This window comes from Haemaphysalis longicornis, unplaced genomic scaffold, assembly GCF_048455015.1.
Source record: "Haemaphysalis longicornis isolate Haplotype H1 unplaced genomic scaffold, Haemaphysalis longicornis Haplotype H1 scaffold_13, whole genome shotgun sequence".
NCBI lineage: Eukaryota > Metazoa > Arthropoda > Arachnida > Ixodida > Ixodidae > Haemaphysalis > Haemaphysalis longicornis.
Genome location: NW_027526233.1, coordinates 70,179,128 through 70,251,216, shown reverse-complemented (window position 1 = coordinate 70,251,216; position 72,089 = coordinate 70,179,128). Strand labels below are relative to the sequence as shown.

The 72,089-nt window shown below is 47.8% G+C and overlaps 1 protein-coding gene across 1 annotated transcript; it reads left to right on the top strand.

The window, feature by feature from the left end:
• Positions 1-13,904: 13,904 nt before the first annotated feature.
• LOC144163886 (arylsulfatase B-like) lies at positions 13,905-66,536 on the top strand. Its single transcript, XM_077694556.1, has 10 exons — positions 13,905-14,006; positions 20,090-20,249; positions 22,153-22,265; positions 23,927-24,037; positions 36,499-36,648; positions 42,966-43,092; positions 50,993-51,277; positions 54,361-54,547; positions 62,665-62,932; positions 66,281-66,536. Exons 1-10 carry the CDS (start codon positions 13,911-13,913, stop codon positions 66,530-66,532), a joined length of 1,749 nt encoding a protein of 582 aa, XP_077550682.1. The 5' UTR covers positions 13,905-13,910; the 3' UTR covers positions 66,533-66,536.
• The last annotated feature ends 5,553 nt before the right edge of the window (positions 66,537-72,089 follow it).

Genomic DNA, 72,089 nt, shown 5'->3' with positions numbered 1-72,089 from the left:
AAGCAACTGACGATAATCACTCGCTTTCGCTAAACTGGTGACAGAACGGTTTTCCCCAACATACGGTTATGTCTTATTGAACCGCACATTTTCTTCGCATGCGTTAACGTGGAATGCAAGCGACCTTCGCCACATTAAACACTGCTTTCCTGCTGCGTTGTGTGAAAATAGGCTTTTGATGATGAGGGTGGTAATGAGGGGTAGGTACCTGAGGGCTTAGGGAAAACACTTAAGAAGGGCACTATAACCTCCACACATAGATGACACATTGCGTGCGTTTCCCCCAAAACGTCTTTCAAGCAATGCATTTCAATCTAGTAATGAATACAACGTGAAAACGTTCGGTGTATGGCACTCGATAAACTAAGTACGTAGCGTCTTATAGAGTTCCATCGTATATTTTTTTTTGCCGCCACTTGCGTTCCTCCTCCGCGGGCTTCTACATCCTCAGAACCCTAGAACATTGTTCAAAGAAGTTCGTATGGCTGGGAAACATCTGATTACGTCCATAGTCACATACGAGCTTCATAGTTTCATTTGCACCGGAGCGCGTTTTCGTCGTCACAAAACCTTGCGCAGCCGTACTCTGCCCTTTGAACCGCTCTGCGTGATCATGATCATGGGGCGGGGAGAGTCGGGGTCACTCGCTGCATACCTGAGCGCTATTACTGCATCGTGTGACCTAGGTCCGTCCGTTGCCCGTGCCGTCGTTACTGCTGCAGTGCCGAGACGACTGCTACGGCTTACTGACGCCCACAAGAAATGGCTTTTTGATTGCTTCGACATGCCTTCGGGCATGTCGAAGCAAACAACATCTACAAACAAAATCTACATCACCGAATCGAGAAGAGGTTGCGTCACACGCACCAGCCTTGAAATCTCGCCGAGATAAGAGTTGAGACAGCCGCAAAACAGCTTGCTCTTTGGTCATCATTTGTTTCGACATGCAAAGAAAAAAACCATCGTCCTTGACAAAAAAACCGGGATGGCAAATAATTTCTATTTGCATCATGAACGCAGTGTTGTACACGTTCCTCTAAAACAGGAACGAAAGCTCCTTCCTCGTTCCTTCGCAATATTGAAACGAGTTCCCGTTACAAGCTCCTTTATTACGAAAGGAACGCGTTCCAGTTCAACTTCGGACATTGGAACGCGTCGTTATATTAACGTTACAATTCTTTATTTAAATTAAAATATGGTGTCGGATGATCCGGGAGTGAAATAAAGTGAGACATTTAAAACTCTCGTTGCACTACGTATATTATACGAATAAGAACACCGCCAGGAGTGGGTTATCTGGAGACAAACAGAATGCAAATAAAAGCTCCTAGACGATTTTTTTTTCAGGGAGCACCGGACAAACTACAGACATGTCCAACTGCGAATTTGGTGCTCGTTTATTATAGGTGTAACACATAGGGCACCTTCCACTTCGGTGGTGGTAGTGGTTGTTGTGGGATCAGGTGGGGTTAGCCTGGCTGGATATGCCGGCAATTGCTCCGCCAAAGCTCCTCTTAATTACTTAATGGTAGTGTCTTTTTACCACGAGTTTGCCAGCTCCGTCTCCTGAAGGAAGCTTAGGAGAAGGCGTGACACGTCTCTGCACAGCATCCAATGTCCCCTTGGAAAGACGACGTGGTCCTGTGTGCTGTGTGGGGCAGCCAGTTTTCGAATCACTGAGAGCATTGCAGTCCTCTCGACATCATGCTCTGGGCAACACATTACGTAGTGGTGTACATCCGCGATCTCTGCACATGACGAACACAAAGGCAATCGAACGAGGCCCACCTTGAATACCCATACTGTGGTCTTCGCTTAGCCCGTTCGGATGCGGTGCAGCAATGTTGCCTCCGATCTTGTAAGACCCTTTGTGACGCAAAGCTGGTGATAGGGATTTCCAAAAGACTTGAAATTTTCGGCCACTGTTCACCTGAAGTCGTTCCAGTGATTGGGGGAAACTTTAACTGTCGGTACAAAATGCAGCGCACTCCGTGCCATGTGATCAGCGGTCTCATTGCCCTTGACGCCAACAAGGGATGGAATCCATTGAAACCGCACATTAAAACCCTTGCTGCTGAGTTCTTGCACAAGCCGTAAGGAACGCTGACAGTCGTTTTTCGTTATAAAGATGTACAAATAGAAAGTTACTCACATGCAGGAACATATATAAATTTTTTGCATAAGAAACCATGTTGAAAGAAACTATACATAGGTCTCTAATGTCATTCAACGCGAACGAAATTGGCTATAAATAACATTCGTTTTTCCCATGCGGGTCTACATGGCGAAAAAATGCAATTCGATAATGATAGCAGTGGCGATTAAAAAAACACGCAGAATTGCAACATAACGCAAATGCGTCCAGAACATCGTTAACCTTTTACTGTTTTCAGACAAAACCAAATTACCTTTGAAACAAAAAGCGTATCTCTATTTTAGCTAACATTCTCATCAGAAGCCGAGGCAAGTAACTACTTTAGACGAACTTTTTGGGCGAGTCCGTTCGCATTATCGAAAGGTGTGCGCTGCGCTAAGGAAGACACCTCGCAGAGAGAAGTACACAAGGACTTGTGCAGACTCGCAGCTAACACAGAAACATGCAGCAACATACACAAATACCGACGGGTATATCATTGCGCATGCGCGACAACGAAAAATGAAACAAATCGACAAAAATTTGCGGCGAGGATTTTCACAACCGCTCTTCGATAAGCAACTCTTAACGCTGGGCGCCGACCTTCGGGTGGTCTATTTGAGGTATTGCCCATACAGCTCGCGACGAAAGTAGGCAGGCCCAACAGTAACGAAATTTATGTCCTTTGTGAACCCGTCGCGTGCAATACAAAAAGGACGTGGCCCTGCCGCCGACCGATTCCCGCCAGATCGGCGACATACCACGCCGTGACGAACTGCGCGCGTACTCTGTAACTTTGACCGGTACAACATCCCGAGACACTGCGGCGCGCCCAGCTATATTAATTGCCGGTGACCCTTGGAATGACCTCACTGCGAGCGCAACTCTCCCGACAGCAACGCACTTACACATCGCGCGCACTGATGCGGTAATTACCCCTGAGAACACACACATACAGTGGTTCCACAAGGAACCTGCAGCGCCGCTCAGTCTTAGGCAACCTTACCCCGGGAGGGAACAATTATATCGGCCAGATGCGCATCCTGGACTGCCCAGACAAACGATTAAAGCTGAAAAGCTTTCTCGCGGCTCCGCTATTCACCCGTCGGACGACGCGTAAGCTCAAGCAGCATGGAAACAACCAGAAGCTGTGGCCTGCTGCGTGGTTATTCTGCCTTTGACGTTCGAGGAAGTACGTTCCGCTGAAAGGTGGGGATATTGGCCAGCTTACAGGAAGGAAAACACAGTCGCGACTTACGGATTTACTCGGGCCTTGGAATCAAGACAGCCATATTCTAGCGATGTAACGTTTGCAGAAGGAACGCCGTTCCTGCCATTCCTTCATAAACCTAACGAGTTACCGTTACAGTTCCACCGACCCTTAATGGAACGGTGGCGTTACTCCGTTGCTCCAAAAAGGACCTAGTTCCAGGAACGCCGTTTCGCACAACACGGGTTGAACTTTAAAGTATATTCAGCTTGCGAGCTAGGGACGACACGGTGTTACCTCTAGAATGTATTGCAGCAACGGCCTAAGCTCATAAAAAGACGTTCCAGTGTCAAATGTGTAGATAGAGGCGTACAGAACCGAGCCATGCGCTGCTTCCAAATGAAAGTTTCTTTACAATATGACATATATTATCCAGCAGTGACAACAATAAACTAAACTGAAATTATAACAGAGTGTCCGGGCAGTGTGCAGGTGGCCAACCGTTCCTTATTCCCTATGTCATGCGCGCACCCACTAAGGCGATCTCTTTCGCTGTCAAAGATACGGAGATCATGCTGACGCTATATTCGCCCCCACCACGCATTTCAGCCGCCACCGCATTCTCGCGTGGGCGCTCATCGTTGTCAAAAAACACAACCCGCCAATCTTCGAACGGAGGCGAACACTTTAAATTGCGGCAATGATTGGCGAAGTTTCCATCTGCGCCTTTTTCTACTCGATGGGGAACTTAGCTGCCGTTCCCACGATTGCAAGTGTTCGGCGCCACGGTTGTGTTTTATGACCGCGAGGAGCGCCCACGCGACAATGCGGAGGTGGCTTAAATGCGTGGTGGGGGCGAATATAGCATCAGCACGACCTCCGTATCTTTGACAGCGGAAGAGATAGCTTTAGTGGGTGCGCGCATGACATAGCTTATGTGGAATGGGTGCGCTCCTGCACAGTGCGCAGATACTTGTCTACACTGCGCAGATAAGCACAACTTCCGTGTTTATTTTTACTCTTCATCATAACGTCATCGCTTTTTTATCAAACGTCGTACCGGTAAGGCCTTCTATCTGTGTGGGAAGACGCCCTTAATTTCCTGGCCAGTATCATCCATATCATCAGAATTAATGCTAGCTAGATCATATCAACATAAAACTAATATTCTGCTTCATCAAAATCGAGGATACTGACGTCTGTACCTTTAAATATTTTTTTTTTCATCACGCAACTATTCCTGGATAAAAGCTTTCACAAATGTTTGATCAAGTCCGTTGTTCGAGCTCTCAAGAACCGTATTTCAATTTCCTTTTGCGGGAATTCTTAAACCTATCATCATCACCACATAGTTACGTGCATGGATTAAGAAGAGGAAGACGTTGCTGCTTCACCGCCTGCTTGAAATCGGTGAGCCTCTGCCACGTATTATTCATAGTGAACACATCAATGGCATAGTAAGGAAAGAATCCGCCACGCTGACCAAGAAGCTGAGGATTACCCCTGAGGACCAAAGAGACACGGATTCGATTCCAGGAACGGCGGCTACCTCTTTAACGTATGCTTAAAGCAATAACGCCATTGTGTCGGCGTGTCGGTGCGCTTTAATTATTCTCAGATGCCCTTTAATATTCCGTCCCTCTTTTCTTCGCACTCCCCCCGTTCCCCACTCGCATAACCTAGGTATACAATCGGCGTAAAAAACTACACTGCGACGCGGTAACTAACCATCCTTTAAAGCGCAAACCTGAACCCCGCAATTTTGTCATGCTAGTTCAGAATATATACCAGAAATATGAAAACGCACTACAATCCCAGGTTTAGTTTAGCCGCCGTACAGAGGTTCAAAAATGTGTTGATTGATATGCATACGTTTTTTGTCCAGGTTTCAATTGTATCTCGGCTTACTCGCCTTACGTTTTAGACAACTAATGCAGCTCAACTATCCTTGCAAGATTTAAACAGAGTATTAAAACACAGCCTGCAAGTCAAAGCAGTTGAGCGAATGGTATACGTCTACCGGCAGTAGTTATTGTCGTCAACTCGCATCAGATACCATGACTACAGTACCGCTTTGTGATTGTGACCTTTTCAATGTGCGGTAAAAAAAACACCAAACACGACTTTGCTATTTGTGACGTTAGCCCTCTGAAGTTTCAAAATATTCTTTCAAAACCACTACGCAGACTGCAAAGGCTGCGTTAACACTGTGTAAGATACCGACAATGAAACTATTTTTATATTAAAAGTTATTCCTTCCTAGCTTCAAACTTCTCCCCAGCCGTGGAGCCTCCGATGTCACTGTTTGCTTGTAGATTTAAAATCTCAGAGCGCGATATCACATCTTAGGTTATTCGTGCATGCTATAAATTTTGTTGTAGTCTTCTTCATTGTTGATTTTAAGTGTAGAGAACACCGGTCTGGTATACGGTAGACGACGCCACCATCGACTTGAGCGCGCCTACAGCGCGCCAAATCGAAACTGCCTTCGAGATATTGCTTCGTGGCGTGCCTGTAAATATAGAGAATCGCACACTTCTTCTCCGTGCAGGCGCTGGTTTGTGTCCATCTTTTGTTACGAGCACAGTTCTGCGAGAAAGTGTATTGTGGTGGCGGTATCAAGGGAATGCTGCGCAACGAAGTAGACTTCTTCTCGGATAAAGAGGGGAGAATTAAAAATCTGCCACGTCGGAATGTTAAGCCACCCTACCACTTTGGAACACAGTTACTGTAAATATGAAGTCGGTCTTTTCGTAGAGCAAGTAGCGCTGAATCTGGAATGCGTGTGACGGGAAATGTCGAGATTGCTTTAATAACCCTACTGTGTGGAGAAAAATATCATTATTAATCACAAGCGGTCCGTCCATACCACGCCGTGGGCGAAGTACTTCGGAGTACTTCTAAATGCACATTCGTACAGCACTTCGAAATGTGCACTGGTATAATTTAGTGCAAGCCTTCTTCTTCAAAATCCTATGTCCCTTGTGTACGACTGGAAATAGAAGCGCATATTTCTTTGAAAGGGAAAAAAACGAAGGTTATGGGTGCGTTACTGTTCCCTACATCCTATTTATCATAACGGTTGATTACAATTATAGCAGTTTGCCTTGTTCCGGGGGCGTTTAGTATCGACTGACTGGAAACGACATTCAATGCATTTGTCGATTTCCCTCTTAAGTGCACAGCAATTGAAGGGATTGCCTTGTTGTCGCAGCTTGTTCGCTGTCACAATGAGTAGCGGCTACTGGAAGCAGGCTGCGCAACAAAATAACGAACCCAAGTAGAGCCCACAGCGTTAGGGCGTAATGGACTCAGAGGCTTTGAAAAACAAGTCGTTTACATAGTCAACCGTTCCAAACTCCTGAACCCATGGCGTTTCTCATGCGTTTGTCCCCGTGGTTTAGCGCAAAGAAAAATAGGTACATTTAAGGCGAAATTTGTGTAAATAACGGGAAGCCTCCGCGTCTATTTATTTAAGAACAAACGTTGGGTTAGTTTTTACGATACTCAGCGAAAATATTTGCCGCCAAAAACCACGCGTACTAAACTGCGCCGTAAGATGCCGGCACATGCGGAATGAAAGCAAGGACAAAAAGAACAGACCTCCCGCTCGCGCTGTTGATTGATTGATTTCAGGGTTTAACGCGCCGACGCAACGCAGGCGATGAGGTGCGCCGTAGTGGAGGGCTCCGGATTAATTTTGACCAACTGGGGATCTTTAACGTGCGTCGAAATCTCGTATACACGGGCGTTTTTGTTTTTCGCCTCCATCAGAAAAGCGGCCTCCGCGGCCGGGAATCGAACCCGCGACCTCGTGCCGTTCGCGCTGTTCTAGGCAGGGGATGCGGGAGTAGTGCGAAGGTAGGAAATTTGAATTTCCTTTCATCAAGAGAGTAGTGAGACCGGGCGACGTAGAGCGTGATGGGTGGTAGCAGTGAGCGCATAACAGCGCCACAGTCCATTATGGCCAATCATTGGTCAGCACTTCCGACAGCTTTCAGGTTGAGTGGAACGGATTTCATTTTTTTTCTTTTTGTAAGCCTTGTCCAGTGGAACAACCGCGCTCAGGCCGGCATGGGGAGTAATTTAAGGAAACACAATTTATTATTGGCCACAGGGAACGGAGGGCCACCATGTGTCGCCTGGATTTGCAGGCTGATTCAGCGATTCACGATGATCAAGGAGAGCAGTAACGAAAGGGGCGTGACTGTATTCAAACAATATCTTTAGTAGCGCAAAAAATAGCGACACACATAAAAGATGGTTACTGATCAAGGTCTTAGACCATAACAAACAAGCCCACCAACAAGCTCACATGACTGTATTCGTCCAGCGTGTAAGGTCCACGTAGAATTTGCATATGCACCCATACCGCGTGATAGTACAGATAGTAAGGAGTATAGATGGTGCTCAAAAAAGTAAGTGAAAGAAATAGGGGGACACAAGTGTGAATCGCATCCGATCCGCAAAAAAACAGCGTTTCTTCCTGCTCTCCCTCCAATGAGGAGGATGGGACTAGCGCTGGGAGCGCGCATTGAGTGGGCAGCGGAAGTGCGTTCGTAAAGGGAGTCCCAGAGATATGCATAACAAAAAAAGATCCCGAAGCCTGCACACGCACAATGGAAGAGCGTTGGGCTGTAAAGAAGGCCAATTGAGCCGTAATGTGCCAAAAACGGACGTTAAGCGTCCTTATAAAGTGTGACCCTGATGAAGCAACAAAACAGATCAAATGTACCCGCTTTGTCTCTGAGTTTTTTCGAGATGTCGCGGGTGAAACCTTGCACAAGTTTCTCGAAGAAGTTCTACTAAGTAAAAAAGAATTAAAGAAAATGCATTTCAGTTCCGTTCAGTTCCTGGTTTCTGAATTACGTTGTGCGAGGAATTTTTAAGGTTTGTCAAGCACGAAGTTTCGATGCAGCGACAGTCATTTCCGCCTTTGTCCCGTAGTATTCGCCAAGGATCCGGCAGCCGGGGATCCAAACTTTTCCGGCTTACAACGCGCTTTGATGATTCGTGGTCCACGTGATTTGTACTGATACGTAAGCAGAAGTGCAGCATGAATGCGCGTTCGAAGGGTGTCTGTGGATGTTGCTACGGCGTCTGCTTCCGAGAGGAACGCATGATTGGCCATGCTCACAAATATGCATGGCTCCGCGCAATGTGTGCTTCTACTGCACAGAAGCGGCTAAAGGAAACGGCGTGGGACATTCATTACACGGTGTGGTGTACCTCGCCGTTTCGTGTGGCAAGGAAAAAACGGCACGATGCGCGCCTAGTGCACCCAACAACGGCCTACAAAGCTTGCGCAGTGCGTCTTGTACGCAATTGCTCAACAGCGATTTACAGGCGCAACATATTTAACTGAGCCGCGGCAAGTTATCGGCACCGAGTTTGTAGAGTCGCCCTTTTTCACGCAATTTTTATATACCGTAGAAAATGATTTTAAAAAAAAACAGCACCAAGACCCCAACGTATCTCTTAACAAAGTCTATTCGAGCTACCATCATTTGGACAGAGCTGGTACATTAGAACACGCCTTAGCACAAAGCAACTTTTCGGGATACTTCGGGCCGAACATATGTGCATAAGCGAACATTACAACGTTCCCGCAAACACGAATGCATGCAAGGAATTGGTTTTTACTACAGGAAAAAGTTAGTTAGAAATAGTGTACTAGAGGGGCTGAACAGTCCTAACAGAAACAAAAGATATCGGCTCGAGTGGCCCGCAGAAAAAAAACAATTAGAGCCAGTTTCGTGCCTGTGAAACCGTGGAGCAAACTTCAGCATTCTGCCGGCCACCTTCCGGAGAGGCAGGGGTCAACCACAACGCCACTCGCCGCAGTATGTCATACTCCAAGCTCACCCACGGATATACCAAGGCGCTGGACTGGGCTAGTTCGTACATGTTCGAATGGATGAAATACCAGGTGCAAACACGGGACACAGGAGAAAACGACGGGACAAACACAGGACACAGTTAAAAGAAAAGGACGGGACAAGCTGGCTTGTCCCGTCGTTTCCTTCTGTGTCATGTGTTTACCGCTGGGTTTTCATCTATTGACCCACGCAGGTCTAATAGTTTATCTGTATATATAAACGGGGTTGCAATGCGTTGCACCCTGACGCCCCAGCCAAGATCGTGCCGCACCGGACGGCTAAAGGCCCAACGGCATGCAGCGTTTTCTCGCGTCAACGTCGTCCCGCGTCGACGCGCGTCAGCGCGCTTCGCCAAAAATGCATGTCGACGCGAGCTGACGCGCGAGCAACGCTGATGTCTGCGCTCGCCAGATATCGGCGTCGACACGGCGCGAGAAAGATGCGGAAAGCGGGCAGCAGCGGTCGGTTTTCCTGTGCTCCGCGTGCTTTGGGGTCATTCCTTTGAGCAGAAAAGAATCACTTTCTTTTTAACTTGCGGTTATCGATTGCCTTGAGACAAATTTCAAGCTATATGTGTTCGAAAGCGCTCATTCATTTGTGCCTTGTTTGCCTTTCATTGGGGAGGTCGGGTATTTGAGATATTTTTAAAGACGATAGTCTTTCTTGAGCTCCTTAAACCCAGAAATTTTGGTCTGTCTGTATGTCTGCCTGTCTGTCTGTCTGTCTGTCTGTCTGTCTGTCCGTCTGTCTGTCTGTGACTCGATTCAGCCACCCAGCCAAAGTAAAACAATGCCTGCGCAATAGTCGTATATAGTCACAGCTAAATCTACCTGTCTAAGCCCGGTGTAATGTTCATACTTGTCAACATTGTTGAAGACACTACGCAACATTGTTGAAGACACAAGACACTACGTAAATATAAGACAACAAATTAGTACAGAAGTGATATTTGAAGTGTTCCTTTATAAAAAATCATACATGCTTGACTTTTGCCAAATTAAATACTTTATCAACTGCAGAAAAAAAATTCACCCTACCGTCGCCTGCTGTCGCCCGTGCCACTATAGCTTCTGGCGCCATTTTAAGAAACCAACCGGCAACAGTTACGAAAGGTTCGACTAGATAGGTTTCACGTTTTGCTTGCAACGCACGTGAAGTAGGGAAACGCGGTTCTATAAACGTTGAAGTAGGGCGCCTCGATTCACGCACGTCTTCGTCGTATGGCAGCGTTGGCATCGAGACACCCCGTTTGGAGCAGTCTAACGGGGGAAATTTAAAATGATTTAAGCAAACCTTTGGTGTCTTTACCTTGGGAAGAGGGCGACGCAAGAGGAACAAAATCAGAGGTGAGCAGTAAAGCGAAGGGAGGCATTTAGTTTGCAAAAGTCGATAAAGACTATCGTCTTTTGACGACATTTGCAACGAAAGGAGCAGATACGCGGCCAATTTTTTTATAGTTCAATAAGGCAGGTCTGGCTATGTCGCTTGTAGTATTAGCATGATGGGGCTTGGGTGCAAGATTGGTGCATGACGACGAAGCCTTATGAACGCCACCATGCTAGCGGCGCATGCCATACCATTCGTTGCTACTGTGGCTTGCGTAGGGAGACCGAGGTTGTGCGGTAGCTTTTCTTGACTTAAATTGGGGGTTGTGGTTACATCGATTGTAGTACTAGCATAACTGTCCTCGGATCCAAGGTGTGTGCGTAGGAAAGAAGCGTTACCACGGCTCAAATCTCAAATACGTCCAAAACAAAACACTCGACAATATTCATTGGCAGTCTCTGATGTGGTACGAAATTCTTGGAACCTGCCTCGTCATTTGGCGTGGGCGAGCGGGGCGCTTTGGTGCTGGCCTTTTGTTTAGAAAGGTTATGGTTGGAGTCTATGCAAAAAAGTCTCTGTTTTTTTTTTTTTTGCAATGAGGGTATCATCGGCGTTTTTTTCAAGGCAAACAAAGGGGACCAGAGTACCTTGCCGTTCAACCTAGAAGCGACGTTCGATGGTAACCTCAGTATCAAGGCAGCCCCGAAATTTTAGATGCGAAGGCATCTCGTTCACCCGCCTTGTCCCTGCATCCGGCGTCGGCGTCGTCGTCGTTGGCGTCCGCCCCTCCCCCATTCTCCTCGCCGCGCGATCTGCGCTCTCCGCCGCTCACCCCCTCTCCTCTCCGATAGCGAACACTCTTTCACGAGGGGCATTGGATTGGATTCGTTTGGCTTGGCTTGGCTTGGCTTGGATTGGATTAAAGTGGATTGTGTTTGATTGTGTTGCGTCATAGCCGCGGCAGGCGCACTGGCGCCGGCGCGTCCCCTCACCGTTATGCGCGCTATAAAACGCGGTGCCTGCGCCGCTCCGCTCCATCGTTCCAGCGCCGTTCCTCCGCTGTCCAATGCTGCAACGTGAACCCCCTAGCGTCGCATCTACACAGGGGTTCGCGCGAGAGGAGGTGGGAGTTTTTTTCCTTTGCTTACACCTTGAATTCATGAAGATGCAGTTGGTACATAACATCAAGGTTAAATCAAGTAGCAAGTAAAGCTGTGCTAAGTGTGTATTCATTCATGATCCTATCTTATTTGGTTTAGATTTGACGGTAATGACTGAAATACATTTCGCGCCTTGTCAACATTCGCCCGCAAATATTTTTTTGTTAAGGCTAGGGTCTTGATGGCTGCAGTTCAACAATCAACAGTAGCTGCTCATAAATGACTTCAACATAATGCCTTGGGTAATACAAACGTGTCCAGCAGCGCACGCCGAGGCGGCGGCTGGCGTGTAACTTCGCTGGTCACAAGCGGTTACTCACCATCTCCTGCGTGTCTGCGCGTTGCCGTAAAATGACGCCGACGCTCGCGCGACGCATGATTTCGCATCCATGTGGTCAGAGCAGTTCTGGGCTCCGTGGTTCTGGGGGCGCGGTAAGGGAGATGGGCCCTGCCGCGTGCCAAGCCCGCGCATGGACGACCGTCCACACGGTGTCGCCACCTGTGCCCTTGCGGGGTACGTTTGCATGGCGTGGCGGGCATCATCGTTTGTCATTGCGAGCCCACAAACAGCTGCGCTTTTGAGATGGAAACTTCCGCGCAGTCACCCTGTCTGCATTAGCCGCGTGAGCTAATGGCGCAGTCTAAAACGCCGACGGCCGGTCGCTAGTGGTATTTCCTCTGCTTCTCGGTTCGGTACTTTGGGTGGCCACGGGTGTTGCCCCATTCCCCATTATTTCATACGCATTTGCGTCCTCGGATACCTCGATGTGACGGGAAGATCAGGGAAATAAACTTAGACTAATCATTACATCGAAACGTATTTTATCAAGTTTCAGCAACCATTATTACTGCTGTGTTTGCGAGAATATATAACAGTGTTCGTGTCCCCACGAAAGCAGCCGTAGGGGATCTTATGTAATTTTAAATGCAGAGCATTTCAGTAACTCACGATGTCACCCGCGTTGACGTCCGTAGTCCGCACCGCACCCCTCCCTACTATATAAAAAAATACTATCCGGCGCCCGGTTTCGACCCCTCAACCCTGCGGGCGGAACGCAATGTACATGGTGCTCTACCCCCTGCACCACAAAGCCAGCAAAGAATGGGACGCTACGAACGCGCCTTGTATCGTTGACTCATTCAAATTACTGCTGACGAGCGCTCTCTCGTCAGCAGTTGCCACAAGTGCAACAACATTAACGTAACGCAAACTACTTACGTCGTGCGCCCCCGGAAATGCTCTGCATTTGATCGTGCCCCTCGCGAGGGGGATGTTTCACTGCGTCTTCTCTCGGTCGCGGGACCCGTGGCGCCATCTGGCGGAGGCGCGGCACAACTCGTAGCACTTTCTTTGAAAAAGCGCCTCGAAAGCGCGGCAAATATGAAATAGGGATGACGCGCTTTCGAGGCAATCCGCCGACGCGGCTGCTTTGTGTACAGACTCGGCGGCGAGCGTCCCGGGATTCTATTTTCACCGTCCTACGTGTCATCTCGCATCGATCATGCGCACAAAGTTGGTATACCGGTATGTCAAACAAGAATTGTTTATTTTTTTCGAAACAGACATGCCTCTTCAGACCATTGGGAATTTTTCTTTTTACTTGCTAACGTAAACATCCTCCAAAAGTCGTTATTACGTTGTACGAGTCATTACTACGTGAAGGTGTTTTTTTACTTGGGCCCCGCGTTATACTATCGAAGTAGCGAACTTCAAGTTACTCAGGACACCATCGTTAAAGGCACCCTGCAACACTTTTCTCAACTTCACCCAACACACCTAGTACTTAGATTAGGCGGTCGCAAAGTACCTCTGCCAAAAATTACTGCTCTACGCCCATCAGACAACTTGGAAACTCGCTCAAGAAATTTTTCACTCTTACCCGCTCTTGACGTTCTTCGACGGCCGGAATTACGTCACTGAGGCCATTTAGCACCTGTTAGCCGGTTTTCATTCAGTTGCAGCAATGAACGCTTTTCAATAGCAACTTTAAAAATAACGCCACGAAAACAAAGTAGCAACGGAAGGCGTATCTGGAGCGACGAACAAATCACGCAATGCCGCTCTGTCCTGGCGATCAGTGTAGCTTTCGCAGGGCTTCCAGACGCGAAGGAAATAGTGAAAGCGTTTATCGAAAGTGTTGCAGGGTGCCTTTAATACATCGATGCTTCTTATTTTCTTATAGGAGCTTCACCCATCCCCAATGCGGCTGCTTAGCCTGCTCGTGGTAACTGTGCTTGAAATGAACGCGCAAGCATCGAAGAGACCCAACGTCATCATCATACTTGCCGACGACCTGGTGAGTATTTGCCGCCAAAATTTCTTTTAAGCACCCTCAGCTACACAAAGCACTGAGCGTGGCAGTAGAGCGTTTATCGCCGCCTTCACCGCCTGCGCCATTTACGAACTCGGCACGTGTGTTTACAGGAGAGTGCCCCCATCAATTCTTTTCAAAAAAGATCACTGTTCTATGGCCCTGGGGCATTATACAACTGCCTCAGACGGAGATATACTTCCTGCAACTAGCGGACATGCTGACTGTTTCAAATCAGAGCAGTTATTTTGCGGAGAACAGTTGCGTTATTGGGCAGAGCCAGTGGAATTTTGGATTGTGGCCTACGTTTGGACCGTGCCGAACTTCGCAGGTCCACCACCAGACGTCAGTTACTGGGCCTAAATCCGCAAGGTTTCATACGCCGTGACTTCTGTCTAAGTGGGGCGATTGCTCCGTCTTATTTTAGTGCGCTGCATTTTGGCGGCCGCTACTGCGGCTTGACGGCGGGGATGGCGTTGTAAACGAGCGAGTGAAAACAAAGAAAACGGCGGAGGAAAGTGTGGCGAAAGGGTGAGGGGAAGGCATTGTTGTTGTGACCGGGCTGCGGATACGGCGCACCCAAGCATGGACCTCGGCGCTAATTAGCGCTTTCATCAGTATCGCCTTGCGCCATGTGTAAATCCGCATTGACTACAGCAATTCATCAACCCTGCGTGAACCGTGCCTCTTCATCTCTGAGCGAATTCAGCGGAAACCAGCAGGCGTGTCCGGGCACACGACTTCCTGAGCCATTCCCGCCGGGACGGTTCTGATGAAACAGCAGAGACCACTTTGGAGGGGCGGGCCGTGAAATTGGAAAAAAAAGGGTCTCCTCACGCCGGCGGCGCCGTCGCCTGCTCTCCTTCGCTGGTCGCGTGGGCAAGAAACCAGAACGGCTTCGCGCGATGTCGGCGCTCATGTGCGTGAGATTTGAGTCGGTGATTGGACCAGCCATTTGAAAGTTTAGGTAATTCCCTAGGGGGACTCTATGGACTTTTGCTTGAACAAAAAGGCGGTGTTGCGAGCAGTCGACTGTTGCCCTTGGTGTTGCTTTGGCTGCTGTTGCTGGTACAGCACCCAAACTTGTACTCATCATGTAAATACGTGTATAAAGTTTTATTTCCTTCATCAGCAAGCTTCGCTCTCTTGATCAACGTCTCCGGTCACCAGTCACGCCATCAAGATGGATTCCCGAATCCCGGAATCGCAACAACTGGTGAACGCGGTGGGATCCGACCACACAAGTCCCAACAATTGGCGTCAGCGGTGGGATTAGACCAGCCAAGTCACAACAGTATGCTGAGCCCGCACAAGACGCTCGTCGGAGCGTCGGTGAATGTGTGACGGGGAAGGCGGCAGGCGTTGCTATGGCGTCTTCTCTCTCACTGCCTCCGCCTCGGGACGCTCCTCCCCTGTTTGTGGCTCATACGAACCACGGGACTTTTGCGTGGGAGGTTCAAACACTATTTGCAAGAACGTGCTTGGCGAAGCCAACGGGCTGCGAGATTACGGCAGAGCAGCGCCCGCTGCCGTGCGTTCGCTGTTCATGCGATGAGTTCCCGAGACGCAGCTGATACGCGCTGTGGACGACAACCCTGCAGTTTTTGCTACACACGAATTTCGCCTTAGGGAGCACAGTAATCGTTAGTGACTTGTTAACCTCGCATTCCCTCTGCTCGTACCTACGTCGAGGCACGGAAGTATAGCTTTACGCAGTAGCTGGCAAAGAAATGTGATATTCACTATGAGTTCGGCAGGAAAGTAGTTCGACTTCAGTGGTCTGGTCATGTGCTTTAAAAGCACCGAATTACCCTCTTCGTCATTGGAAACGTTTGATCATTTCAACGGCTGCTACCGCGAATCCACCGCTTTGGGGATGCCATGGATTAGGGGTCCATGATTGAGGTCAGATTGTATTACAAAGTCTAGAAACGGCGAGTACGTCCTTCGAAAATGGCGACCCGTTGTCACGGACTAATTTGGTGATTGCGTGTCTTGAAAAAAAAAAAAAAGTGGTCATATAATGTCAGCTGCGATCGGAAACCGAAATCGTTGCCGCCACGAAGGCTTGGCTGCTCCGTACAGATCATATTTCGCCCCACGGGCGCGCATTTCCGGATTAGGCGGCGCCGTGCGGAGCAACTCGTTTAGCGTACCGCTCACAACGCACGTACATTTGAAGCTCCAAAAACTCATAATGGGCTGAGAGTGTGTTGGCACACGTCTCGTGACAACTAAAAAAAAATGCAACAACGGGATCCCAAAGACATGACTGCCGGAGCCCGTACAACACGACGCGCCTCGACATCGTGCCACGCTTTGTTATTGCTTGCGGATGTGGGACTTTTTTAAATGCAGAGCATTTGTATAACTCACGATTTCACCCGTGCGTCGGCGTCCACAGCAGCCAGCCAGCCTCCTCCTACACTATAAAAAGAAATAACAGTTACCGGCACCTGGTTTCGATCCCACGACCCTGCGGGCGGAACGCAAGGTACATGGTGCTCTACCCACTGCGCCACAAAACCGACACAGAATGAAAGGCTACGAACGCGCCTTATATCCTTGACTCATTCAAACTACGTCAAGAAGCTGCTGATACAACGCATTCACTACCTGTGGGCGGAACGCGAGGTACATGGTGCTCTTCCCACTGCGCCAAAAAACCGACACAGAATCAAAGGCTACGAACGCGCCTTATATCCTTGACTCATTTAAACTACGTCGTCAGCGGCGTGCGTTGGCGGCTCAGTGGCGTGCTAGCGGCGTGATAGCTGCGTGGTGTACACGTGAGAGCACCAACCCCCCAAACACTACACGTTAACGCAATACACCCACCCCCTATGCGACGCATTTACTCGAGTCCCCCTCGCGGGGAGATGGGCCCATTTTTTTTTGCCCTCCTCGCTTTCGTGCCCGCCGAACTGGAGAAGAACGCGCGAGTGGAAATGAACGGAAAACTCGGAAACCATTTGCTGCCTAATGCGTCCAAGGCCAATTTAAAGGCAGGGACGGCCGCTCAGCCGTTAAAGTTTTTTTTTTTTTTTGCACGTTACCTACATCTCGCGTGTCTCCCTCACTTATCACCCACAATCTTCTTCCGGGATCAACCGGAAAGCCGCGAAAACGACGTCTCTACTCGTTTGAATTCCTTTTCGTCCTTGTCGGCGTTTTCTGCCTACTATCGGTACCTTGGGAAGGTGAAGTGAAAAGTGCTTCGTGCGACCGGATGCTTCGTGCGACCGGATGCTTCGTGCGACCGGAAAGTTATTCCAAGTGGTGACTGCGAACGCCTCCCATGGTAGAGCGTTCGCTGCACTCGAGCTGTACTCTCGCGTACGTTCGCTCTATCTGAAACAATATTTAGTGGGTCATGAAGGTCAAGTGCGGCCGCCCGTCATAAACGAGCGCTCAGTGAGACCAGAGTCCTTTAATGCCTCTCTGGTCATGAAACGCCCGGCCAAGTTTCGTACGGGGACAAAGGCTACCGTGAGTGGCGCCACCGCAGATCGGAGGGCATCGGGCGGCCGCCGCTGCTCTGTAGCCAGACCGGCAGGCAGGAACGCAGTAGCAGCATGCCCTTTCGCTCCAAATTTTTTCGCCACTCAAAAAATGACAAGTCCATTTGAGCGGCCCACGACACGTAAAGCGAAAGCGCACTGCTGATAAGGTGGCGAGCGGCTGTTTTACCTTACTCCGTGGTCCGTTCCCTGCCAAACGCGCTCTGACCACGCCCCCGGCTGCCCTCAGGTCAACACCGGCGCCGCGGTGCGGCAGCGAACAAAGCTCTCCCATAGCGTGATGGCGAGGTTTCATGACCAGAAAGGCATTGAAGGACTCTGGTGAGACCTACTCAACCTAAAACTGGTGGCACTTCTCAAACATGGCCAGATCGTTCAGCGTAAATGAAATGCTGAGCATATGGGATGTTGACTCAAGTACGTAACAGAAAATATCAGTGGAGGGACCAGAGACACAAGGAGATTTGTTATGGCAGTACAATCTGCGCAATGAACAGAACAAAAAAATTGTGAAGGCAAATTTTGCGCATCCCAAAAACAAAAGAAAGCACGCTCGAAATAAAAGACAAGTAGTACAAAGACTACAAATTCAGTTAGGTAGGCTCGCTGTGGAGACAAGATTTGCAAATTACATAGCGAGGAGGAAGGCAAAAAAAAAAACGTTCTGCAAATTTGGTTGCAAGAAAGGCCGGAAAAAACAGTTTCCATAAAACGGCGTCGATAAAACGTCTGTCGATAAAACGGTGTTCGATAAACTGTCCGGACCTCCGTGAATTCCGATCTTTCGTTTAAGTAAAAATGAGAGTTGGATCCGTATTTATAAAAACAAATAGAAAGTTGCAAGGCGTTCAAAAATGGCGATATGATCTGCGTTAAGCGCAACAAAAACAAAGGGTAAACGAAAACGCTTTGGCTCGCACTGTCGCCTCGAGTGGTTCCAGGGCGTTTCGGCTTGCTTGAATCTCGCACGTTCGGCAAAATCAGGAAGGGCAGCGTTATGGAAAAGACAAAAAAAGTGCATTTGCTGAATTCGCTCCAACTGTCGCCGAATGACGGCAGTCTCCTGCTCCCTCTGCCACGGAACTGCCTCTCTTCTCTTGCCCGCCCGCCTCTCACACTCATATCACCCCGTCTTGTCTCCTCTCCCGATAAACACGGTGGAGATTTGCTGAAGCCAATTCAAATTTTCCACGTCTTAGCGCTCGCACGCCATCTACTGGAACCTTTCGTTGTTTTTGGTTGGACTGCTTGGAATGCCGCCACGCTGAACTCGGCGCGAGCGTTTTTTGGATTTTCGCCAGATAATTGTTCCGTGTAGAGTGCCCATCTATTTTAATTTAAATAACACTGCCTAGTTTATGTTATGTATTGATGTTTTGCTTCAAACATGGCTAGTTGTCTGTGTACTGTCAATGTTCGCAGCTATGAAGTGTGGTACCAGATTTATTGGTTTGGAGAAGTTTTGCTTATATGTGTTAAGTCTTTGCCGGGTGGCACAATCGAGGGACAGACACTGCGTAAACGAGGCAAGTGCCTCCCGGCGTTACCGAAGTGCTACCGGTTAATATGCAATTGTGAAATAAATGAATCGGCCAAACGGCAAGTAAAATTTTGATCCGCTTTTCGGCTTTTTCGTGCTTTTCCGTGGTTTTCCGTGCCAAGTAGCCTCCCCCCCACCCATAATACCAAGTTGCCGCTTCCCGCCAGAGCCTCGTTGCCCCTAGTAACGTGGCCGATGCGTTCAAACAGCTGCTGCTAGTGCTTGTGTCTTAACGTTCGAGAATTTCACATTTTACTTGCCTGTGCGTCCTCATTCGCCGGGAGCAAGATTCACTAGCCGTCAGCTAAATCTAGTGAAAGTAAACTTTTACTACGAAAATCACGCAGACTGTTTTTGATGTCATCACGAAGACTTCACTGGTGTAAAGCCGATTGATTAATTACAACCCTCACGTCACCAGAGGAAGGATCACATGGACATCTTCCATTCTAATGATCGCATTTCTGTGTTATATAGATCACGTGTTTTCTTTACTACAAATTTGGGGCAATATTATTATTCGCTCCTTTTGGCTCTCTTTCGCTCCTGATCCGGCTTTTTTTTAATAACTTCCCAACGGTAACCTTTCTTTCAACCGCCACTGGCACCTGCGCCTTCAGGAAGACCGCTATTGAGGCGATGCCACCTTTGCTGTTATGTGGGTTACGTAAAACTATAAGACAAAACACGACAAATTGGCGCGGCTACACGTCTTTTTAGTCGCAAGGGTGGGTTTATTTTGCTGCGTAGTCGCAGGGCTCGAAAATCTTTGGATAGTAGCGTCTTATCCATAAGGTGAGGGGCGGAGCCCACCAAGGTGTTTTCCCTGAGTCGATTATGCATGTGTTTATTGTTAATTTAATCGCGGTTTACACACAGCAGGACTTTTAAATTGACCGATACTAAGGAACATCCTAAAAACGGTTCATTCATGTTCAAGATTGATTCTGTGTTAAATGCAGACAAATCAAATGTATACACGAGTTTTCTCCAATGCGCATGCGCAGGGCTGGGCGGACGTGGGCTACCACGGATCGCAGCAGATGCTGACGCCCAACCTCGACTCGTTGGCGGCCGACGGCCTGGCGCTGTCTCACCACTACTCCCAGTCTTCGAGCACGGCCTCGAGGAGCGCGTTTCTCACCGGACTGTATCCCGTGCACACGGGTATGCCCTCTGTCCTTCGTTTCAGGGCAGTTTTAGAGACGGCAGTATTTATTACCTGAACGCAAAACATTTGTTCTGCCTCTGTAAGTCTGTCTGTCTGTCTGTCCCACAGTTGACACGCCTGCTGGGCGAGAAGTTCGCAGAATTCATGAACGAGATACTTTGCAGGCAAAACATTCCGAAACTACAGTTGACTCGCGATAATTGAAACTTTCGGATAATAGAAATAAATTTCAAGAAATTTGGTTGGCCCGCTGTACTTGCAATGTATTTTAAAGCTGCTGATTTCAAACTGCTCCATCGCGTAAATTGTGTACAACCGTACTGTTTGCGTTTCCTTGTCGGAAAACATCTGCTGGATTTGTCGCTTCTAGCTGCAGATTTGCAACATTGCAAATTTGCAACATTACAGATTTGCTAATACACCACGCGCAGCGACAACCGCGTGTGGATTGAAGAAGAAAAAAAAATTTTTGAACTCTGATGCAAAACGAAAACAGTCATTCACTCTTGATCTTTTTCGCTGGGAATAGCACTTCATTATTTTCTGTAAATATTGTATCAGTAAGTTTTCGTGAATGTTTCATTACTGCACGAATTGGTATGTAGACCCCAGTCATATTTTTGAGAACTTAGTGATAATTCAACAAAACCTTCGGGTCTCGTCAAGTTTCTCTTCTGGCGAGTCTACTGTAGACTGGGTAGCATACTTCATAATTGTCAGCGTTGCTCAGCAAAGAAAAAAAACGTTAGGCATATTTGAGGAGAAACATCAGAAACATCAATACATAAATGGTATAAGGAGTGGTTTTGTGATTAAAAATAGATGTGAGCTTGGTATTCGCGATATCCAAAAAATACGCGTTAAGAACAATGCCTCACCCAAAACTACACACCTTGCTCTGCCCGAAAGCTCCATCATTGCTACCTGAATGTAAATAAAGCGCTACATTCTTAAACGTACAATTTCCAGATCTGTTTCTGCCACATTTTGTTGAAATAGGAGAGGTGCACTCGACAATGAACGCCTGGCTATGCAAACAAAATCTGCATGTTCCCTTTTCATCAGCTTAAATAACGTTTATCACTGTTGTTTATATACCGTTTATAACGAGTATGTATAATGTTTATAAATAACGTTTATGACACTGCTGTGTTGTCTACCGAATTATTCTTACCGTTATTGTCCGTTTCTGTTCATGTAGGCACAACTGCCCTTGTCTGAAAAGGGAGTGGCAGTATTACAAAAGATAGATAGATAGATAGATAAATAAATAAATAAATAAATAAATAAATAAATAAATAAATAAATAAATAAATAAATAAATAAATAAATAAATAAATAAATAAACAAATAAATAAATAAATAAATAAATAAATAAATAAATAAATAAATAAATAAATAAATAAATAAAAAGCTCGCACGCGAGTCTATACCTCATGACAGCATTACAAATCGACCAGGAACAAAAGTTTTCAATATATGGCAAACGAGCTATAGAACGCGGGAAAATTGAGTTCATTAGGCAAATTTCCAGCCTGTTTAACGTGACAGCAGTCGGACTGGAGGGGAAGACCGTTCGAGGTGGACGGGTAAAGGAGAGGGCATTTACGTGTTAGGGGCAGCAGAAGACTGCCGTCGTTCGGCGAAATTTGCGGCTATGTGAGTAGATAAGTGAGATGTGTCGTTCGTTCGGGGGAAGAAAATGGGAATTGAAGGATCATCCCGGCGCGGTTTCAAGAAGACGTTTGCAAAAGTGCAATAAGCACTCGAAAAACCATAGCTACAGCTTGTCTGGCTGCCATCTTCACAGAGTGGACGCCCTCTGAATGGTTTTACGAATAATCGAGCTATACAGGATTCCACCCGAGCAAGAAGTTAATATTCTGTTGTTATACTTAGGTACCCAAAATGACGACATCAAGAACTCCGAGCCCTGGGGATTGCCGCTAAAGTACAAGATCCTGCCCGAATACTTCAAGGATCTGGGCTACACAACTTACGCCATCGGCAAGGTAGACCAAACCTAATGAACACCCTATTTTTCCTGAACCGCCAAGAAAGTGCAACACTTGTAAAAAACCAAGTGTGAACGCACCGCTCCTTTTGCTAATAAAACCAATGGTGCAAGAGTTAGATTATCGCCACAAGAATCTTCTGCTTTGTACTACCATTCCACATCAGGGCTCGCGTGCTGAAACTGTTTACAACACTATACATAGTGCTTTTCCGCCGGCCCAACCGTTTTGCGTGAATATAGTTCTTATTTACAGAACTAACTATTGGCAGCGTTGCAGCAGCCGCGCCTCCATATACAGTCATCAGGGAATACAAAAAGAAAAACTCGACACTTCCCTCTCCGTACGCTTTTTTTTCGCCGGAAGACTTCTCGGCAACCCCAGATGAATTAGTGTCTAAAAAAGCACGTTCCCAACTAACCCAATAACAGCACGCACGAGACACCCGTTACGTGCTTGGCAGGACAGGCGAAAATGGACAGCTAGTAAAGCGACTCCAATTAAACAGACGCCCGTGTGTACGAGATTTCGGCGCACGTAAAAGATCCTCAGGTGGTAAAAATTAATCCGGAGCCCTCGACTACGGCGCGCCTCATCGCCGGCGTTGCGTCGGCGCGGCAAACCCTACAATCAATCACTCAAACAGCGCTGTCAAGGAATTAGGTAGTGTCGATCACACACAGAAACACCAGTAGGGCGCGGCAGCGTGCGATGCATAGTCATGGATATCGTTCTACCTTTGACCAATCAGAATTGTCCTCGCTCGAGGGATTTTCTCGTAGGATTGGTCCCGTGAGAAAATTTCGCAAGCATTGTGATTCATTATTTTGGTTTGATGTGCTACGGCACAGGAGTGAGAACTCTAGATGGTGCTATATGACCGAAGTGCCGTGGCTTACGCCCCAGAATCATATTGACTGTCCCTACGTTTGTGCACTCTAGCCGTTTGTTTATTGTGTCATTGGTACAAAAAGGCGCTGTGGGCAATTTTATCCAAAATTAGCTTCGACGTCAAGGCAAACAGTCTTATTGTAGTGAGCGGCCTCATCCAATAGCTAAATTATTACCCCTGTTTCATCATGTGAATATACGAGAGTCGAAAGACTACCGAGGTGATCGCTGAACTTTCGTCCCCACGGTTTGAAGCGCAAAGAAAAATACGGACGGTGAACACAAAGTCGACAGAACAGTCGCTTCTCTGTCTATTTGGTGTTTACCGTCCGTGTATTTTGTTCAGCTTCAAACAACGGAAACTAATCACCACATAGCCAAGCAGCAAGTCCTACTCAGCGAGCTTTTTTCCATTTGACCATTCAACCTAACTTATAGGTTTTCGTTTAAATTACCAAGAATGTGCTTGCATGACAATCGGCCCAATGAAACCAAGTTCAAATGTTTTCTTTGAAGCTCTTTTAAAGCCATTGTTATAAGGTTAAACACCAAGTTGGGCGAGTCACTGATGCCCCACTTTGCTGCAGGGCAAGGGAGAGCTAGGTACAAATTTATTGTTTATAAGGTTTAACTTATAACTTATGTATATAAGTTTATAACTTATTTACCTTTTAGTAAAAAAAGAGCAAGAATTCATTCTTATGTATGCAATGCCCAAAATCCCAAGCCATGCTTGTACCACAAATTGCGCACCCAATACTTTTCAGTGGCACCTCGGCTTCTTCAAAAAGGAATACACCCCCCTTATGCGAGGATTCGACCACCACTTCGGCTTTTGGACGTCCCACACCGGATACTACGACCACTGCTCGCACGAGGCAAGTCTGTCTTACTTGCAACCCGTGTTCTTTCAAAATAAATTACTTTCTACGTTAATGTACCATACGCCGATATTAAGCAATTGAAACCACCTTCCTCCGCGCACTGGCAACTATCTTCCTCGATTTCGCATGGTCTAGAGGAACGTAAGAGTTTTAAATTCTTACGGACTAAGTTACACTTGAATAAATAATAACGCTACTATTTTTCGTGTCAAACAGTCTCCTAATCACCCACACAATAGCTGTGAGTCTCAGAAAGAACGTGTCGAAAGAAGATTATTGTGCATCCAACAGAACCGTAACTTATCCGATGAGCAAACATATTCCCTAAAGACCGAGCTACTTCATTCGCGGAGTTCTTACATCGCGGTTATCATCAATACGTGGGTTTCGAGGACTACGATTTAATGAACGAGCCTCCTTCGTGCCTCCTCGGTTCAACGTCAGCTTTAGAAACGCTTTGGTGCTGGAAGAGCATTTCCCTTAAGCTCTCCCGGCAACGTCCTTGGTCGAGTGGTAGGTCCGAAGTCGTAGGATCTCCGCCAAAAAGATTATCCATAGTGGCTAGGTACCCCTGCTAGTGTTCTGGGTTATTCTGCTTTCCTTCATCAGCACTCCTTTTTACATCTTGTTGCTATTCACACCTGACGTAAGAGGAGAAGCTAATTACCTGTTTCACCTTTCAGCAATCGCTTTTGCACAAATTAAAGGTGCCATTATGTTACGCAGCCATGTGGGGGACGTAAAAACCAAACACCGAAAAAACAAGTTACCGTCGGCTCTGCTTTTGTGTCAGTCCTGTTTCTCATTTCCAGGCCAATCCCTCTGCCGTTTTCTAGCTTTCGTTTCATCTCGTTATGACTCACTGCCGCCTCTGCTCATGCTTGCGAAATCTTGGGAGATACTCGTGAGATAATCCGATAACGCTTTGGCAATATACACATACGTACAATGAAGAACATACACTCACCGTTCTTCGAAAATTCTGTTTTACAGAACATTTTGTCCCTCAAACTCGTAACTTACATTATTCAAGTTAAAAATACCTTTTAATTCCAAAGAGACATGCTCCTCTGAGATAGTCAAATAATTAACAGTCCCAGTAATATATCTCGATTCTTTACTAATACGCTCCTCATCTGCGAATCTCTAGTCTCTTGCAGCTCAGTTCGTACAGCCGCGATCATAGTTAACGGGCAGTGTTTCGAATGATATTAGAGAATAAATTGCGGACGAGAAAGGCGCTTCGCAAAACGTCCTCAAATTTGTTTGAGTTCATGCCCAGCTCCGCGTTATTGGTGGCGTGGTATTTGCTGGCGGCGTGCCAACTAAGACAGAGACCGCAAAGGCGCCTGGGAATCTCCTGAAAGCTGTTCAGCAGATAGAAGGAAAAGTTGAAAGAGCACACCTCGTAAGCGGGACTTAGCTGTTAACATTCTTATGGCACAGACTACTTTATGACCTTGGGGCTGAAAAAGCATCAAGCACGAATGAGAAACCACCTAAAAGCCAGTATACGTGTGTACAACGGCCTAGTTTGCTTATTGAGACATGCGTCACTTCTGTACCTAACTAAAAAACAAACTTTCGCCAAGAAGACCGCTAGCGCAATCTAATAAAAACTTAATACAATAAAAGACATTTCTTGTTGATTTTTTATTGCAGTTAAGATTGGCTGAAACAAAGAAACGAACTAAGCCATTGGGAACATTTAAATTAATTAAAAAAAACTTGTCGTAATTACGCACAATTCTTTTGAAGACCGTGGGTCATGAATTAGTAAGTCAAATATGAACGTAATCAGGTGAGTTCTGCATAAAGTACGATGATCCCACTGCTCGTCATACCGTGCAATTATAGCTGGGGCCACCATTTCATTAGATTATACGCATACACATTACATTGCCTCAAAGGGCGGAGTCCTCGAAAGTTATTAGGAGGCCGCGGTTACCCAAAATTCCTTTTTGCCTCACCCTCGTGACACAAATATCTACCATCGTCTTGGAGATGGCAGTCACATACGCTTCGCATCACCTTTCACCTCACTCGACGCGGTATCTCTGAACTTCTTCGGCATAATCCTTATTACATAACTGGGCTGAAGAATCGAGAGGTTTCTAGCCCTGCTGTGCGGAAGCGTGAATACTTTTAGGGAGAATATTCGCGCTGCGCATGCGTGACGCCTGCGCATGCGTGACGCCTGTCAAGTGCACGTGTCATCGCAAAATGATTACGCCGTTTCCCCCCGCTATCGCTGTAAGTCGATAGCAGCCAACAAATAGCGTTGCTATGGGCAACGTTGTTCTTTCATGCATTGAAGCTTCTAAGCCGAGGTCATAGAGGAGAATGAATGAATGTTTTATTTTATGATGTCGTGCCAGTTGGGGTCCCCTGAGTCTGGGGGATCTCTAAGTAGGCGAGTCGTGTTTTCCTAGGCGGCGACGCTCTCCTCTGTGGCCGAGGCTTGGTCATTGTAGGGGGCTTCCTGGTATTCCTTGCCATGGGGTTCTAGTCTGCGCTAGACGAAGATTACGAGGGCGGTTCGGTCCTCACGTGATGAAAGTCCTACGAAGGTGTATTCTCCCAATCGTTTGTTTGGCTTGCCGAATATGTTACGATGGTGCAGCGTATTCCGAGCCTCGTGGGAGGGGTCTTCTTTGGTAAAGGGCCTTTCGTGCTGGGGTTAGGAGGATACCCGTTTGCGTCTGCTTCACTGAGACCTGTTCTCTAGTGCGATGTTCCTTCTAGTGCGAAGGTCTTCTAGTGGAATTGGTTTGCTCGGGCGGAGAAAATGCTGGCGAGTCAAAAAGAAAGGAAAGACACACGTCGCTAGGAAAGACCTTCCGGATAGTCCGTGTGCGGCGCTGCAGCACGTAGCTTTTGAAGCGAATCGTCTGCTACGGGGCCCGACTAGGCGAACTACTTTCACGTTTGCTCGTGAAGCTGCTGTGTGCCCACATCTTCACCGTTCGCGTCACAGCTGTATGGAGGTCATGATGAAAGTTGCCATAGCGCCAAGAAAAGAGGCAGCGGCGGAGCGTCATGATGGAATACTGTATTCAATTGTGCGGCGTTGGAGTTTTTGAAAAATTAAAAAAAATTCAAACAGTGACATACACCGTTAAATAAACAGCAGGAGATTATTCGAATGAATAGTTACGCTGGAATCGAGGAATAAAAAAACGCGAGAAAAAGCAATAACCGTCAATCGAACACCTAAGTCACTTTGATCCAGCCCCACAATCTCAAAGCGCTTCGGGCCCTTGCTGTTTGAGACGAATGCTTCGCGGTCCGCTTGCGTTCCATGCCTTCTAATTTCTTCGATGAGTCTCCTACGCGTTCCTTTGCTCGTTCTGGCCGGCATGTATTGGAAGAATAGATAACGTACGAGGACATGACTGCTTGCTCTCTCGCTTGGCGGCACTTTTCCGCTGCCTGGCTCAATCGGTGGTGTACTATCGTGGACGGCCGCCTTTCCCGGCCGCCAATCTTAAGCGCTTGCTATGGAACGCCTCATGGTATGAAACGCTTCAAAGACGTGTGACAACCGTAAAGACATTTGAAACGGCAGATGTCGACGTCGACTCTTCCTGAGGTTGACATGAAACAATCACCCCCTGATGGGGAATCGGTGTGAAGTAGGTTTTCCGTGAAGAGATCGCCTTGCCGAAGTGGGTGACATAAGCCTCCTCAGTTCAAGTGTGATGAGGTAGTGAGCGAGGTTGATGTAAGTGAGGTCTTGGAGAGGCGGTTGGCTGTTGCAAACGCCGACTACCACACAAACGCCCGCTTTTTCGCTTAAAAGGACACTCACTGCTTTTGCTCTGAAACGTGCGCTCGCATGGAAGTGGACTTCACTCCACTGAACGACGTTTTTTTTTTATAGCGAAGTGGTCTTGCGCTAGGGTGTGGGCGAATTACCGGGAGTCTACCGGATCTTGTCGACAAAGACTTACACGAACTCACTTCAGGGCTAGTATGGAATGTTCTGTAGGTCTGAATTTATTACCGATATTTTGGAAAAAGAATCATTCTTAGATTGGCCGCTAAGACAACATCATCGTTACACCAAGTTTTATTATGTTTTTATATTTAGTTAGGTTACACTGAAGTGGCCAATACTGCTGAATTTTCACCTGCTGTCCACAAAAGGCCGCTTATACAGGCGTGTGGTTAGAAAAAATGACCGTACCTCTTCTTTTGTTGGCGGAGTGCTACAAAACAAATCATATGAGCATTGATTTACAACTACATCAATGGAAGGTATGTGTATGTGTCCTTCTTCGAACAATATAGTAGGTCATCCTTCAATGCTGAATATAGTGATCCTCCAACACATCTTCGGTGGTCTTCGAACTCCACAGTGGTGGAGGGAGCCTAAATATTTTGGGTGCTGTTGTGCCAGAGCGCCTGGCCCACAGGCGTTGCACGAGGCGACGTGCCGACAGCGAGGCTGAGTCACACCTCTCCCTTTCGTCGCTGTGGCGCGGCCGAATCCTGCATCTCGAAACGCTGCGCCGCGGCCGACTCCTGCATCTCGAAACGCTGCGGCGCGGCCGAATCCCTCAGCGGAGAACGACCCAAACAAGGGCATGTCGCTACGCCCGGAGGCGAGGTCACGGAGACGGCGGCGGCATCGCTCTCCCTTTCCCCATTGGCGGGGCAGCTGACTCACCGCTTCGCTACCATTCGTCGGAATTCAAACTTCAGGCAGCGAGAGACCTGATTGGAGCATTTCGAACTTCTTGGGGCCACAACGAACTCCCGGGCTATAAAAGAAGCCCGGAGGCTCTCATCGTCGGCATTCCTCGGCGGCTTCTCTCCGGCACCAGTCTCTTCGGAAGCACCGAGTGAAAGGGGTGCTGTCGACTTTGTGCGAGTTATGTAACGTTTGCTTACCCTGTACATACTGTATATAAATGTTACTTCAAGTTTTCGTCGGCTCGAGAATTTCTTCGCTCGGCTCTGCGCCGCGTCGATAGCGGACGGAGCAAGGCAACATCGCTACACCGGTGACTGCGCTCGGGTGGCCAGTCGCAACAGCGGAGACAGCGTCGGGATGGCTGATTCCCAACCTCGGTGACGAGCAGGAAGGCGAGTCACAACCTTGGCGACCGCCCCGGGATAGTCATTCCCAACAGTGGTGCCAGCGGTGGGATGGTCTTTCCCAACAGTGGATGGCAGCTGCGGGATCGACCGGCAACGGCTACTACCTGGTGTGGTAAGCGCTCGACGTTTTCTCTCAGTTCACCAGACTTCTCTAGCACAGGTTATTGTAGTTTAGAGAAGGGCTGTGTGAAGCACTGTGTATAGCTTTGAGTGTTTCAAGCCTAGAGAAAGTGCATTGAAACCAAAGCTAGTGCCGAGAGGTAAACAAAGGAGCGTAGAGAATTACTTGCGCGTGCCGTACTAGTAGCTCGATAGTATAGGAACGGCAAGGGAATTCTAAAGCGGGTAAGCAGCAAGAGGCCAGTGCAAACGATGGAGGACCTTAACGTGAAGGAACTCATCGAAATTTGCGAGGAGCTGGGCCTTGACTTAGGCCGTGCGAAACGGAAGCATGCGATCCTTGAGATCATGCGGAAGGAGAACGTAACGGCTGAGGAAGTCAATGAGGCCAGGGATGATATCAAAGAGCGCCGGGAGCGCGAGGAGGCCGAAGAGAAAGAGCGCCGCGAGCGCGAGGAGGCCGAAGAAAAAGAGCGCCGCGAGCGCGAGGAAGCGGAAAGGCAGGAACGGAGGGAGGAAGCTGAAAGGCAGGAACGGGAAGCCAAAAGGCAGCTCGAGTTGATGAGGCTAGAGTCGGAGTTCCGGCAGGGTTCGCCGGCGCCTAGCGTGACTTGTCCAACGGTACAGGCGAGCGGTCCGAGAAGTCAGGACCAACGGCCGCCGTTCGTTGTTGAGAGGTCAGGGCCGGAAGACGGAGCGTCGCAGGGCAAACGCGAAGCGACCGCACTCGTATTCTTGGCCAGAGAAGCGAGCCAAGAGAGCGAGAACGGCGCGGAGGCAGAGAAGCCGCTTCGAAATAAAGATTTCGAAACGCGCGCACAGTCCGCGAGCAATGGCCAGTGCATGGCACTTACGAGTTCGCAAGCGGGGAAGCTCTCGCAGAAACCTGACTCTTCCCCAGCGAGCGAGACGCGAAAGGACGCCGAGCAACGTAGCTCGAACTGCGAGCCGACCGAAAACTCTCGCGGTAAGTTAGTCGAACCGCCAGCAACAGAACAGGGTTGCGCGAAATCCTTCAGTGGAGAAACGCAGCCGGGCGAGACGAACGATACGTTCTCACCGGTTTCTGACGAGCGGTTACGCGAAGACGAGCTCAAGGCCGAAGCGCTGCCGACAGGGCCGACAGAGAAATCGGGTGAGCTCGTAGTGAATGAAGTTGACAGAGACTGTACCGCCGTCTCGGAGAGCAATGGCGTGCCTGAAGTAGATAACGCACTTGCTGAGACGCCCGATAGAGGGCCGTGCGGGTCCGCTGATCGCGTTCATGTGTCGGTCTCGGGTTCAACGATCTCGGCAGAACGCTCAGAATCAGAGGAGGCCTCAGAGACGGCTTCCAACAGGATCGCGCACAGTGCGCGAGCTAGCGAGGTTTCTCGTGAAAGTTTGGACGGCGAGGCTGGCCAGACGAAGCCGCTAGAGCCCCCGGAAACAGAAGGTGTTCCTTCTGGTGTGAGCTCTAACGCGGGCGATGTTGTGGCTAAGCCTGCGAGCAGGACACGAGAGACGAGCGAGCAACGAAGGCCGAGCGGCGAGCGGACCGAAAGCTCTGGCAGTAGCTTAATCGAGCCGCCGTCGGCCGAAGCGTGTTGCGCCATCCCCATCGGCGGGGAAACCCAGGTGGCCGCGCGTTGCGAGGCGAACTCGCCGTTGTCCCCAGTTCTCGATGGCTTGCTTGAAAGCAAGGTGGGGCACTTTTACCCGCGTTCCAACCTAGTGGAGCAAAGGTCCCCGGGGCGAAAGCGAACGATCAGAGCTTTCTGCTTTGAGCGGAAACGCGATTGGGAAGCATGCGTGCCTGCCGCTATGTTGGCCTTGAAGTCAGCTCCGCACGCGATTACGGGCGTCTGCTTTGCGAGGCTTGTATATGACCGCGGAAAGAGAACGCGTTTCGAATAACGAAACTAGCCTGTGGGGAAGAGCTAGTTGTAACGCTGCGTTCTTCGTTTCCCCGATCGGACAGTCCGTCCCGTCATGTTCACCTTCGGACTGAAACACGAGCAGTATTGCTTCTCGAAACATAACGCATCGGGTGTTTCGTGGCCTGTCAGAGTACGCGCTGGGTAGGATGAAGTAGAGCACTTACGAGTCGTGCTGAGCAGGCTCAAACAAGCAGGCCTACTAATCAAACAGTCGAAGTGTCACATAGGATACGCCGAAGTGACGTATCTAGCGCATGTGGCGGTGGTAGCGCGGCCGACGCAGACCGTCAGTCGTCGAAGTAGCCGCAGTCGTAAACTATCACCGACCAACGGCTAAGTCAGAGATAAGGACTTTTCGGGTTTGACTAGATATGGCTAGCCCTATTTGAAAGATTACTCCACACTGGCTAGTCCGGTAGTGATACTCTTAGAACGACGGAGCCAGTTAAGGTGGAATGGGACACAAAGTAGGAGGACGCGTTTTGAGCGCTGAAACGAGCCTTGAGCGAGGAGCCAGTTCTAACGGTCCCCGACTTTTCGAAAGGTTCGTTATTCAGTGCGATCGAGCGATCGTGGCATGGAAGCTTTACTATGCCAAGAGGAGGCTAACGGCCGGGAACGACTAGTTTGTACTTAAGTCACAAGTTAACTTGCCGGGAAGAGGCTTACAGTAATTCCGGAAAGGAATGTGGCTGCGTCGTATGGGCAGTGCAGAAGTTTGCGTGCTCTGTAGCCGGTAACGCAGACGCACTAAGCCGGGCGTTCTAAGTAAGGCTACGTTCGTCCTCCCCGTGTCTTTCGTTTCGTCTCTTCGTGAGCAGCTTTTATCTTAGCAGGTAGATGGGAGCAAAATTATTGCCCTCATTTGCTGCCTCAGTTGATTATTTCCGCACCGCGTGATTTCAAGTAATCAACCTTAGTTATCATTTAATGTTGTGTGTTACGTTTGACACTTAGTGTGAGTTCTTCTTTTAAGAGTTTTACGTCCCGCATGGGTCTCTTGGTGTAGAGGGTTAGAGAGGTCCAAATTGGGGATAGACACTTAGCTAGGAGAGTTTGTCACGTTTTAGAGTCTGGTGTTCTGACAGAGAGGACAGAGGGTGCTTGCTTGCGCTGGGTGTGGCCTGTTGTCGGTCGGTTCTTTGCAAGCTCCAGAACGATGAGCAACCGGTGCTGAGGACAGACCGGAAGAGCCAGACGAAGCTGGTCGAGACACCTGGGCAGCACGGCGAGGTACCTGTGATCCGGACCTGGCAGGCGGTACCCGTTCATGGAGAGGGACCTGGTGGAGTCGCCCTTTTCCTGGGGCACTGGAGGTGTACCTGGATGAGCCTGGCGAACGAGCGCGCCCAGCATCCGAGCCACGTGGAGGCAGCTCGTCTTCACGGCGCATTGTCTGGCGGCGGGGGTGCTGTTGTGCCAGAGCGCCTGGCCCACAGGCGTTGCACGAGGCGACGCGCCGACAGCGAGGCTGAGTCACGCCTCTCCCTTTCGTCGCTGCGGCGCGGCCGAATCCTGCATCTCGAAACGCTGCGGCGCGGCCGAATCCCTCAGCGGAGAACGACCCAAACAAGGGCATGTCGCTACGCCCGGAGGCGAGGTCACGGAGACGGCGGCGGCATCGCTCTCCCTTTCCCCATTGGCGGCGCAGCTGACTCACCGCTTCGCTACCATTCGTCGGAATTCAAACTTCAGGCAGAAAGAGACCTGATTGGAGCATTTCGAACTTCTTGAGGCCACAACGAACTCCCGGGCTATACGGAGGCTCTCATCGTCGGCATTCCTCGGCGGCTTCTCTCCGGCACCAGTCTCTTCGGAAGCACCGAGTGAAAGGGGTGCTGTCGCCTTTGTGCGAGTTATGTAACGTTTGCTTACCCTGTACATACTGTATATAAATGTTACTTCAAGTTTTCGTCGGCTCGAGAACTTCTTCGCTCGGCTCTGCGCCGCGTCGATAGCGGACGGAGCAAGGCAACATCGCTACACCGGTGACTGCGCTCGGGTGGCCAGTCGCAACAGCGGAGACAGCGTCGGGATGGCTGATTCCCAACCTCGGTGACGAGCAGGAAGGCGAGTCACAACCTTGGCGACCGCCCCGGGATAGTCATTCCCAACAGTGGTGCCAGCGGTGGGATGGTCATTCCCAACAGTGCCTATGTTGATCGGTTATTCTTAATGAGCGTCACATGCTAACGCAGTGCATAGCGCGTTCTTCCAGGTCGAAGCGATCACCCGGCGTGGTTATAGGCTCAGGCATCGGGCTGCTGCTCAAAAGGATACGAATTAGATGCTGCCGTGGCTTTTGTTTTTCTATAGAAGAGGGAAAACGAAAACAAAAGTGTCGGAATATTTTGCTTTACGTTGAAGATCTTGAGAGGTTCTGTAAGTAACGCCCCTGGGGGAACAGGTTTCATGTGCAGCAACTGAAGGGAGCAAATACAAGGTTTTTAGGGATCCTCTGCAAGCCTAAACACTTTCCAAGCGCCATCTCTACGCTATGCCTTTTACGCCATGTGTCGCTTCGGTATGTTAAACTTCGAATCATTTCAAACAAAACACAACAGTCAATAGCCAAGCAATTCTGCATTGGGTTGAGCGTTGAAGCAACGTCGCGCTGAAACGTGCGATAAAACTTGGACGCATGAAGTAAAGTTGCCCTGGAGCACCACCTGCCGGCTAACAAGACCCTCAGGTTGTGCGGCACGAATTCTAGCCATCTGTTTGGGCAGTTCGAAATTAAAATATTTCCACGAAGGTAAAATTGAACACGCACACCAACTTCCAAGATTTAAGAAATAAACGTAACCACATAGTCCCAGTTAATAAAACTGGTCCACGAAGCATTGTTTCAAACTACATGCCAATATATTTTACGAGCGTATGTCACAAAACCTTAGAGAGCACCATTTACAGCTTTATTACGAAGCACATGGAAAAATAATAACTACTTCACTCAACTTGAACATCGCTCTAGGTCTGGTCTTTCGTGCACGAGGCAATTATTGGAATTCGACCATGATTTCTTTCGGAATATTGACCTTCGTTTACGGGTTGTTTGCATATTTTTGGATTTTGAGAAGGCGTTTCATTGTCTACCTAATAATTTTATTTTAGACAAACTGCGTCGTCTTGGAATACGCACGAGCGTAATTAATTAGATTGCTTTTTACCTATTGTCAAGGTCTCAAAGTATCTCGTGACTAATGGGTCTAAATCAACCCGTGGGGAGGTTACGCCAAGAGTACCGCAGGGCTCGGTACTAGAACCCCTATTATGTTTAGTTTATGTAAAAGAGCTGCCGCGCAAAGTGCGTTTTTACGCTGATGACTGCGTAGTTTATATTAAGACTATTGCTTTTCGGCAGCGTGATTTGTATACGGTTCAAATTTGGTGTGAGAAGTGGCACATGCCATTCAATATGTGCAAGGGTAAAATATGTCTGCTTTTGTCACCAATGTACCTTGATACATTGTCGGCATTTCTTGAATACAGTTCCCACCCATAATTTTCAGATTTTTGCTTTCTTGGTGTGTATTTTAGGAGATATTCAAAGTGGAGGAAACACGTTGAATTTGTAATATGCAAGGCTTGGCAAAAAATATTTTCGGGAGAACATTTTTCCCACGTGAGCGAAAATGTTTCCGATTTGCGACGTATTTTAAAGTACGCCTGGGTGGTTTGGTACTCGCATATGGTTACCCTATCAGACGTCCTTGAACGCATGCAGAACCGAGCACCCTGTTTTGTTGCCAATGCTCATGACTTTCACCACAGTGTTTCGGCCAGACTCTTTCGGATGGGAAACGTCAGAAAGAAGGCGCTTGCTCAACACAATCGAGCTATTTTATTGTATAAATTTTACAAAAAACGGATTCGATAATATCTTGCAGCTTCACCCACCATACTCTATGTCGCGCGCTGGGACCACAATTTCAAAGTTCGTGAGTTCACCTGTCATACAAATGCCTTCCAGAGCTATTTTTTTTATTCACATATTACGTCTGTGTGGAATAAGTTGCGGAACCGCATTGTTGAACCTACAAGTGATGCGGCATTTGGTGCGTTTATTCGTGATGTGACCAGATTTCTGTTTATGCCTGCCAAACTTATTGTTCAGGCACTTGAGGCGCTGTTTTTTTTAATGAGCCAGTTCCACCTAACGCGAATTTGAGAAACAAGGGGAAATTTTCATCGGACCTAAATGCAGCACCGTCAAAATAATTATACGATATATTTTAGATGTAAGCTAGGGGAAGATTATGACCACATGTAATTAAAAGTTACGCCGTGATTTCCAGCAATACTGGCGTGATAAAATTTGGGTTTGGCTCATACTGAACTGAAACACTCAAGCTGATGCTGTATTCTTATGAACACTTTATTTAAATTGACCTTCCAGCATTGTGTGATCGAGTTTCGGTAGAAAAGTCATTAAAAATATTCAACAGGGCACTAAGAACATTAGAACTAAACATGGAGAGCAGTTGAGTCCTCTCGGCATCATTAGCTGCTTTTTTCAAGTTCTTCCCTGGGACAATTATCTTGGGCACACGTCAAGGCGTTATCGAAGCACGCCAGCTCTCAATTGCTTTGCCATGAATTTCCAAAACGCTTCCTGATAAGGCGGCTCATGTCTTATTGTTCACGTTGTTGAAGTGGTTCGTACTCTAAGAGAGGAAGGGGGGATTTTCCAGGACTTTTAAGCGGCCTTTTTATAGTTATTTACTGAAATGGTACATATGGGAGTAAAAAACAAATAAATCTAAGCATAGTTATTTGATTTCATTTCGTTCACTTCTTCCGTTCAATTCGTCGTTGATGTCTGGGGACAGACCTTTCGCCGATCTCCTCATTACCGTCGGGATTCATAATCAGCCAACTCCGAAAGGCAAAAAAAGCTTCCGAAAACACACATGAAACTGTCTGAACACTCAAGCCAAAAGCAAACTCCACTTGGGCAAATGCATTTGGCTCCTTTTGATCCGTGAAACAGCAGGTTCTGGCGCATTCTGGATACGAACTACAATCTGCCTACACGTTTCCAGAGCGTTATCCCAACTATTTTCTAGCCACCCCTTTTTTATGGGAAAGTTGCCGAGATTTTCTTGTCACTGCAGCTTTATCCGACTCAGTTTCGGTTTCGGGATCTGGCTCATACCGAAAAAAAAAAAAAAACGCCTGAATTGTCGTTCTTTATGTTTCCCCCCCTCCGCCCCCCCCCCCTCACCTCCCCGCTGAAATAATGCCTTACGCCTCATCAGATGTTCCGAAATGCAAGTAATTACGACGGTACAACTTGTTTGCTTGCAGAAGTATACTCTCGACGGGGAAATGCATTCTTCTTGGGGCCTCGATCTCAGGCGCGACTTCGCGGTGGTCCACGACAAGGCCGGCCAATATTCGACGACGCTGTTTACCGACGAGGCCGTGGGTGTGATTCAGCACCACAACTTTTCAAAGGTATTTTATACTCGTACAAAAACTAGCACAAGAAAGGGTTAATGCCAGCATGAATGCTGCCAGAACGATAAGTCATTTCGATGACCTACCCCGCGACTGCCCCAGGCTTTATTAGGACTGTGGCTGTCGAGGTTCTCCAGCGAAGCTTCGTTGAGTTCCACAAGCCACATTTTACTGTTTATGTCACCATCTCAACGACCAGAGTGACTATTGAATGAAGCTTTGCTTGTAGAACATCAGCCACAGCGGCATAGTTTGCAAGTACCGTCCTACAATAACAAATAGGCCTCCTACGCTGTAGTTTTGCAGCAATAAGATATGCAATAAGATATGCAGCTCCCCTAGTGGTCGACACCTCTGGGTGGTACAAAAGCAGACGACCCTCCATGTGTTTTCAATTACAAGCCAGAGTGAACGTTGGTCGTATTTAGTTAAATCGCTTTGTGGCGCGTTTACATGACTGCATGCTGTATGAAATAGCCCTTAAAGGAACCCAGAAAAGCTTTGTGAAGGTGGCAATCAAATGCATTCAGGTGGTAGAACACATAACGGGGGATTTTTGCGCCAAGTGTGAGCCCCATACGTTGTACGGATAATTCGTAAACAATTTTTGAAGATCGCCTTTCTCAGCCAATGAACACGCCGCCGCAGCGAGCCGACCGCGTCTGACGCAACGGCGAGGCGCCCCCCTGATTCGGCCGATCGTCGGTCGCCGCCAACGTCACTGCAACTGGCTTCCGGCTGCTCTTTCTCCTTCCTGCGCGATCCCGAGGCAAAGGCGGGTCTGCAGCGATTGACGCGTGCCTATAGGCGCAGGAATGTAGCTAGCGGAGAACGGAAGTCGAGCGTCGCGATGTCACACGGCTATTCCCAGAGTTTCCAGCTGCTTTGAAAGAAGCAGAGAGGGAGGAGGAATCGATCGGCAAGGGGAGAGAGGTGCACTTAATTGCTTCTGGCGCAGCTAATACTGAATTTAGATCAATAATTCCAACGGCAATGCATAGCTATATTGGTACTACGCGACAATAAAGACCTCTTGTAACTTTTACAAAATGCTTTTCTGGGTCCCTTTAATGTAGTTGCAGAAGCTAAAAAAAATTATATCCGCTAAAACAAGCCGATTTATCGGCTTTCTTTTGAGCGAGCTGTCGCCGGTCATTGCGGCGAAGGACAGTATCACCGTATCATCAGGTCGGTGATAACTTCCTGACGACAACCATTCTTTCTTCTTGCGTACGGTCGACAAAGGAAGGTTCACGAGTAGCATAAACACGGAATGCTGCTTATCCTATAGCCTGACGTAACTGCAAAAGGTTGCTTCAGCGGGAGCATGCAGGCGAACGCAAGAATTTCGCAGCCGACTCAGCTGACACTGCTGGCCTTGAAAACGAGTGAACATTTTGTTTTGTGTTTTCGCAAACTGAATTATTCTTGCGAAAACGTTGTTACGCCGCACGATTTAGGAACAACAGGGTACAGGTATAGTAGCGAGTGGGTGAGGCAATAGCATCAAATAAACAAATTAAGCGCTATTAAAGGACGCAAAACAACCACCAAACCGCACGCGCCCTGCCTGCAGAAATGTGTACTTACCACAGCCGCATACACGGCGCAAGGCCCGCAATATTTACATACGATCATGACGGACTGTTGGTTATCTTCTAGGGCAGGGGTCGTCGCTAACAATCTGAACGCCGACGCGGCAGTTTTGTCCTCAAATTTATTTTTATTTATTTATTTATACATACTGCAGCCCAATTGGGCTATCGCAGGAGTGGGTTGGTACATAGAATACAGAACACTTTTCTGCACAGAATAACACATATAAAAACACAACAGATTTAAATTCACTTATTCATAAAGATTAGACATAATAGATAATAAGTACAGCAAGACATTGAAATTATGCAAAACTGACACAACACAATCAATTTAAATTCTGCAAAACTTTTTCCAAAGGCAATGACCTAATTTCACCTGGTAGTAGGTTCCATTTTTCAATTGTTCGCGGGAAGAAGCTGTACGTAAATAGATTAGTTCGTGGAGAAAAAGTTGCAAGGTTGAGTTTGTGGCTATTTCTGGTAGATTTAGGTTCATCGGGCGACAAATAGCTATTCTGTTGTGAGTAGCGCGGAGTATTTGTAAGAATATGTAAAAGTTTAAGACATTCGTGCTTACGGCGCTCGGACAGGGGTTGTAATTCTAGTGTAGCAAGGTGGAATGACGGCGAAAAGCTCCAATCGAAACGGCGGAAAATAAAACCAATGCATTTTTTCTGAACAGATTCAAGTGTGTTAATTTAAGAGTGATGCAGCGAGACAAGAACAGAGAATTGATCGCTTCCAGTTCAATTGCCCTCGATCTTCACACTACGCCAGATTATTGTCAAATATATATTGGCAATTCGCTGAAATTTTTTTTCTTTGCATTCAAAGCCCCCCTCCCTCTCCCACCCGATTGGCCGTCCAGCCCTCCTCCGTGTCAGCTGCATGCTATTGCAGGGCTCTACACTTCAAAACGCTGCTGACCCTTATTCTAGCCTATTAAGGGCGAACTGGGAGTATATGATGCAAGAGCGTAATTAAGTAAAGTGAGAGCAAACAAGGTAAGCGGCGGCCTCGCAGTTCGCCTGACCGCCTCGTTTTACGGCCACTAACTTGGGTATCGGAAAACAGATTTCACGCTTCTTACGCTCGCTGCATTTTGTCACTGAGACACGCAACAAAACAGAAGCTAACGCTACACCATGTATTCGTAACGGCGACGTAAACAAGCACTGTTTAATGAAAGTGCAGGCGTAGTGCACAGGTACGCAAAAGAGCGGCGTGCCGCAGCTAGCCTGCGGTCCGCCGGACTCGCTGGCTTTTTAAAGCGCGATCATCGCCGACTGCGTCAGTCTTCTTTTTTTTATTGGAAGTTGTTGAAAAGTCCTTGTCACCTAGATTATTCCTTTAAACTAGAAGATTCACTTCAAATTTCTCTTCATACGACCATCGGTCGGTGAAACTAAGAGTGGCAGAGCGCCATCACCATTCCGGCACTTCCTTCGGCGCTGTAAACGTATTTAGCGCTGCAAAGCGTTTTCTCCTAATGCCAAGTTGATCGCTGGAAGAGATCGGACGTGTCGGGAATGGGCTGGTGACAATGTCGCAAAACAATCGGGAGCATTGAGCTCATTTTGCTTCTGTCACCACGGTATCCTATGGGACCCGCGCAGCTTTGTACTACCCGGAAGTACAGCCCGGAAGCCCCTTGCGGAGCGCCCCCTGGGCAGCGCAGGAGGCCTATATTCCTCATAGGCGTGGGCGCTCCTGTACGTGGCGTATAGAGGCCACGCAGCTACACATTCCCCGTAGGCGAGTTTTGAGGGTTGTCTTCGCGCTGTGCCTTCGCCACTGACGCTGCCGTTGCTAGGCCGCAAATGAGCACAAAATAACATAGAGTAAGCAAAATCATTAATAACGCATTAATTACCCTAAATTGCAGAAAAACGCAAGCTAGCCTCTTTTTATAGTCGTTTTCAGAAGCTGCGGCGCTCTCCCGAGACTACTTGCGGCCCCAATGCCAGGCTGGTAGGGAAACCAGTCAGGAGAGGGCACCACAGTTTACGTGGCGAATCACTGCGACGCACCTGACAGCTGTCAGGTTCAGTGTAACTGCTTTAACTTGTTAGTGACACGAAAGGTAAATCAGTCTTTGAGAGGCGTGACAAGCTCCGGAAGTGAACACAAAGTGAACAAAAGCCCTGTGCTAGACATGCGTTACAAGATTACCCCCCGCAACAGAGTGAAGTGCCCGCACTCTGAAACAGAACTGGCGCTTTGATGCAATGATCTAGAAGTCACAGATCCTTTGCGCTTCTGAACGTCCTTTCTTTTTTCCCAGTTAGTTTTTGTAATCAATGCAGAAGACATAGCGTTGCACTTTGATGTACCCACAAAAAAGTTTTTGATCGGTTAAATATTTTCATTAAACACTCAGGAAACCGTGTGTGAGAAGCCCATTTAGTAGCTAGTCAAACGTTGTGAAAGGTCCGGTAGAATTGCTTCGGTGTGGGCGAGTTGGTTCGTATCCATTTGAAACTTGAGAGATACGGATAGCCTACAGTTTCCGCTTCAGAACTTCGGCACCTTCCTTAAATATTTCATAAACAAATTTCAAGAGACAGACAGACAGACAGACAGACAGACAGACAGACAGACAGACAGACAGACAGACAGACAGACAGACAGACAGACAGACAGACAGACAGACAGACAGACAGACAGACAGACAGACAGACGGACAGAACAAACGTTCATTGCGTAACACTATATATTTCATGAAATAATAGTTTCGTGAAAACATTGCCGCGCATGTTCTCGCCTCCCGGCAAATGTCGTCAAAACCGATAGTAACCTTCTGTCGCTGCACCCACTTAACTGCCTCTTTTCTCTCTTCGCCCACCTTTCACTCTCTTCCCGTCCTGTCTCGCTTCTCCCACGCAATGAAAGTTTCGTGAATTAAATTTTTCCGCGTTCGCACGGCTGACCCGCAATCGGTTGGAAGCTTTTGTTGCTGTTCGTCTTCGCGCTGGGACACAAACTCAATGCTCGAGCGCTAGCCCTTTCTGCATTTTGTGGTAAAACCTTTTTTGAACATGTTTTTTTGTTTTATTAACGCAGAAATTACGTCCCCGTCTATTTTTAATTAAGAGAACACCCGCCGCGATGGCTCAGTGGCTAAGGATTTGTGCTGCTGAGCACGAGGTTGCGGGTTCGATTCTCCGCCGCGGCGGCCGCTTTTCTGATGGAGGCGAAAAGCGAAAACGCCCGTGTTTACGACATTTCGCCGCCCGTTAAACATCCCCAGGTGGTCAAAATTCATCCGGAGCCCTCCACTACTGCGCGCCTCATCGCCTGCATTGCGTCGGTGCGTTAAACACTACAATCTATCAATCAATCTTAATTAAGAGAACACTGCACGTGCCATCTCTGTATTTCTTTTCAGACACTCCTCCAAGGCATACTTAAAATAAAACCTTAAGTGGCGTCACTCCTGGGGTCCGCTTCGAGATGGGCCGAGTTCACTCCACTACCCATATTGTTGCTGCTTGAGTTAGAGAATAGTGAGAAAGAGCACCCAATACACCACACGCAACTAAACGATCTCATGGCCTAGGATCAACATAAACTAGTGGAGAGGCGTAAACATTTAAAAACTCTTTGTTTCACCACTGCGTTTGCCAAACTCATAGTGTAACTTTACTAGGTGTATTTTCGCAAACGTAGGCTCAACAGAATGCAACGCTGGTAGGCACTCAGGAGTCACCCTCTCCCCTCCGCGGTCTTTTACGTTCCCAACGGTAAACGGCGGGCACAAGTGAAGGCATGTTAGGTAGAAGACAAACCTATATATGACATAGGTCATGTCAGACTGCGTTTTTCAAGGATGTGTCCATCTATGAACCCTTACAAAGACATAATGGTTGCGAACTCATCGTTCTCCCTGCGTTAGGCCTCGTCCAAATAGCTTCCACAACCGTTGCTCCCGCAGGATGGATTTCTCTCAGTTCGCACTTTCTGAAAACTGGCTTCAGCAAGATTTGATGTCCGCCTAGGTGGTCGGATACTTGAGAAGACACGAGAAAGCGCCGAAAAAGACAGCACACAGAAAGGAGACAACAAGGCGAGCGCATCTTTCCTTGCGCTCGTCCTGTCGTCTTCTTCCTGTGTGTCTTCTCTTTGTGCGCTATTCTCATGTCTAAAAACTGGGTGCACACACAATTAAAAAAAAAAAAGTTTCACTGTGGGTGACCTTCGCAGCTGAATATAAACGAGAAGGACTAAAGTCCAACGCCTCGCTCAACCCGCGTGAATCGCTTAACATGAACACGAGTTGTCATTGACAACGTAAAATAGTAAAGCCCCATCCCAGAGCTGCCCATGCGAAATATGCAAAAACAACAATAATGAGAACACGAATTCACTCTGTCCCGTTTCTATATTTCCCAAAGACGTAAACGTATCTACCACTCTTTTCTTATCCTCAATAGAGCACCTTGTGTTACTGCTTTTTACGGTTATGGATATATCCGTACAGACAAATCTATGCGCTCCTTTCGTCAAAGCTATGAGTATTTTTATTGTGCGATTTTCTTTCATTGGGGTGTGTACATGGCACTTGTTGAAAACTTTATTTTTCTGGTTTTCAATCCCAAATTGGGCAGCGTCATGGAACGTAATAACAGGTTCCGACATCTAGATGGAAAGTGCAGCATTAGAATCATCATTCTTTTTATCTGTTGTTCATTTATGCACCTGCATACTTTGTCGCAGCCGCTGCTCCTGTATTTGTCTCACCAAGCCGTTCGTGTCGGCAATTCGTACCATCCATTGGAGGCCCCGCCCGAGTTCGTCAAAAAGTTCGACCACATCAAGGATCCCAGCCGGCGGATATACGCCGGTAAGCGTGTCGGGAAAAAAATATTTCTTTATTGTGATGGAATGGGAAAGTTGATCGGGAAGAGAGGCGTTATCAATGCCCTAGAAACAAACTCCATTAATGTAGTGTGACGGAATAGCTTAAAGATCACTGCAGCGACCTCCCTGGCAGTGAGCATTCCCGCCTGCGGTAGACATTACTGACATAATTTATGCGGTTGACAGATGTCGATTGACACACCTCAATTCGAAGACAGGTAACCTCAAAGAGCCGCCAGAGAGGGCCGGCTTCAGATTTTGTGGGACCTTTAATAGTCCCTGCAAGAGTTGCGAAGAGTAGGCAGCCCGAATGCGCTACCATGTTTCACGTGACCTTCAATTGCGGAAGGTAGGAGCTAACACTTCTCGAGAGGGGAAACTGCGTTAGTCGAAAAGCCAAGAACTCCTCCAACAAGACCGTCGAATACATTACATGTGAACGTTGAAGGTTGTGATGTGGATTCCCTGGTTGACATCGTCATTATCCGTCATTAGCGAAAATTTGTGTTCACGGCTCCGAAAAGTACCAACCCCGTACCCTGGCCTCTCATTGTGTGGTGCCAAGTTGTGCTAGAGCCGTCTGGATTCTGTACAGTGCGCGTTTTCATTCAGGGAATTCGACACCACATCCAGTGCGCGGTCTTGTCTTGCTGCTCCCACGAATTCATTCTAGGGTGGGATTTCCTCTCTTCGGCGTCTGCTGTCATCTCCTGCCGAAACCCGGACATTGCGATCGCCCCTACCGGGCATACGGACAGCAACCCCGATGTTCCGCAGTGTCGCGTGGTGGCGAGTGCAGATTTTGTTCTTAGGCCTGGCTGTGAGACAAGAATTTCTATTTGTGGTGGCCATTTCCGCGAGGGAGACGTGCTCCTAATTCCCAGCGCTCGCTTTCTACCAAGGGGAATCGTTGTCGCAACTTGTCTTGTAGGTTTCTAGCATGGGCCTGCGTTGCAAGTAGCCACGAACACTACACCGGAAACGATCCTCCTACGTCAAGGCACCACGATCGCTACCGCTGCGGACTCCGAAGCCGTCTCTGTTCTTCCGCTTTGTTCTGTTTCCTCCACTTCCCAATCTCGCACTATGCCTCCCCACCCTGACCTTGCCGCGAGAATCAGCTCCGACCTCTCCCCACCGCAAACCGACTGCCTGCTGAATCTCCTGCACCGGCACAAAGCTTTATTTGAGTCTAAATGCCCTACACTTGGTCAGACATCCGTGGCAACGCATCGCATTGAAACAGACGGATCCTGTATTATTCGCCGCCGCCCATAAGTATCCTCCTCTGAGCGAAAAATTATCCGCGACAATGTTGCCGACGTGCTGCAGCGCAAAATTATACGTCCATCTAAGAGTCCTTGGTCATCCCCTGTGGTATTGGTACGGAAAAAAGAAGGGTCTGTTCGATTTTGCATCGATTACCGCGCACTGAATAAAATCACGTGGAAGGATGTATACCCAATGCCTCGCATTGATGATGCCTTGGATTGTCTGCAAGGAGCGGAATATTTCTCCATCCTCGATCCCCGCTCTGGTTATTGGCAGATTCCAATGCACGAGGCCGATAAAGAAAAGACAGCCTTCGCCACCCCTGATGAACTCTACGAGTTCAATGTGATGCCTTTTGGGCTTTGTAACGCTCCTGCAACGTTTGAGCGTATGATAGACACTGTACTCAGGGGCCTTAAATGGAAGGCTTGTCTCTGTTACCTGAACGATATTGTTATTTTTTCTGTAAGCTTTGCTGAGCACTTGAGACGGCTGGATGAGGTCCTCTCGTGCCTCGCCAGTGCGGGCCTTCAGTTAAATACTGAGAAATGCCATTTCTCCACCCGCAGCATCCAAGTCTTAGGCCACGTCGTGAGCAAGGAGGGTATCCGACCTGACCCAGAGAAGGTGGCTGCTGTCGTCAAGTTCCCGCGTCCTCAGCAACAAAAGGCGCTGCGTAGCTTTCTTGGCCTGGCGTCTTACTTCCGCCGTTTTGTACGCAACTTCGCAACAGTTGCTTCACCGCTCAACAAGCTCCTCTACTCCGGAACTTCCTTTCAGTGGTCGGACGACTGCGAAGTGGCTTTTCAGCAGCTGAAGGCCGCGCTCACTTCAGAGCCTATACTATGCCATTTTGATGAATCGAAGCCTGTCATCCTTCATACTGACGCTAGTGGCCATGGGATCGGTGCGGTTCTCTTGCAGTCGGATCAACAGCGTCGGGAGCGGGTTATTTCGTACGCCAGTCGCTCCCTAACTTCCGCGGAGAAGAACTTTAGTATCACCGAGCAGGAGTGTCTTGCCGTGGTTTGGGCCGTCCAGAAGTTTCGACCCTACCTCTACGGCAGGCACATCACGGTCGTGACGGACCACCATGCGCTATGCTGGTTGCCTACGCTCAAGAATTTATCAGGACGCCTCGGACGCTGGATACTTCGACTTCAGGAATATGACTTCACTGTCACATACAGATCCGGGAAGAAGCACCTCGATGCCGATGCTCTTTCGCGTTGCCCACTGCAGCCGCCTGACACTATTTCAACATCGGCACCACCAGACAAGGTGCTCCCTGTCGCATCTATCAACTGCACATTGGTTAACCTGTCACGCCTCCCAGAACTTCAAAGACAAGACCTCTACTGCCGTACTATAATAAACCGTTTTACCGGCTCAACCGCAGCCTCCCAACAGTCGGTCCCGTCGTCAGCTTCAGAGCTTCCGACTTTTCAATGGTGTGCTGCATCGTATCAACCATCACGTATCTGGCCACGAATGGGTTCCCGTTGCACCGCGCGCCATCCAGCCGCAGATTTTGGAAGCCCTTCACGACGATGCCACAGCGGGTCACCTAGGCGTCGACAAAACATATGATCGCGTCCGCGGTCGCTTCTTTTGGCCTGGACTTTCTAACTACGTGGCCCGCTACGTCGCTTCGTGCACTTCGTGTCAGCAGCGCAAACGATCCACATCACCACCTGCCGGACTGTTGCAGCCACTTCCTTGCCCTTCTACGCCATTCGAAACCATTGGCATAGACCTTTACGGACCGTTGCCCTGCACAGATTCTGGCTACCGCTGGAATGTAACCGCCGTGGACCATTTAACACGTTATGCGGAGACAGCACCCATTCGCTTTGGATGTGCTTCAGAGGTCGCAGATTGCTTCTTGTGTTCCATCCTGCTGCGTCATGGTGCCCCTCGTGTCCTTTTAAGCGATCGGGGCAGGACAGTTTTATTGACTATTGTTGAAGTTCTGCGTACGTCGAACACTGTTCATAAGACTACATCCACCTATCATCCACAGACCAATGGGTTGACTGAACGATTTCATCGGACTCTCTCTGATATGATTTCAATGTATATACAGCCTACCCATACCAACTGGGAGGTGATTCTCCCGTTCGTTACGTTCGCCTATAACACTGCAGTTCAAAAAACGACCGGCTATTCTCCATTTTTCCTCGTCTACGGCCGCGACCCACCATTCATGCTCGACGCTTCATTTTTATCGGCTCCTGTATCCGCATCAAGCCCGCTCTCTGAGCAGTTCGTCTCCCGCCTTAACCACTGCCGCCGAGCTGCCCGTCTGAATACAGAAACCAGCCAACAGGATCGAAAGAATCGCTATACGATGCCTCTCACCGTGCTGTTCGGTTCCGGCCGGGCGACGAGGTTCTACTGTGGACTCCCACGCGTAGGCCAGAATTATGTGAGAAATTTTTGCGCCGCTTCACGTGTCCCTACACAGTGCTTGAAGAAACCTCCCCAGTGAACTATCGTGTCGCCCCTAATTCCGCCCCACTGGACCGCCACTACCGTGGCACGGAAGTCGTGCACGTCTCACGCCTCAAGGCGTTCGTGCGCCGAGCTTCCCCAACACTTGCGGCTGGGCGGTCGCCTCGTCCACAGGGGCAAAATTGATGTGAGCAGTTAGTCGTGCGCCAGCTCTTTGGGACATTGACCGCTACCACAGTTACCTAGGGGCCACTATGCCATACCTCATCTTCCTCTGATAGTCGTCCTCAACATCATCTTCCACCTCGGGGCTCGTGTCCGCCTCTTCACCGCCAGCTGAGTGTGTGTTCCGCGAGAGCTGCTACGCCTAATAAACGTCCTTTACCGGCTGTCTTTCAAGGCCCTTACAATATATATTGCTGGCGGCGTATAGCACCCCCCCGAAACATGTTTCTAGGTACACCACTGACGCACAATAAATATAACCACGGTAAGTTTCGCGCATGCAAAGAAACCCCAGAGACGTTAGTAAATTCAGTTGATAATCAACACTGTGTCCTGTGCATTTATTTCCACTATCCCTGGTTTCGCGCTCAAGCTGAAATTAAAAATGATTGTGAAGCTACTCGCACAATCAGAAATTTCAAAATGCCGATATGATAAAGAGAAAGAGTCACTTCCCAACGAAAGGTGTCAGATCGTCTGTTTAGTTCCTACAGAGCCCAAAAGCCGAATCAATTTAGGTACACTCCCTTGCGTTCTCTTCGTTTTTATACAACCTCCTCCTCAGCCAATATGCAAAACCGCACCTTTGAAGTTATACTAGAATTTTTTTTTATGTATTATGATGTGACACCAGTTTCCGCGATACTTCTCTACGAAGTTTCTGATTCCATTTTAGTCTTAGGGATTTGTATCGGTCTGCTTCGCGCAATTATTGATCGTGTTAGATTTGCATTCGTGTTCGATAGTTCCCCTCATGTTTTCTAGACTTGGAATCCCTTTGGCCCTTCGTGGCAGCACTCAGGTATAAAAGCACCTGAAGCGTTTTGTTGCGCACTACTGTACCCCATTCTGTACAGATTTCCCTGCCAACTGTAGACAGGAATACAAAGCAACATTCAGTGATATTGAGCTCTTTATCCGAACGGCATAAAATTGTTCAGATAATCAAAACAGCCCGCTTTTAGTTTCTGAGACCCTTGGTGCGTGTAAAAAGGTGCGGGAGAATTTTGATTCAGAGGTCGCCCGTCGCAACTACATACATTTGAGGGCACTCACCAAGGGACGTTGTTTATGAGTGGCCCATTGCTTATTTATACATTTGTAAAGTTGCTCCATTGTTTAGATCGAAACTTTGGCCTTTTGTCCATGGACATACTTTCGGAAAACAGTGAAAAGCAGTGGACTAATGTTATTTGGCTCATTTCTGTAATGTTCGGATGTGGGGTAACACTTTATTTTTTCATTGAAGGAGCGCAAACTTTCCTAGATTTTCATTTGATGAAAACCAAATCAACAACGTTGTCAAATGAATATCATGCGTTCGATGAATATTGTGGTCAAGTTTTGTTGTATGTGTAGTTGCAGTTTTTACGATAATTTTGCCTGGTTTCTAAAGGCTGTACAACATTTTATTTTTCTTTTCCTATTTCCGTCTCCACACGACACCCCAAATCTTTTCAGGTGGATTGAGCTGTTTCAAGCTACAACAGCGCAGCTTTTTCTCCAACCACTTTTTTTCGCTGTCGATAACGCCAAAAAATGGAGAAAGCTCCCACTAGCGCGTAATACTTGAAAGCAGCGATTCTGTTCGCAACCTCCACGACCAACACGACAGTTTAAGTGAACGATTGCAGCCAATTTGCTTCTTCTTCGCTGCAGCAACGAAATTTACTCCATCTTTGTTGCTTTGACGGCGCAGAATAATCAAATCGAAGAAGCAAAGGGAACTTACGGAACGCGCACACCTAATCTAGGCGCCGGCAGGTGCAATGTGTACCCTATCACATGTTCTTTGGGGAGACGGTAGCGTGTATCCTTTCTCCCCAGTCTCAGCCGACTGAATAAGCCGTTTGATTCTCGGGCACCAAGTAACGCACAAAAGGCACCGTCATCCTTTTGACAACACTTGTGCTAGCATAATTACCACACAAACTCTCGAGAAACCCCGAACCAACGGTGAAGCAATCAATCGCCTCACGGCCTCACAATCAATCGCCTCACGTGAAGAGGGTCGCCATTAGAAAGGCCGGCATGACGAAGGACAGCCTGTTAAGGCTCGTTCACTCGTTCGCCATGAGCCACGTGGGGTACGTCGCCGCCTTTCACAACTGGCGGCTAGACGAACGCAATAACATGAATGCGATGATCCGCAAGACCCACAAGACGGCACTCGGACTTCTCGACTGCACGAGCACAGATAAGCTACTGGACCTCGGAGTGCACAACATGATCAAGGAGATCGGAGAGGCACAGAGAGCCGCCCACCTCGAGTGGCTGGCGGCAACCAAAACCGGAAGAGCCATCCTGACGAGACTGGGCGTAGACCCCGACTCGAGCAAGGACTGCTAGGGCCGCACGGCAGAGATCCCGGACCAGGTAGGAAGGAGAATGAGAGTCTATCCCATTCCAAAGAACATGAGCCCCGAACACAACCGGGAACGGAGAGCGGCGAGAGCCAAGGCAACTGTCGCATTACACGCGGAGCTGCAGGGGACGAAGTACGTTGACGCCGCGGAGTATCAGGAACGCTGGGCATTCACGGCGGTGGTCATCGACGCCAAGACCGGCGGTACGATCACCGCGGCGAGCGTACGCACGAAGGAGGCGTGGTGCGCGGAAGAGGTGGCGATTGCTTTAGCCATCTCGGATCCTGACTGCAAGACCGTGCTGTGTGACTCTAAGAGTGCGGTGCGAAACTATGCCAAGGACAGAGTATGTTTTGGGGCAGTGCGGGTGCTCGCCGCGCTGTACCTCAAGGACAGAGAAGTGACAGTTAAGGTGTTCCCGGCCCACGCCGGGAACAAAGTCTCGCAACGTTACCAAAACCACAACGAGACGGCGAACTCGACCACGTGAGAGCTAACAGGCCACGCGGCCGAATCGAACTCGTATGCGAAATGGTGGGGGGAGACCAAGGATAAGCTGGCCACATATAACGAAATAAGAAAGCACTACAGGCTAAGCAGGAGGAGAATTTCGCCGCCCGACCGTAGTTTGACTGGGGAACAGGCGGTGGTGTTCAGACAGATGCAGACGGGTTCGCTACTGACCCCGGTCATCCTGAAACACGTGTGCCCCGAACAGTACGAGGACGACACGTGCAAGGTGTGTCACAGTGCGCGAGCCACTGCGACCCACCTGCTGTGGAACTGTACGGCAAGGTCCAGCGAAGCGGCAACAGCAACAACGATCCCGCCATGGTTCGAGGCTGCGGCGCAGAGCAACGACAAGAACGACCAACTCCAGGCCGTCCAGCTTTTCCTGGTGGCCCTTGAAAGGCAAAAGCCCGTATTAAGCCAAGAGGGCTCGGCCCCCATTCAGGGGCAGCTGAAGGACCTCGAGGGCGCAGAGAGGCGGCTGCCGAATAAAGGGTATTTGATAGGATGACGTAGGGCGCGTCAAGGTGCTCCATTAGGGACACCACAGCAGGCGATTCAATCAAGTCTTTACTCACTCACTCACTCTGGCTTTGCTAGTATGATGACACTAGTTTGCACTTCTGGGCAGAACATGATGACGACATGCGCGCGTAAAGTCCGTTTTCCGATAGTTTTTTTTGCATGCGCTAAGCTGCTGCTTTGTTAGACAAATACTGTGCAACCATTTGATATGACTCTGTATATATTGGTTTAAATAAAGTTACCGATACTAACTCCGTTGACCTACCAGACACTAGTTCGAATCCTGCCGGTGCCGGTGATTCCATTTATTCATACTGTTATAGTTTTTTGAAACGGTGGAATCAAGGAATTTCCAAACATCTTCTCTTGTAATGAACTTGACCTGCGGAGGATTTAACGACTCACGGCCTGATTTATTGATTTCCTGAGTGTGTGAATAACTGATTGATCGATTGATATACATTACATTGTCAAGTCCGCCCCGTGCTCATCCTGATGAGTGTTTTGTTTGTGTGCTGCCGATGAGCGCAGCCATGGTGTCGGCGCTGGACGACTCGGTCGGCCGCGTGTTCGGAGCCCTCCGGGAACGTCGTGTGCTCGAAGACTCTGTGTTCCTGTTCTGTTCGTCCAGCGGCGGAGACGCGTTCGAGCCCTCCGCGGGCTCCAACTGGCCACTGCGGGGCTCTAAGGGCTCGCTCTGGGAAGGCGGGACCCGCACGCCCGCGCTGCTCTGGAGCGCCAAGGTGACCGCGCCCCGCGTTGCCACCCAGCTTATGCACATCGCCGACTGGCTGCCCACGCTCTACTCGGCGGCAGGTATGTACATCTCCCTTGACTCATTCGGCAACGTTCGTTGTCTCGATGCCCATGAGTTCGAGAACCACGATCTCCGAAATAGTGATCTGAGCGCGGCCCTCTAAACAGGGGTAGTGCATCGGCAAATAACCATTCCCGCCCTTACGCGCACTCGTAGTAGCGTTGAACGGCTGCCACGCACACGCGGCGATTCCTCTGATTCCTGTTAAAGGGGCCATGAACAGAAAATACGTTTGTTCAATTGGTAATAACTAGCTTTGCTCAAGTTACTCAGCTCTATTCCAGCAACGAAAGGTATCTTTACGCAAAACAAAAAGCAGAACGGTATTGCAAAGCTTTCAAATATTCCCGCTACAGTGACGTAATATGAACAGGAGCAACGTAATATGGGCCAATCCTAAAAAAACATAGCTCATTAGTGTGTAAACTGCACTTTATCATTCCAATGATACGGTCAAAGAGAACTAGAGACGAAACTACAATCGTCTAGCCATGTTCCAAGGTGGTGGCTTAGTTTAGCAAGGTAAAGCTGTAGACTGGGCTAGTTTTTAATTCATAGTGAACAAATGTAGCGCAGCAGAAACACAAGAGACGGATAGAATACGCACGGACGAGCGCTCGTCCGTGTGTATTCTATCCGTCTCTTGTGTTTCTGCTGCGCTACATTTGTTCATTAGTTTAGCGGCCGCCAATCGCGGAATTAGATTCTGTGACGTCGTCGATTAGCTGCCGAAATGTGGCAGAGGAATAACCACTGCTTGAAGTGTTTTATGTGCAGAGCACTATATGGGCTCGTCTTGAAAGGATAAATTTATTATCAAGAAATCCTGGTATCAATGATACAACGTAACAACCAGAAACAATTAAGTGCGGCGCCGGTTGCTACAAAACTAATAGAGCGCGAAGGCTGCAAGTAACAGACACTTACAGAAACATATAAACAGCTTCAAGTTGATTGTAGACAAAAGATTAACACACAAACAATTTAGAGTTGCTTACAACCAAAAGATTAACATGCGAGGTAAACAATGATACAAAAACCATTCCCTTCAAGAATGCAGCAATATACAGAACAGGTTTGGTTTTATGTCACAACGGGTACTATACCGCACTAACACACAATTCTAAAACCAAAATCACTTATTACAACTACAAACCCTAAGGACACAGGTCTGGAAAACTGGCATGAATAATAACCCTTTTATTCGAAACCTCAATAAACCGAGTAGACCAATGTCGCAGAAACTCTTCCTCACCCAAAAGGGCTAACTCGCCTTCCAAAAAGGTCAAGAGGGGTTGTCTGAAAAAGGAAAGCAAGGGTAACTGCATACGTAGCCTGCGATTCTGCGCTAAAGCCCTGCAGCGATTACGCCGTAGTATATAATCGCCAATTACTACGAATAGTTTGCCTAGGGGTGTGCCAGGGCACTGTTCTCTCAGTTGATACCGTGCAAGCCCCGAACTTGGAGCGGCATGGTGTATGATGCGCCAAAAGCAACGCGCAACATGCAGCTTGAGAAAGTGTGAGCCGTGGATTCTGGTTGACCGCAGTTGGGACAGGAAGAGTTCTGTGTTACTCCCCAGCGAAGTCATCTGTCTTTTGTGAGAAGAATTCGCCACGCTTTTTGCCACTGGATGTTTTTGGCGTCCCACGCATGATCCGAAAAAAAAAACAAGTGTTTTATGTAGTCGTAACCGCTCGCCACTCGTGAACCACTGGCACTTGTCATACATCTACCCGTTTTTCAGCCCAAAGAAAACTTCAGGTGCAATTGAGGCAAAATACATGTAATTAACCGGCACACCGCGCGTTCATTCAGCCAGGAAGACTTTTTGGTCTGGTTTTTACGATAGCAAGCGGGAAAAACTTGCCCCGCAAGAAAAAATGGCGTGTTCCAAACTGCGCAGTAACGCACCCGCACGTGCGGAATGAAAAGCAAACACAAAAAAATCTCCCGATCGCGTTGTTTCAGTCACAGGGCGCGCAAGCACTGCGAAGGCGGGAAATTTGAAACGCGTTGCAGAAACCTCACAAGATGAGGGGGACGGGGCGGCGAAGAGCGTGTTGGGTGACAGCAGTGAGCAGATCACGGCGTCAAAGCCTGTTATGGCGAACCACTGATCTGCACTTTCGACAGATTTCTCGTTGGGTGGAACGGCTTTAATTTTTTTGCAGATGCCTTCGCAGTGTGAATATGATAGCGGAGTATTTTGTTAACACCTCGATTACTTGTTTAAAGTACGCGACAAAATTTGTATCATTGTTACCGCGATGAGGTGGTCTTTCGAATGAGCCAAACTAGTAGCTTGCCTTCATATGGCCCTTTTAACTAGTCACAGTGCCAGACCTTGTAAATGCTTGTATTGTAACTAGGCGATACGTGTTTGACATAAGTATAGCTTCATGTTCCCGAACAACCCCACCACATCAGCGCGCGACTTGTAAAAGAGTCATGTATTGTAACTCGCATTGCTAAAAAAAAGTCTTCGCAAATATTCTGCCTGAATGGAACACTCGCTCGCTTTTGAATCGAATCAGTTTCGTTTTACTTGAAGCTCGGTCCGCTTCTGATATTCTTCACGATAATGTGCATTTTTTCTCTGGACCACATATTATTTTTCTCAAAAACCTTGCAAGTTAACCAGACTTCGAAGGCAAAGCCCAATGAACGATGTCTGTTTGGAGTATAACGACGTATAACGAAGTGTGGTCCTTTGGAGTATAATTTTGGAGTATAACGAAGTATGCATGGTCCTTGCAAGAACGGCTGTTTTTTAATGATTTACCGAACATGCTGGCTGTGCCGCGATACATTTGTATATCGATGTGATTGTACCTTATGCATAAATAAAGTGCGCAATGATGCCCTTATACATTTCCTATCAGCTTCTAGAACAAACAAACACGCCAGGCGATACTCGCCCTTCCTCTTAGTGCGACGTTCTGAGACATGGTGCGGGAACATGCATCAGCGCAAACCACAAACCATAGAATCAACGGCTAAATTTCCTAAAAGCCCTTAACAATGGTCCAAATTACGCTTCGATTATATCCCCAATTTTTGAAATCTCCTAAACACCAGGAGGTGATGTCACTGACATGGGAGCCGTCGACGGCAAGGACCTGTGGACCGTGCTCGTGGACGACCGACCCTCGCCACGCACAGAATTTCTCTACAACATAAACTACCAGTGGAAGATGGCCGCCCTCCGCATCGGCAACCACAAACTTGTGCTCGGAGCTTCACCGCTGGACCGGTACGATGGGTGGTACGTGCATCTCGTGGTCCAACTCGTCTTGCTTCTCGGGCAATATTGTGTCAGCCCGCTCATGAATCAAACGAAGTGAAGCCTTTCATAGAGCTAGGAATAAATATGTAGGGGCTTGAGCTAACTTCTTCCGTCAGCACGAACAGACACGCTCTCTAGGTGTATTACCGGTACGGTTGCGTATTCCTCGGACAACCGGAGATAGTTGTGCGCGAACACCAGAATGTCTGTTGAGCGGAAACAACACAGACATAACAGGCTGGCGAATTGACACGGGAAGAGGAAACAAATTTCTTGTTGAGCAGTAGAAGGCAGAAGATGGGCAACTTGCAGCATGGCTAGGGTGAAACAGCGCACCGAAACAGGTTAACGTCAATGAAAACACGAGCGGTCCTAGTGTTTGTATATTGTTCTGTTATTATCCCGTCTTTGTGCGTTTCTTAACCCCGCAAAAAGTGAAACCCTTCTTTGTTCGTTTCTTAACCACAGAAAAATGGAAAAGCTGGTGAAGAGGTGATACCTCAGTTTAAAAGAGTACTAATACAAAATTTTTGTTTTTCGTATTTTTGCTGATATGTGTGCCTACCAACCCATTACTCATCAAATGAGACTTTAGGCAGTCGGTAGCAGCCGAAATCCTTATTTACTGCCTGATTTATTTGTGTCAGTGAGTTTCAGTTTCGACAAAGCAAACACCGAGGTTTCCGCTATGTCTCAGGGGGGAAAAATAGCGCAGAGACGGGGACTAACGGACGAAAAGACAGTACATTACACGAGGGCGCTCGTGATATCGCCGTACTTGTCGCACGACTGCTGGTATGGACGCGCGTGCGAGTTCGTCTAGACCGACATTGGTTCTCACCATCTCGTGGCGCCGGGCAGAGTGACGTCAGTTCCAAAACCGTGACGTGATGCAAACGTCTGAGCATCCCGCGCCGACCTCAGTCAGCACGTCCGCCACGTCATGGGGGCCTTCAATTCGGCATTTTGCGGCCAGGAGAAGCAGATATATGCTGGTGCCGATTGCGCAAGAGTGCAAGTGAAAGCACTATACTTTGAAAAGTAAGCACAAGGACTGAAAAGATAACAGCCGCCGAAGAAACGCCACAACTCAGTTGCGCTTAGCCTGGTGGTGTTGTCGCCCTACTCCTCAGTGGCAATGTTATAAGTATAAGCGCTTTCCACACTAGATACACAGCAACAACTAGCCCAACAGGTGCCCTGTAAATGCGAAAGGAAATCGGTTCTGAGTTTTGTCGTGCGGGCAAAGCATAAAATGAATTTAAAATATATAAACGGGTAGTGCTGAAACTTGCGGTAGGTATATCCATATACAAAGGAAGCCTTTTCATAGTTATATCAGCTATGAGATTTCGTGTCAGTACTCATTAAAATACAGGGTGGTAGGACGATAACTGGAGAACTAAAATGTTTTACTGAGCGAACCGCTGCTCAATTCGCACTCAAACTTCACACGCAGGTAGCACTTTGTGGCGTATTTTGCGGTCTATAAATAGGGAAGGTCCTTCCATATTTATCTTAAAAAATTAATTAATAAAAACCATTTTCACCTATGGGAAAATGGCGGCCGAGTTGAACGTGCCAGCCAGTGCAAGCTGATCTTGGAACGGCGGCGTCACCTGGGGTATGCAGAGCTACGCGGACGATAGGGATTCACGGCAGGAACAACCCAAATGAGGTAGTAGAGGATCAGAAAACCTCTCGTCGCTAGTTTACTATGATCCCAAAAAGTTGCATAGCAGCTGCTACCAATGACAACAAAATATTCCCACGGTCCATCATCGCCAATAGTTTGTTTCCTCACCTGCTTTTCCATTTTCTGCGGAGCTCTTTGAAGTAACTCTGATTTTCTTATCGTCTGCTGCCCCATTTGGCCCCTTCTGGCCGGCGAAGGAGCGTGAATCCCCATCGTCCATTTCGCTCTGCACACCCCAGTGGCGCTGTCGTTCCATGATCCGCTTGCACTGGCTCGCACGTCCACACCTGCCACCATTTTCCCATTTGCGAAAATGGTTTATATTTACTATCAGCATAAAGGTGTAAGTATCGTCGCTGCAGGCATTGCCAAACAAAATAGGCCACAAAATGCGACCTTCGTGTGAAGTTGGAGCGCGAACATAGCAGAGGTTCGCCCAGGAAAAACGTTTTAGTTATTGCAACAATCATCGTAGCACCCTGCATTTTCGGGACAGGTATCCTAGAGGTATGTAGTGTAGTGAGCAGTTGATATCTCTACTCCCGTTGATGACGTTAATGCGCGTATCCCTGCGGTTGTAATTAGCAGCGGAGTAGTAAACGGAACCTCAAAGCCTGAAAGTTCACTTCGATGTCCCTTGCTGCAAACATTCCTTTGTTCATTTTACAAAAGTTCTAAAGGCCCTCTACTCATGGTACGACATAAGCTATTACATTGCTATCGCGAAACAATAGAACAGAAACAAAAAATAAAGCATTGCATTGGCGTTAACAAAAAGGAAGAAGGCAAAATACCAAGAAGACTAGTTAGGTGCAGAGCGACTAAAACGAATAACACAAGTTATGAACGGCTTCATGCCAACACCAGTTACTAAACCCACCGCGGTGGCTCATGGGATAAGGCGTTGAGCTGCTGAGCCCTTGGTCGCGGGTTCGATTCCCGGCCGCGGGGGCCGCTTTCTGATGGACGAGAAAAACAAAAACGCCCCTGTGTACGAGATTTCGGTGCCCGTTAAAGATCCTCAGGTAGTCAAAATTATTTCGGAGCACTACACTACGGCGTGCCTCATCGCCTGCGTAGCATCGGCGTGTTAAACCCTACAATCAATCAACGTCATTCACTAGTACAACAAAAGCGTGCATAATAACACAGGTAAATGACACCCGTTTGCCCAAAGGACGCAATGAAACTATATTCATTAGACAGGATAATCCATATTGTTCAAAGCATCAGTAAGTTTTAACGAGTTCGGCTGAGTGACAATATGCGATGTTATAATATTCATTACAGTCTATCGCAGTACGAGGTACAAATGATTCGGCAAATGCAAGGGTGCGGCATGTGTTGCGGTGAACTTTGAATTAATACTCCAGACGAGGAAAATAGCTGCGGGGTAAGAGATGAAGTCGCTATGCAGGGACATATATAAGCACAATTTACGCTGTGGTGTTAATACGCGACATGTGAATTGCGACGACGCGATAAAGCTTCAAACTCAGCATGATTTTCTAATGCTGTTGCGCTGGTATAAAGCGAATAATAAGAAAAGCTAAAGCGTACAGCACTGTTTTGCAGGGCTTCCCATCCAGTGGTTAAATATGTGTGATGACGATCCCAAAAGGCTTTAGCATACTTTAATTAAGGCCCATTATTGCCAACTTCCGTAAGTGCGTGGGAGAATGTGTGAAGCGTTGTTTGGGAAAATCAGGAGAACGGGTTGCAGAGGCCAATATATGGTTAGGCTGATTGTTCCATATCACTTTACTGGTTCGGCTTACGTGAAGGTGTTTTAGAGGAAAATTCTTACACAGGGCAGTCGTTTGCCATTTACGATGCTGAATTTGGAGTGGGCGGATTAGTAAAAAACGCTAATTTGGCTAAGTATGTACCAATAATATATTTCAACGTACAAACTATAATTTTCAATAAAGCTTCAATCATCTGCTCCCCATGTGTTTATAGCGGTTAGGTCGCATAGGAGCGGTCATGTTGAGATTGAATTTTACAGCAGATTATACAATAATCACGAAATAGTCTGATGTTATATTTAGGCTAGTCTGGCATATTCTATTTAACGCCATTTGGCCCCTTATTATTACAAATTAGGAAAAGCTAAAGCTCAAGTATACTTCCCTGAGGTACACCATGATGTTACGAGGTCTAGAGACGAGTCGTCGTTGTTAGCTAATGTATATTGCAACTTGTTTGCACGAAAGCCTTTAACTCCTGTGACAACCGCGGGGTCTATGTTCAGAAGTGCAAGCTTGGGGATAAGCGGATGGTGACGGACACGGCCAAACGCTTTATCGAAGTCTAGGATAATTGCGTCTACTTCAATTCCGATGTCGGTAGATGAATGTAAGTCGCGAATGTAGCCAGCCTGTTATGTGCCAAATAAATAACCTGTGCGTAAACCGCATTGATGCCAAAATATGGGTTTATGGTCTTGGAGGTGCTTAATGTTCTAGTATTGTGTGATATTCTGCAGTAGTTTATGTATGCTACTGGATAAAAAATGTGTCCGTAGTTAAGAGGTGAGGGAAGATCCAAGATTATACGAACAGAACAACCTTTCCTACCTTCCGATATTCGGGTATAACGCCTGTTGATAGTGATTGCTGAAATAGGGGGGATAGTTCTGGAAAGTTGTTTTGTGATATATATGTACCAAACCGTTTTATGTACGCCAGTTTTGTTAGGGGGAGTAGAAATGTTGATGTTAGTAAAGAGAGAATATATGCCCGCGTGGGGTATTATTGCTGGCGTAAACGTAGCAGTGCGAATGCGTACGAGGGACTGTGGGTAGAAATTTTCAAGCGTAAACACCAAGGAAAATTTGTTTAGTGGTTCCAAACATTCACTTACAGCTCATATTTCGCCGCTCTGATCAGCGAGGAGGATGTCAGAAATATGTTTGGGATTGATGACACGGCGGTAACCAAGAGGAATATTTGTTAGCATCGATTTTAGGTAGCGTTGTAAAAAAGTTAGGTGCGTGGATTTGAGTAATTTTGAATAATCTCCATCGCATGCCTTGTGCCAATGACAGGATTCAGATAAGGCATTTTTGTAAGCGTGCGTGTATGGTCTTTTTTTCTTGTTGTCTAGGCGGTGAAGCTTTTTGCGAAAATGAAGGAGCAGTATTATCGGATTTTTTGGAGATGGGCGAGATGTGTCGATGTATGAGATTAGTGCGAGCGTTGTTTAATAGTAGATAGTTTCCTAATTCTTTCAGAAAGTCAACAGCAAAAAGTGGTGTTTGGTAGTTATTACGATCAAGTTAGCTTTATTGTAACACCTGAGGAGCTTCTCAATGTACGCCTTTTGATGAGGGGAGGAATAACAGGGAAGGAAGAACAACAAAAAGTGGTGTTTGGTAGTTATTACAATCAAGCTAGCTTTAGGAACTAAACCAGTAGTTTAGGAACTAAACCAGTTAGCAAACGACCAGTTAGCACGTCATGGTCGAATAAACCATTAGGATGAGTAATTTTGGATCATATATCAGGGCTGTCAGCTGGACCTAAATAAAAAAATAAGTGTGTATAACGTCGTGGTTGGCATGTAACTAATTGGCTTACGCTAAAATGAAGACAAGTTACAATAACGCGAAAGAATCAGACTGTGTGCTGCAAGTCGATTGTGTAGATCGCGCTTGTGTAGATCGATTGTGTAGCCGCCAAAATTATTAAATTAGTATGTAAAAACCAATGCGCAAGCTCGCAAGACGACGATGACATCTGCCGTGAACCCGTGAGCAGGGTCAAGGGCGAATGGCCGAAGCAAAACTGCTCAGCGCGACTTTTTTCCAGGTTTGCATGCTCGATATTACATAACAAAAGACACAATCATGGCTTCACGTCATAACCATATATAGTCACATCACTGCACCTATATTTCCACAGACTAACATTCAAAATTATTCGCCTTTTTTCCAAAAACAGTCTCTGAATGGAATTTTCTGCCCCATGATCACCCTATTCTTGTCATGCTGACGTGAAACTGTGCACATAACTCGTTCTTGTCGCTTGGTTCGTTTTTTTGGTCTGTATTTTTGACGCCTGTTATTCACAAGCGTCTTTTGATACGTGAATTCTGTGGCGCAGTGTATGGACACTAGATTTTCAAGTGCCTTTTTCTCTCCTGCATACGCCGTATTTTATCTTCACTTGGTGATAAGTAAAAATACATAAGCAATGTGATGTCACTTTCTACGACCCGCCACACGCCACCTACATGGCGGCTCATCTTAGCGTTGTAATTGTGCTTACATTGTGTTATATGTGTTTAAAAAAAAACAGGTTTCATCGGCGTCTAACGTATCTTAGTGTTTATTGTGCCTACATTGTGTTATAGGTTTTTTAGGAAATCAGGTTTCTCCGGCGTCTAACATGTGGTCGTATAGGCCTACAAGTAAACATTCGAGTGATTTCGATGAGCCCTTGCGTGTACGACCAATTTCCGTCATCGGAAAGTACGAGATGCGGCGTCATTGCCCACGTGTTTATTTCGTTATTCATGTCATGGTTTCCAGCAGTCCTCATGGCTGATGTCTTTTAAGTGCGATGCACTTCTTAAGCGACCCTGAACCTGCGTCCACCGGCGGTGTCCGCATAGCATACCCACGTGGGGGATTGGCCAGGAAACTCCTCGTCTTCCTTGGCAACGGGGGGAGATGGGCGCGCGCTGCCTGGCCGCTGACATGGCACATACCCACGTGGGGGATTGGCCAGGAATCGGGCGTGAGAAGGGCTTATGCACCCGCTTAAAGGAGTACTGACACGAAATTTCAAAGCTGAGATCCGCTCTAGCAATCAAGTATAACGACAACACAAATAGGTGTCTGTGAATAAATGCATCTTTCTTTCTTTGTAGTTGTGTGTGTGTGTGTGTGATCTCTCTTTCGCGAACATTACCGAACCGCGCAAATTCAACTCGTGCATTCGCACTTTCACATTCTTCCCCTCGGGGAAATGCGGGGAATTTTTTTCCTTTGCAGCGGGAACTATTTTCGCTTATACGTAGTGCATTTTAGCCAGAAAAAACCTTGCCACCGTGTCTGCAAAATTAGAAAAGATGTAAAGCTGCTGCACACAGGCATAAAATCTTATCTAATCAATATATCAGACACATTGGGCATAACAGTTTTTGAGGTGTCGTGCAAAAAATACTTTGAACAATACTTTCGTGCTCTGTTTATGTCGTTGGATTTTCCCAGTTTTTGATTTATTTTGGGTTTGAATCGCAATACCCGCCAAACCACGTCAACAATTATTATTAGTTCAAAAAATCCGTATCCTCTCTGAGAGGCATTACACAGTTAGAGATGATGTGCTGAGTGCATAGTTTTTGCTCGAGCTCTCACACCCGTCTCATAATTACAGCCTTCAGTGGCTCAATTTGTTGTCTGGGGTGGTTCGATAGACGGTCGTAATTGTTCAAACACCGATAGAAGATCGACTTTACCCACCCGTATCAGTCTGGAACCGGAAACATAAAATACTGCGGGATGATATGTTTCCGCGTTTAGGCTAACTTGGACTGATAGTACGATACGAACCATTATTTCGTGATCGGCATATCAGCATGAGACATTTATGATACTGCGTTGCCATTTTTCTTAAGAACTAATTACTCGGGGAAGAGGGTTACATACCAAGCGGATGAACGCCGTGAGAAATTTTAACTCCGAAGAGTCGGAGCAGTAATATTGTCGACATCCAATGATGTAACTGCCAGTATGCTTCAAGCGATCAATATTTCCAACCCAAATTTTCAATTTTACAAGAAAAGAGCGATATTTATGTCGGCTTAAGAAGCTCGAAGGTTTAAAGGAAACAATCACCAGCGGACCGGGCGTGGCGGTTGTTTTTCTAAGGCACCATTGCGTATTACGTCTCGGATATAGACGCATCCGTATCTCCGGTTATTGGCTACGCATCTCATAAGAGATGCGTAGCCAAAGAGTGAAGGTGGGACCGTTACTTCCTTTACCACAAACCTTTGCTGAATGATATTCACCTACCAGATTTAACTGTTGCATTTATTCACACTGTACAAATCATCGACGTTCACAATACTTTTTATAGAACCTAATCTTGTATTTTTGCCAAAAAAACACTCGTCTCTCGGCGCTCTTTGCCCTTAGTCGGCCTTGCGCCATAAAAACCTAACCATCATCATCATAAAAAAACACTCGTCGCTTGCAAGCTCGTCTCAATGTTAACCCTCCTCCACTATCTACAGAGCGGATTAGCGCGGAATTTTTTACAGTAGACCATGTATGCCGGCAACCCTGCATAGTCTCTTTGTGTTTGCGCTTACCGACGTACTTTGGTTTCACTCATAACTAACCAAACCTACTACTTTAACCCGCATTTGCTTGTATGTGACCTATCAGGTACGAGGCGCGAGATGCCGGTGGTGTCGCTTCTTCGGAGGCCCGGCGTGAGACAGCGAATCCAGACAACTCGGTGCACCGGGTTCTGTGGGAGATGGGCCGCGCCACTTCGCGCAAGGACGCGCCGCTCATGCCGCCCATAGACTGCGGGGAGCGGCCCTCGGAGTCCTCATCGGACACCGCCTGCGAGCCCAGAAAGAAGCCGTGCCTGTTTGACCTGGCGACGGACCCGTGCGAGTACAGGAACATCGCTGCAGAGCAGAAAAAGGTGAGGGCAATGTTGCGATCACTAGTGCCAATTAGGTTCGGGCACTACAGACCGACAGACTCACGTACGGATGGACAGACAGACAGACAGACAGACAGACAGACAGACAGACAGACAGACAGACAGACAGATAGACTAAGAGAGAGAGAGACAGACGGCTGTACAGACAGACAGACGGAAATTGAGACGGTCGGACGGAGACACAGACAGACAGACAGACAGGCAGACGGACAGACAGACAGACGAACAGGCAGCCAGACGGTTGGGTGAACAGACAGAAGGACAGATATCAACACACAGACAGACCGACAGACGGACGGGCAGACCGGCACACGGCTAGACGGACAGACAGATGGACAGATAACAGATCACAGGGACATGCAGACAGGCAGAGACAGGCAGAATGACAGGCACACAAATAGAAAGAGGTACAGACCGAAGGATGAACAGACAGACAGAGATGGATGGACGGACGGACCGGCTACAGACAGACAGACAGACAGACGGACAGAGATTGGCAAATAGAAAGAGAGACACGCATACATACAGACAGAGATAGTCGGACGAAGCTACAGACAGACAGCTACAGACACATAAAAACTGAGAAACGCAGTGGCAGGCAGATGACAGACCGGCCAGAGAGATAGACGGACTGGCAGACAGACTCCGACGGAGACAAACAGACAGACAGACAAACAGACAGACAGACAGACAGACAGACGGTCGGACGGACACACATACTTACATAAAAATTGTCAGACAAATATGCAGACAGGCAGACAGAAAGGCAGACAGGCGGTCAGACAGACACGCGAAGACAGACATATCGAAAGGCAGAAAGACAGACAGGGACAAAGAGATTGACAGGAAGACAGATAGCCATACAGTAAGAAAGACAGACAGAGACCGACGAGGGCAGACAGAGACTGACAAGTAGAAAGGTAGACAGAGAGATAGGGAAGGACGGATATAAGGACTGGGAGACAGACAGACCGGCAGAAAGACGGACGGACGGACGGACGGACGGACGGACGGACAGACAGACTGACAGACAGACAGACAGACAGACAGACAGACAGACAGACAGACAGACAGACAGACAGACAGACAGACAGAGAGAAAGAGCAAAAGAGAGATAAACGTAAGTGATCAATTGCTGACTATTTAAAACCTGTTTCAGGGGCTTAAAGGGACACTGAAGTGATATGTAAACATTGCGGAATTACTTGCCCAAATTGTAGTCCGGAGTCCGCAGGCCACGTTTCGACCACCCTGGGCGCGTTTACGCGATTTTATTTAGTAGAAAAATTAATTCGAAAATGCGGTCTTCCTCTCTTTACGCTCGCCCATTTTCTGCGGCGTTTTCGTGTGACGTCGCGAGGCGCCGAGCTCGCAATTGGCTGCGCTACTAAACGTCTCCCCGGACTCAGACAGAGTCAGTCGGACCAGCGTTTCGTCCGCCGACCGCCGACGGGTCGTCGCAATTCGTTCGCTCAGTTGAAACGAAGACAGGGCACGTTTGTGAATGGAAGAATGTGCCTTTGTTTACTTGGTTAGTTTGTACACTGTATCCAGCTCCAAGTCAAGGTCGCTTCACACAAGCGCTGCACAAGCGCACATGCGACGCTTCGCTGACTGGTACGCCACTAGGAAAATATAAGGCCTCTTGAAGGCGGGAGAATAGTCAGCGAAGTCAATATAGGTACTAAGGAAATAAAATCAACTGATATTTATCGGAAAGCGTAAACCTAGGGTGCAGGAAGCACTTTTTTGCGCTGGGCGAACAAGCAGAGCGGTCAGCAGCACCACTACGCATCTGCGAACGCTTTTCCGTCTACGAAATGCAATTGCTAGACGTGAGCTATTGTGGAAACTCGGGAGACGCTTACTGCACGAGCGCAATACAACAAATAGTCACCTAAGCTGCTTGAAATGCCAAAACTACATAAAAGTGCAAACTCGTTATACAATATATACCCTATATTACCAAAGGTTGCGGATCCCGCCCCACGGCCGAGTTGTCTGGGGTGCTAGGTGTGCAACCGCAAGTATTTTGCAAGTCACAAGTTCGAATCCCCTCGGGTACGTGCTTTTTTTTGTAGGTTAAGTTTTTCGTTTTCCGCCGATGTTTTCTATAGTGCGTTCACCTTTTCTTGGGCCGCAACGTTCATGGCTCCACGAACTAGTTCTCAAAACGCGCGCAGGCTGGCACTGGCGCGCTAGCGAGTTCTCGTTGGCGTGCTGTTGCCATAAGCACCGACTCTTGCAGGCAGTGGGCACAGGCCAGAATGAACAGACCCTTGGCCTCGTGCGAACACGCTTTTTACGATACAGGCATGTGGGAGGCAAGCTCCAAATATGGGGGAAAAGCGCATGACATTTGGTAGTCTACGGGTACGCGGAGGGCGTTCATGCAGTGCGTAGGTCTCGACTAGTGAATGCTACGATTCCAAGCCGTCCTGAGAGGCTTATCTTTATGCATTTTTACAGCTGACAACATGGCAGAAGCGCGGTAGGATGATTACTGAGTTATTGAGAATGCCCATCCAACAACGCCACCGGTTGTATTTTACAGAACCGAAACCGAAACCGAAACTTGTTTGGTTGCTCACCTTGGGCATCGTCCAATCACGGTGCCCGCTCCTCTCAACGTCACAGCTTTAGTTGGTGCGGCCGCCGCAAACCGCGCATGGTTGTTTTTCTTCTTTCGCGAATTGTAAAATAATTACCGATTTGTCAACCGGATAAACGATGAAAAGTGTGCTAATTTGAGCCAGTCTACGCAGTGCAAGCAAAAACGGGAGCTTGACAAATTCACTTCAGCGTCCCTTTAACTGCTTTAGGAATACCTGGTAATGAAATCACAGCGCCCCATTGCATTATTTCTATGGTACTCCGAGATATTTCGGGTAAAACACCGGCAGTTATGATTGATGCTCGGGGAAGTTTGAAATATTCTCCGTGCCCCTCTACATCAATTTTCTAGTTAAACGCTGGTATTCTCGACGAGTAACTTTTTGTTCTTTCTTTCTCTTTATTTTTTTGCTAAAGTCCATAGTAAACAGTGGTTTCCTGAACCCAAATGGTTATCATGGTTTTCCATCATAAGGAATCTATTCAAACGATGACTGGACTCTATTGTGATTTATTTACCTTCTGCGCGCCACGCCTACGTCCCTCCCTTATAATTAACAGCCTCAGTGTAAGAGCATCAACAGATGGGGAAGTTTGCCGTGTTATTGGTGCATGCCTGAGTATCGATGGGTCCTGTGCTCATGACAAAAACTCTCTACGGCTGCCCTGGTATGGTATGAATGCGACCACAATCCTCTTCATCTTGCCCTGCAGGATTTGGCGCGCCTTTTCTACCGGCTACAGGAGCTACAGGCCAGCGGCAAACCGCCGCTCAACAAGCTTGCGTCAGCAGCTGCCAACCCAGCACTCCACTGCAACGTCTGGGTGCCGTACATGGACGGAGAAATGGTCGCTCTCGGACGGAGGGCAAGGCGACTTTCAATGAAGCGCCGGAGACTGGGGGCCTCTCCTTACCGAGAGGGGTATGCACGAAGTGGCCGTAGGATCTCAGATTACAACCCTTAAAAATAAATCTACAATAGTTTGTCCAATGACAATTGTGAACGAACTATTCAGTTGCGTTTAGAAAGAAGTCATTCGTTAATGAATCACTCCTGCTGTAAAATGCGTTTTACGGGACTGGATATAAAACACGTGTTATGACACGGCGTGCACGTACTGCGTGTTTTTGTGTGTTAAATTATTCATTTATTTACTCACATACATGTCAGCCCGAGGGCACTACACTAAGGTGTAAAAACAAATGTTCACACGCACAATGCGCCAACAACAGAAAGGAAGGAATAAAGAATAACAAGAGACACGTAAATAAAAACGGACAAAAACATACAAACGCCTGCAAAAAATTAGCAGCGGCTTAGCTCGGCTATGCCAGGGTAGACGTAGCGTGAGCTAAGGTTCAGCTGTTTATTCATAGGTTTTCTTGTTGTCAAGGATTAGCTGATTATGCTTACTGCGGCTAAAACGATTTCCAATCTAAACAATTTAATCCAATCCAGTCCAATCCAATCCAATCCAATCCCGTCCCGTCCCGTCCAGTCCAGTCCAGTCCAGTCCAGTCCAGTCCAGTCCAGTCCAGTCACTGCTCCTCGCGCATGCGGAGCACGGCTCTCCAGGAGCCACGCGAAACGGCTATCAAGCGGCTCCTGCGCAGCGTCAGACTTAGCTACTGCGCAACGGAGGCGCACAGCTAGCCACGCGCCGGCGCCAGTGCGTCTGCCGCGGCTATGAGGTCACTCCTCTGGAATGCGCAGAGCGGTGAATGTGCAGACCAAATTCTCTACACACCCATGCTCTAACTGGCTTGGGTTTCAATCCAGCACAATGCGATTTAATCCAATCCAATCCAGGCCAGTCCAATCCAAGCGAGTGCAAGCCAATCCAATCCAATCCAATCCTATCCCATTCGTTCCAAACCAATCCAATGCTCCTCGCGCTTGCCCAGAACGGCCCTTCCTGGCGCACGCAAAACTGCTGAACCTCGGCCAGTGTAACTTACGCAACAAAAGCAACAATGCCTAGGATTTAAAGGGAAGCTGAAGCGCTTTCCAAAAAAATTGAGTTAGATTAACAGTTATATAGTTTCTTGCACGCTGATTCCGAATATCACATTGAAATTTATCGTACATGAGTCCAAGTGGCATTTATCTTGCAAAAAGCGCGGCCCCGTTTGAAAGACGCGCGCTTTTTGTCTTTTGACGCCCCTGACTGGTTGCGCCCGTCATGACGTCAAAGGAGGACACCCTTCGGCCGCGCGGGTTGTCGGAAGCATTGCGAATGATCGCACGGTTGCCTTTGCGGCAATTTAGCTTGCAGTTTAATTTTCGCACATGACTGGAAGTTCGTTTTATATATTTCCCGAGCTGTTGGTTCGATTATCTTGGAGCTTAAATTTGCTTTACACGACAGAGAACCCCAAAGCAGTGACTGTGACGTCGACAAGTGGGTTCCATCAAAATATTTTTGAATTAGGCAACCAGCATAGGGGGATTTTATACCTTATGTTAATATTAGGTACTGCCTTAACTGTTTCTTATTATACACAGAACCATTTATGCCGAAGATTAATGGGCGTTTTATAAACAATCTACGAGCGAAAAGCACGTACAGGTCCGCGCAGAAGTAAACGGAGCACGGGAGCGGTGGCCGAACTGCATCGCTGCGCCGCGTATGGGCGCCGACGGGAACCGAGGAGCGCCGGTCGAAGAGTGTGTTCGCACTGCCCCCACCGCCCTATCTGATATGTTTAATCGCCGCTCTGCTGGCGTGTCATGCTCGGCGAGACGGTCTTCAAAAGGCAGCGCTGTGCTATAGAGGGGCGCTGGTTGCATTGCCGCTCGCAGGCATCAGCGGCGACCGGATCCGCTGCTCATGAGCTGGACGAAGCTGCGCGCGGCCGCAAACGTGCCTTGTTACGCGCTGTAAAAGGCGGCATAAAATTGTAGGCCGCTGCGGTTTGGCATAGCATGTGATAGCGATATAATTAAATGTAATCCGGCAACACAATTGCCATGTACAATATAGAAAGCACGTTCACAGACATTTTCCTTGTCCGGAAAAAAAAATCTCCCTTACAAGATTTCTTTAATTTTGGGTTTATCTAAAGTTATTGCTGCCGGTCAGTCGTTGTGTGTTCTGAAGAAAAAAAAAGAAAATGTCCATGCGGTGGAAATTCTGCATTAGATAACACCGTAAAGAATAGGTACAGATTGTAAAGATTGTAAAGATTGTAAAGAATAGGTACAATCGCTGCCTGAAATTACAGCGGGCCTCATACGGCGCATATTTTGTTGTCGCATTAATCCTAGCTCTCATTGACGAGGATAGCCGTCATAAGATTTTGTACAAATTAACCGATTAACAGTATGGTAGCCACCGGCCATGACGACTAAACTCGTCATCGGTCATTTTGGGGCCCTGACGGCGCTTTTTGCAAAAAATTGAGGCCATGCGGTGAAGCCAACTTTCAATTCAATGCGTAGTTTTATTTAAACCTGCAACACTTCCTTAAATATAATAAGGTGATCCTTAAAAATAACAACGTCGGTTTTAATGCGACAACAAAATAGGCGCCGTATGAGGCCCGCTGTAATAGCGCGCAACGATTTTACCTACTCGTTACGGTTTTCTCCAATACAAAATTTCCACCGCGTGGACATTTTTTTCATTTTGCTTTCTTCATAACACACCAGGACTAACCGGCTGCAATAACTTGGGACAAACCCAAAATTAAACAAGAAATTTTGTAAGCGAAAATTTTTTTTTTCAAACAAGGAAAATGTCTGTGAATGTGCTTTCTATATTGTACATAGCAATTTTGTTGCCGGCTTACAATTAATTATATCGCAATGACATGCTATGCCAAACCGCAGCGGCCTCCAATTTTATGCCGCCCTTTACGGCGCGCAACAAGGCACGTTTGCGGGCGCGCGCAGCTTCGTCCAGCTCATGAGCAAGGGATTCGGTCGCCGCTGATGCCTGTGAGCGCCAATGCAACCAGCGCCACTCTATAGCCCAGCGCTACCTTTTGAAGACCGTCTCGCCGAGCATGACACGCCAGCAGAGCGGCGATTAAACATATCAGATAGGGCGGCGGGGGCAGTGCGAACACACTCTTTGACCGGCGCTCCATGGTTCCCGTCGGCGCCCATACGCGGCGCAGCGATGCAGTTCGGCCACCGCTCCCGTGCTCCGTTTACTTCTGCGTGGACCTGTACGTGCACTGCGCGAAAAAATAGCGTTCATGCGCTGTAAACGTTTAGGCGAGACACATCTTGCCGGTACACGCATAAACCAACAAGCAGACTCTGCTTCCGCATTTCCTTTGTTCGTCGTCGCCCACCCTAGCCCCGTTACTCATCCCCGTACACAGACTCACACGCGCGCGAGATTTTGGCAGCGGCGCTACGGCGCCTCCGCGATTGCTAGCTGCACTTCGATGAGTGGCGTCTTACTGCTTCACATGCATTTATTCTGAAAACATTGCTCAGCATTATTGGCTGTATTAGGGCTTGATTTTCGCTTGTGCGTTGCGCATTCTGCTACAATATTACGGCCACCTCGTTATAATTAACAGACCAGTCGGACAAGGCAGTTACGTTGTAGTTACGTTACTTTAGGTAACAATCACCAAACGTTTGTGATAATGAATCGTTGGCCTGTTTCAGCATTTCTAGATTTAAGCATTTACCGCGCTAGTCGGAGAGAGGCCGTATATTTACTCTTCGCTCCTAATTTTTTTAGTATCATCATTATATATATCACCGACTATCACTGGAGCACACTTGAGGTTCAGTGACAACAAGTGCTTGCCAGGTTATAATATGCAGCCACACGGAATCTTGGGCAAAAAATTAGGCCCCCGCAGTCAACACAAATTATGGCATGGTGGTGGTTCGGAGTGGTGTTTTTTTTAATTCCAGACAAACATCACCTTATCGTGACATGTATACTTGCAAAATAAGTAATCTGGTTGTCTTGGTTTTTTTACTTTGTAGGAATACTGTTTACCTCTTAGCCGGGAGAGAACTTCTATCAGGATTGGCCCCTTGTTTTAGTTTCGCCAAAACATTGTTTTTTTGAACACTGTCCTGAGCCCATAGGGAAAGAAAACCGACGCGTTTAACGAAACAAGTATTTCCTGAACAAATGTGACTTGGTTTCTGGAATGGAACGAAACAACCCCGGCCAAAGTACAGCAGTATTCCCCATCCTTGCTAGATCTAGAATCTAATGTGAACATTCACGTCCGTCGCATAAAAAAAAAAAACGCATTGGAGCGGTTTACAAAGTATTTAACGTAGTGTAGTATATTCTCTGTCATCAAGCACAGCCACCTCGGCTGTCGCTTCCGTATATTATCAAGCATCCCCGCGTGGCATTATTCTGCTTAGGAATACGGCATGATAACGTATGCCTCGTTTGGCGTTCGTGCATACTTTTTGAACACGAAAATTGTACAAATGAGTGCTATCAACCCCAACAACGACAAGTATCATTCACAAGGAAACACGGCGAAAAGAGCATGGCCGAGGCGGCCGATCCGGCCGTAAGTCCAGGTATGACGTTTTTCAGCCGGTTTTCGCCCGCGCTCTTCGGTCTTCCGGCATCGCGCGGCGCGATGGGGGCGGGGCTTCGGGCCACTTTTGTTTGCTCATTGCGCCGCTTCTATTGCATGTATTGCGAAAATACTTCGTACACATGAACTATTCAATGTGTACTTGCTGCTAATCAACTTTTCTTTTAATTCTAAAACCGCTTCACCTTCCCTTTAAAGTAACAGACATATGCAGAACTATGCATAAAATAACTCACGGATAAAATAAAAGCAGTTGGCAATAAACAGACGCGTGCGCAAGGAAGAATACCAAATATAGCATTGAAGATGATTAATCAAACCCATAAGTCATTCGTTGTCGCTTGCAACTTGAATGGTTTCCCGTGGAAGCTTGTTTCAAGGTTTTATAGTGTGGGGAAAAATTAATTCATAGCAGCCGTTGTACGAGCGGGCATTTCTCTTATCTTGAGCGTGTCGCCAGGCTGACGGGAGATTTATGTGTGCAGCACCAGATAAGTATCTTTGTTCAGTGGTGTTCGGTTGAAGTATGTGTCTCAAAAATGTAATTAAAAAAAAAGGCGTTCTACGTCTATGCAAGTTGCTGCTATTTGTGTGTTTCTTGGCACGAATACTGTCAACTGGCGCAATCCAAGGTCCATTTGCAGTTGCCCCAGCTGGATTCAACAAAGGATGCCCTCTTCGCTCTACTTTGGCGAGCCACATACCCTCTTTTGAACTTCAGCGCAATGCCCTACCAATCGGTCCCGTGCGTTCGTATTCAATGCGCAATGACCACTCCGCTTTGCAGTGGGAAAGGCCGGATGAATGCGGTCAGTTGATCGGATGTTTCTGGGGCTCAGCCAGGCGCCGCTTTCTCTCCACTGCTGCCGCCGCCACCTTCGTCACTGGCGTAGTCACGTGACATTGCATAACCATCACCTTCAAGTGGGCGCCGTGACTCAGCCCGCACCGCCATTTTCTCACGTCACATCCCCTCTCCGTTGC

What these genes read in the sequence shown, in the direction of transcription:
- LOC144163886 (XM_077694556.1), top strand. Translation starts at nt 13,911, where the DNA reads ATGCGGCTGCTTAGCCTGCTCGTGGTAACTGTGCTTGAAATGAACGCG. An exon ending in TCATACTTGCCGACGACCTG is followed by an intron (nt 14,007 to 20,089) that starts GTGAGTATTTGC and finishes GCGCATGCGCAG; the next exon opens with GGCTGGGCGGACGTGGGCTA. An exon ending in ACGACCACTGCTCGCACGAG is followed by an intron (nt 24,038 to 36,498) that starts GCAAGTCTGTCT and finishes GTTTGCTTGCAG; the next exon opens with AAGTATACTCTCGACGGGGA.